This window comes from Mustela erminea, chromosome 5 (assembly GCF_009829155.1).
Source record: "Mustela erminea isolate mMusErm1 chromosome 5, mMusErm1.Pri, whole genome shotgun sequence".
Taxonomy (NCBI): domain Eukaryota; kingdom Metazoa; phylum Chordata; class Mammalia; order Carnivora; family Mustelidae; genus Mustela; species Mustela erminea.
The window spans coordinates 41,092,964-41,153,911 of record NC_045618.1 but is presented as its reverse complement, the minus strand read 5'-3'; the positions used below and the strand labels follow the sequence as shown (position 1 = coordinate 41,153,911).

General features: G+C 41.5%; 1 pseudogene; it reads left to right on the top strand.

Annotated features, from left to right (window-relative positions):
- Positions 1 to 11,903: 11,903 nt before the first annotated feature.
- LOC116590647 lies at positions 11,904 to 13,137 on the top strand (annotated as a pseudogene).
- Positions 13,138 to 60,948: the final 47,811 nt, after the last annotated feature.

Below are 60,948 nucleotides of genomic sequence, written 5' to 3'. Positions count from 1 at the left end.
AACTCTGTGGGGTAGGGGTGCCTGGGTGGCTCAGTTACACATCTAACTCTTGATTTCAGCTCAGACTGTGATCTCAGGATTGTGAGATGGAGCCCCACTTTGGGCTCAGTGGGGAGTCTGCTTCTTTATCTCTCTCTCTCCCCCTTGCCCCTCCCCTGTTCACTCTCTCTCTCAAAAATAAATAAATCTTTTTAAAAAAAGGAATCTTGGGGTAAAATTGGAATTGAAGTCATTAAAATAAACTCATGGCTTCTAAAAAAATTATACACATATATAAAATATATAAAAATTATATATATAAAATTATACATAAAAATTATATATATACAAATTTTTTATAAGCCATGAGTTTACTTTAATGACTTCAATTATCATTCATATATATATATATGAATGATAAGGGGCACCTGGGTGGCTCAGTTAAGTGTCTGCTTTCAGCTCAGGTCATCATCCTGGGGTCCTGGGATTGAGCTCAACATCAGACTCCCTGCTCAGCAGGGAGTTTGCTTCTCTCTCTCCTGCCTCTCCTCCCCCTTTGTGCTTTCACTCCTTTCTCTCTTTCAAATAAATAAATAAAATCTTTTTTAAAGTAATATATATAAGTATTTATACATAAATTTTAGAAACCATAAATCAAACATTGTATATACACACACACATTTCCCCTAGTTCAATCCACAACAGAGTGTAGAAACAAACAAGAACTATGAGCACACCTAGTCCCTACATTTTGGCTTCTAAATATCATTCTTCCCTAAAAGGAATCAGGGCTCCTTGGAGAAACGGGTGATTCCAGGGATGGGTTAAGGAAGGTACAAGATGAGACTGAAGTATCTTGCTGTGCCAGGAATAAGAAAGTGTTCCAGAAAATGAGAGAAGAGTGTTAAAAGGACACAGGAGCCAGTTCGAAGGGACTGATTTGAAACAATGGAGTATTAAAATATATTAGAACAGTAATCGATTATAATAAATTGATTAAAATAGGAATTCATGGGTTCATATTGATAAATAGATATGATAGATTGATAGATGATGGAGAGATGGATGGATGGATAGATGGATGGATTGACAAGCAAATGAAAGCAGAGTGACCTTTCTTACAGTTGAATACTGATTGATAAATGCAAAGAGGGTGGTAGAGTTGGAAAATTATTGTTTTGCAACCACCACAGTAAAGATTGGTTCATGCAGGGATCATCAACAGATCTAAATACAGAGTGTAAAGTTTAAAAAACAAGATATCTGCATGGCCTTACAGTGCTCCCAGAGATTATTTATTAATAGCAATGGGTAAAATATTAACAATACAGGGGAGACACCAGACCAGAGTACACCTTGACTTGGTGATTAGTTATCATGAACAAGGGGCAGATACTGTGGGCCTTCAGATGCCACATTCTGAGGAGGACACACACCTTCTTTTATAACGTCCCAGCCAGACTTTAACCTAATGATGAGGAAACAACAGGCAACCCCAGATTGAGAAAACATTCTATAGAATAACAGCCTGTGTTCCTTAAAAATCTCTTCAAAGCTGGGGTGTCTGGCTGGCTCAGTCAGTAAAATATGTGACCTTTTGTTTGTTTCTTTTTCTAGTGTGGGACTCTTAATCACAGGGTCATGGGTTCAAGCCACAAATTGGGTGTGGAGCCCACTTTTAATTAGTTAATTAAAAATTTAAAAAATTAGGGGCACCTGGGTGGCTCAGTGGGTTAAGCCGCTGCCTTCGGCTCAGGTCATGATCTCAGGGTCCTGGGATCGAGTCCCTCATTGGGCTCTCTGCTCAGCAGGGAGGCTGCTTCCCTCTCTCTCTGCCTGCCTCTCCATTTACTTGTGATTTCTCTCTGTCAAATAAATACATAAAAAATCTTTAAAAAAATTTTGTTTTAATTAAAAATTAAAAATCTCTTCAAAGCCAAAGGCTAAACTAATGTTCCAGATTAAAGCAGGCTAAGGAGATTTGACAACTAAATGCAACAATGATCCCACACCAGGACAGGAAAGATACTAGGTAGAAAATATGCTAAAAATAAAAAATATGCTATAAAGAAACATTAAATAGCATATATAAAATGGGACAATTGATAAAATTAAAATATGGACTAGATGTTAGATACAAGTATAGTATCAAGGTAAAATTTCCTGAATTTGGTACAAAATAAACACTGAAGTCTTAAGGGATAGGGAGAAAGAGGTATGTCACCTGCTCTCAAACGATACAGAGAAAATATCTGTTTGTGTCCAATGGGGTGGGAAGAGGGAAGGAGAGAGACAAAATGATAAAGCAAAAGTTGCTAAATGTTAACATTTAGGGAATCTGAATGAAACATATATGGGATTTTTTGTACTAATTTCACAGGTTTTCTGTTAGTCCAAACGTACATTTTTGTTAAAAAATAAAAGCAGTCTGGGGCGCATGGGTGGCTCAGTGGGTTAAGCTTCTGCCTTCGGCTCAGGTCATGATCCCAGAGTCCTGGGATCAAGCCCCGCATCGGGCTCTCTGTTCAGCAGTGAGCCTGCTTCCTCCTCCTCTCTCTGCCTGCCTCTCTGCCTACTTGTGATCTCTATCAAATAAATAAATAAAATCTTAAAAAAATAAAAACAGTCCGAATGTATGTTTTGTCAGAAATAAAAAGGCTGTAAAAATCTATTAAGTAATGGCGTGCTAGATAGTGTGGTTGGTAAGTGTCCAACTCTTGGCTTCATCTCAAGTTGTGATCTCAGGGTCATGCGATCAAGTCCTGCATCAGACTCCACACTCAGTGCAGAATCTGCATAAGACTCTTTCACCCTCTCCCTTTGCCCTCCTCCCCCCAACACACTCTCTCTTTTTCAAATAAATAACATCTTTTTAAATAATCTAGAAAAGTATTATACAAAGTGGAGAGAGAAGCAGGAGGGAAGTGACACAGAGGATGCAGAGAGCCCGTCCACCTCTCCCATCCACCCTCCCACGCCCTCTCACTGAGGCACAGGGGGATATAGTGTCAGTAGTAGCCAGGAAATCAATGAAGCCACACCTTAGTGTGATTTGATGACACCACGGTGACATTAAATAGAAAGAGAAACCAAACTATGGAGTTTGAATGAACTACGCATGAATTTTTATAAAACCCTTCACTACTTGAACAAATACAATAGTCAGTCAGAGGGCTTCCTTTGCCTGGGCTTCAGAAACTCAGGGTTGTCCAACCTTGCTCTCCTAATACAAAGAACGTGACCCAGGTCAGTACACAGAGCTGAGGACTAGAACCAAAGATTTTAGAACAGGGATTTGCCATTTCTAGAATTTATGCCAAAGGCAATTTTGTAGCTAGAGCTGCACCACCAGGTCCTGGCCAGCCTCAGGCTAAGCTATAGAGCTTGGCTTCTAGGGATCAAGGGTCAGAGCCCCCAACTATTTGCCTCACTGCCTCAATTCTAGATTCTTCCATGGGTTTCACAAGTGCTCTCTCTCTCTCTCTCTCTCACTCTCCCTCCTCTTCCTCCCACTTCTGGGAATGGCAAAATTTCTCCCATGCTAATTTATCAACCCCATGTCTACGGCAGTTTAGGCAAGCAGAAAAAGTCCCTCCATGTGTTTCATGTTTTCCCTGCTCCCCGAGTTCCATAGTTCCATGGGACAAGCAACAACTCATAGGCTATGCCAAGGCCACCAAGGTGCAGAGTGTCTAAAGGCCACACTACCAATGGGCTGGGCGTCCCACTCAGAGCACTTTTTTTTTTTAAGATTTTATTTATTTATGAGACACAGAGAGAGAGATCACAAGCAGGCAGAGAGGCGGGCAGAGAGAGAGGGGGAAGCAGGCCTCCCAACGAGGAGAGAGCCCGATGCAGGGCTCGATCCCAGGACCCTGAGATCATGACCTGAGCTGAAGGCAGAGGCCCAACCCCCTGAGCCACCCAGGCGCCCCAGAGTACTTTTGGTTCCAGTTTTCAGTGGCTTCAACCTCTGTTCCTACTTTTTGTTTCCTTGGGGCAGTGTCGGGGCTCACATGTGCTTTTACCACATTCCCCATCGATACCCCTTTCCTCCCTTTGGCTCCCTGACACCTTCCTGGAACTTCTCACTTTCGTCCATCACTCCTCCATGAGTGTATTGTAGTTCTGCAATAGCAAAACACTGGAAATGACCTAAATATCTGCATTAAAGGAAGAGTTAATAAAGTAGCCTGCATCGTTACAAAATACTAAACAACACAAAATGATCACTGTGAGACTCATGGGGAAGTGGATATGAGAGTAATAAAAAATAAAGACTGATTACAGGTAGAAAAAAATACAGGTTACAAAACTGTTTGCTCACTATAATTATGAGATTGTAAGTTGTATGCATTTGCGTAAAGCCTGAAAAGAACCTGAAAAGCAGAGACTCATTTTCTTTTGTTATTTTTAAATATTTACTTGGTGCTCGCCATGTGCCAAGCTCTGTTCTAAGGGCTTTAGAAACATAGCTGACTAGTTACTAAAAGGTTGTTAGCATTTTCCCTGTTTTCTGGATGAGGACAGAGAGGCTGAGGGTTATACAGCTAATTAGTGCTAGAATCAGGACATGACCCCATGCATATGGGACGCCACCATAAAACTTTTGCAAAGTGAAAGAAACCACCAATAAAAAGAAAAGACAACTACTGAATGGGACAAGATATTTGCAAATGACATATCTGATAAGGGGCTAATATCCAAAATGTGTATTTTTTGAAAACTTACACAGCTGAACACACACACACACACACACAGAAACTCCCTCAAAATAATCTGATTGGGGTTCCTGGGTGGCTCAGCCAGTTAAGCGTTCAACTCTTGATTTCTGCTCAGGTCACGATCTCGGGGCCGTGAGATCAAGCCCCACTTCAGTTTCATGCTTACTTAGCACAGACTCTCCTAAGGATTCTCTCTCTCTCTGTCCCTCCCCCCTCCACATTCATGCAAGCCCACATACACTCTCAATAGATAGGTAGATAGATATATAAAATCTTTTTTTTTTTTTTAATTCTGACAATGGGCAGAGGACCTGAACACACTTTTTGCCAAAGAAGACCTACAGATGGTCAACGAATGCATGAAAAGAGGCTCCACATCACTCATTATCAGTCATTATCAAATCACTCATTATCAAATCAAAACTACAATGAGACATTACCTTATACTTGTCAGAATGATAAAATAAAAAAGAAATAACAAGTGTTAGCAAGAATGTGGAGAAAAGGGAACCCTTGTGTGTTATTGATGGGAATGTAAATTGGTGCAGCCACTCTGGAAGACAATGCAGAGGTTCCTCAAAAAATCAAAATAGCGGGGCGCCTGGGTGGCTCAGTGGGTTAAAGCCTCTGCCTTTGGCTCAGGTCATGATCCCAGGGTCCTGGGATCGAGCCCCGCATCGGGCTCTCTGCTTAGCAGGGAGCCTGCTTCCTCTTCCCTCTCTCTCTGCCTGCCTCTCTGCCTACTTGTGATCTCTGTCTGCAAATAAAATAAATAAAATCTTTAAAAAAAAATCAAAATAGAAATACCATATGATCCAATAATGCCATTACTGGGTATTTACCTGAAAACATTAATTTCAAAAGATATATACACCTCTATGTTAACTGCAGCATTATTTACAGTAGTCAAGATATGGATACCTAGGTATCCATCAATAGATGAAAGGATAAGGAAAACATGGCATATAGATATCATGGAATGTTATTTAGCCATAAAAAAAAAAGAGAGATCTTCCGTTTGTGACAAAACAGACAGACCTAGAGAGTATTATACTAAGTGAAGTAAGTCAGAGGAAGACAAATCCCATATGATTTCACTTACATGTAGAACCTAAAACAAAACAAAACAAAAAGCATAAATAGACCCACAAATACAGAGAACAAACTTACGACTGTCAGAAGGAAAGGAAAAGGGGGGTGCGGTGAGAAAAATGAGTGAAGAGGTGAGGGAGTTATAGGCTTCCAGTAATGGAATGAATAAGTCATGAGAATACAAGGTATATAGCACAAGGAATATAGTCAATGATATTATAATAGGGTTGTATGGTGACAGACTGTAGCTACATGGGTAGAGAACACGGCCTAATGTGTAGAGTTGTCAAATCACTATGTTGTACACCTGAATCTAATGTAACAGTGTATCAAGCTACTGGGGCATCTGGGTGGCTTAGTTGGTTAACCATTTCACTCTTGATCTCAGCTCAGGTCTTGATCTCAGGGTTGTGAGTTCAAGCTCTGGACTGGCCTCTACCCTGGGAGAGGAGTCTACTTAAATAAAAAAATTAAATTTAATTTAATAAATAAATAAATGTTTACAAAAAGAACCTAATGTTTGCTTACATTTTCTTAAGAATGTATGTGTAGATAAGATGATAAAATGTCTGGGAATACTTCAAATTAATAGGGAGTGGAGGCAGGGATAGAGCAGGACTGGCCAACAGATTGATAATTATTGGTGTATAATGGGTTCATGGAGATTAATTTTACTCTTCTACTTTTATATATAATCTTTGTATATTCAAAAGCCTTCATTATGAAGGCTTTTAAAAGTACATTTACTATGAAAAAAATATATTCAAGGTTACTGATGTAATACTAATATGATTACAAGCCTGAGGGACTACTTCTTGGCAATATTTAATCATATATGCCATAGAACATAATAATGAACAAATCTGATTTTTATGGTACTTGCTTTTTTTTTTTTTTTTAATATTTTTTATTTATATATTCGACAGAGAGAGATCACAGTAGATGGAGAGGCAGGCAGAGAGAGAGAGAGAGAGAGAGGGAAGCAGGCTCCCTGCTGAGCAGGGAGCCCGATGCGGGACTCGATCCCAGGACCCTGGGATCATGACCTGAGCCGAAGGCAGCAGCTTAACCCACTGAGCCACCCAGGCACCCGGTACTTGCTTTTTTAATCCCAAAGAGAAACTATTTCAAGTGGAATTTTAGTGATACAGGTTTGAACTATCAAACTATACATTTCAGGAGTTGAAAACAGTTCTCATAAATTTATAACAAGCATGGGTTAAAGATGTATTTTACATCACTAAGGGAATCAGCAGAATTTGGAAATACATAATCAATAGAAAAAAAAATACAGAAATAAACTGCCTGGCTTGTGTTTTATAAGTTAAATAAATTGTGAAGCTTTCAGCTTATCTTTTCTAATAGACTGGAATCATTTGCACCTCTTCAGAACAAAAGTCCACAAAGAAAATTCATTTTATGGAGCCTGGGCCCTAATCAATGGTAAATAAGGGGCTAAGGTCACATGTTTCTGACTCAGATGACTTAGCAGGTAGTAGGCAATGCTGTAAGTGTCTGATATGATATAAAAGGACATCCTGTTCTCTCGTTGCCTCATTTCTAGGTTGTGGATAGTTTTCCTTAATAGGATCTCACTTCCCAACAACCATAAGCATTACAGTTTGCTGTATTGAGTAGTCTCAACCATGCAGATTCTGCATGTTCCTTGACTTTGGGTTTGGTGAAATTGGCAAGGATTTTAAATGCATTATTTGTGTGATACCAGGGTGACTCTGTGAGTTAAGCCTCTGACTTCCGCTCAGGTCATGATCCTGGCATCAAACCCCAGGTCCGGCTCCAAGCTCAGCGTGAATTCTGCTTCAGATTCTCTCCTCCACCCCTCCCAATCATTCTCTCTCTCGCTCTCAAATAAATTTAAAAAAATAGGTTTTTTTTAAAGGAATAAAGAAAGCACTTCCATAACTGGTCTTAGAGGCCAAAACACAAACCACAAGCATTCCACCTGCAGTGTTCCCAGAATGCAGGTAAGCTAACATCTTCGGTCTGTTTTTTCATCTATGAAGTGGGGATAATTCCTACCTGACCTATCTCATACATTTGTTCTCCTGCTCATTTAAGTCAAAATACATGAAGCACTTTGAAGCAAGAAAGGCAGGTTACCATAAATTGGTGCCACCAATGTCATTACTCATTCTAGACTTGTGTTTATCCCCACAATAGATACAGGAACTAGGCTTTAGGGTTCATTTTTTTCTAGAGTTTTACCTGAGTTGGAATCAGAATTTGGTGAACGGATCTGTTTTGCACCCATGATGGTCATGTACAACCCACACTGCCTCAGTTTGCACCAATCAAGTTAAAAGTGAGAATTTTAGAAGTCTACCTCCAATCCTTACAAACGTTGTAGACCAGGACCACCATTCTCTGTCTGAATAGGAGCCTTCAGGGGACCCTTCCTGTCATCCCCAGGGTTTTGATTATTAGGGAAAGAACTCATCTCCTTGTTTGAGGCAGGGATGGCAAATACAAAAGCTGTTAAGTGAAAGCTAAAGCATCCTTCCAGGGACTGTCTCTGTCTGGAGCAAGAAGCATGGATGAGGCTAGCACAGACTCCAGAGAGATAGGGAGATGGGTTCATAGAATCTGAAATCCGGATAGTCTCTGAAACACTTGCAGTGGAAAACCCAGTGAAAGACTTTATCTCCCCCCACATAGAGGGGAGAACTGTGTTTTCTGGGGGTAAAAATGGAAGGTGACCACTGCCAGCTGACAATTTTGGGGACCTCCAGACTACATGCTTCTTATCCAGCTCAGACATGCCCCTTTCAAGCTGCTGCCTGTATCCTCTCCTAAGATTTCTGGCCCTCATGCCCTTGATTTTCCTATCACATCTGTCCAACAAAACTAGGATCTCTAGAGTGGTGGCAAGTGAGTGAAAGTTTCAGATGACTCCTGCCCTGATATCCTGCCCTGATATCAATTTTCACGTTCATTTCTTTTTTTTTTTTTTTAAGATTTTATTTATTTATTTATTTTACAGAGAGAGAGATCACAAGTAGGTAGAGAGGCAGGCAGAGAGAGAGGGGGAAGCAGGATCCCTGCCAAGCAGAGAGACCGATGCAGGACTCGATCCCAGGACCCTGAGATCACGACCTGAGCCAAAGGTAGAGGCCTAACCCACTGAACCACCCAGGTGCCCAATGTTCATTTCTAAGATAAAAATTCTACCTAAACACTTGAAAGTAATGAAAAATATTACTGTGAAAGCAGATATTACAACTCACACCACAGCAATACAAAGGGTCAGGGACTACTATGAAAAATTACACACCAGCAAACAACAACCTGGAAGAAACGGATAAATGCCTAGGAACACACAACCTAGTAAGACTGAATCTTGAAGAAACAGAAAATCTGAACAGATCAATTATTAGTAAGGAGATTAAATCAGTAATCAAAAATTTTCTAGCAAAATTCAGGATCTGATGGTTTCAGTGGTGAATTCTACTAAAAATCAAAGAAGAATCAATAGCAATCCTCCTCAAATTCTTCCAAATTATTTTTCAAGGTCTCCTACCCTGATACTAAGACCAGACAAATTCACTACAAGAAAAGAAAAATTACAGGCTAATATTCCTGATGAACATAGATGCAAAAATCCTCAACAAAATATTAGCAAACCAAATTCAACAATACTACAGAAAGGTCATACACCATGATCAAGTGGGATTTATTCCACAGAGGCAAAGATAATTCAACATTCTCAACCATGTGATACATCATAAGAACAAAATAAAAGATAAAAATCATATGATCATCTCAGATGTAGAAAAAGTATCTGTCAAAATTCAACAGCCACTTCCAATAACAACTTCCAGCAAAGTGAGCACAGAAGAAACATACATCAACATAATAATAATCAAATATGACACATCCACAGCTAACATCATACTCAATGGTGAAGAGCTGAAAGCTTTTCTTCTAGAATGAGTAACAAGACTGGGATATCCACTCTCACCACTTTCATTCAATATAGTACTGGAAGCCCCATCCAGAGCAATTAGACAACAAAAAGAAACAAATATCATCCAAATTGAGAAAAAGGAATAAAACTATTTGCAGAGACATAAAACTACATATACAGAAAGCCCTAAAGACTCCACCAAAAACCTGTTCAAATTAACAAATTCAATAAAGGTTCAGGATACTTTAAGAAGACAATCCCAACCCTCCTACACTGTTGGTGGGAATGCAAGCTGGTACAACCACTCTAGAAAACAGCATGGAGGTTCCTCAAAAAGTTGAAAATAGAGCTACCTTACAACCCAGCAATCCCACTACTGGTTATCTACCCTAATCATACAAACGTAGTGATCTGAAGGGGCACTTGCACCCGAATGTTTATAGCAGCAAAGTCCACAATAGGCAAACTATAGAAAGAACCTAGATGTCCATCAACAGATGAATGGATAAAGAAGATGTGGTGTACACACACACACACACACACACACACACACACAGGAACACTATGCAGACATCAAAAGAAATGAAATCTTGCCATTTGCAGTGATGTGGATGGAACTAGAGGGTATTACACTTAGCAAAATAAGTCAATCAGAGAAAGACAACTATCATATGATCTCCCTGATATGAGGAAATGGAGATGCAACACGTGGGGTTTGAGGGGTAGGAAAATAATAAATGGAACAAGATGGGATTGGGAGGGAGACGAACCATAAGAGACTCTTCATGTCACAAAACAAACTGGGGGGGGTAGGGGGTAGGGAGAGGGTGGTGGGGTTATGGAAGTTGGGGAGGGTATGTGCTATGGTGAGTTCTGTGAAGTGTGTAAACCTGGCGATTCACAGACCTGTACCCCTGGGGCTAATAATACATTATATGTTTATAAAAAAATTAAAAATGATTTTTTTAAAGACAACCCCATTTATACCTGCATACAAAAGAATAAAATACCTAGGAAAATTTACCCAGGATGTGTAAGACCTATACACTGAAAAATATTAAAACATTGATGAAAAAATTGAGGAAGGCACAAGTAAGTAGAAAGATATTCCATGCTCAAGGACTGGGAAAATTAGAATTGTCCAAATTACCCAAGCAATCACAGATTTAAGCTATTCCATATCAAAATTCTAATGGCATCTTTCACAGGAATTCTAAAGTTTATGTAGAACCACAGATGATATCCCACATAACCCAAGAAATTTGGGGGGAAAAGAACAGTTAGAGTCATCATGAGCCCTGATTTCTAACTATATTATAAAACTACAGTAAGTAAAACAGTATGGTGTTGGCATAAAAAACAGGCACATAGATCACAATGGAACAGAATTCCATTCAGAACCCCAAAATAAACCCATATATAGAGAGTCAATTAATCTATGACAAGGAGCCAACAATATAGTATATGAAAAGGATGGTCTCTTCAACAAGTTGATGTTGCTAAAACTGGACAGTCACATGCAAAATAATGAACCTGGAACACTACTTTATACCTTACAAAAATTAACTCAAAATGGACTAAAGACCTGAATGTAAAACCTGAGACCATAAAACTCCTGGAGGAAAACATAGCCAGTAAGCTCCTTGCCATAAGTCTTTGCAACGAATTTTTTGAACTTGACACCAAAAGCAAAAATAACAAAAGCAAAAGCACCTAAGTGGGACTACATCAAAATAAAAATCTTCTGCACAGCAAAGGAAACCCCTAGCTGAATGAAAAGGCAACATACTGAATGGAAGGAAATGTTTTCAAATTAACTATCTGAGATATACAGCCCCTAATAAGGGGTTAAGATCCAAAACATATTAAGAATTCCTACACAGCTCAGGGGGCCTGAGTAGCTCAGGCAGTTAAGCATCTGCTTTTGGCTGAGGTCATGATCCTGGGGTCCTGGGATTGAGCCTCAAGTTAGTCTCCCTGCTCAGTGGGGACCCTGTCTCTCCCTCTCTCCCTAACCCCCAACTCCTGTGATCTGTCTGTCAAATAAATAAATAAAAACTACTTTTTTTAAAGGAATTCATACAACTAAGTGGCAAGGAACAATCTGATTTAAAATGGGCAGAAAGGCTCTCTGCTCTTCCCTGTTCGACAGACAGCCACATCTTCAGGTGCAGTGCCAACCGCGTGCCCAAGACACGATGGTGAAGGTCAGAGTGAACAGATTTGGCCGTATTGGGTGCTGGTCACCAGGGCTGCTTTTAACTCTGGTAAAGTGGATACTGTCGCCATCAATGACCCTTTCATTGATCGCAACTACATGGTCTACATGTTCCTGTATGATTCTACCCATGCACGGTAAATTCCACGGCACAGTCAAGGCTGAGAACGGGAAGCTTGTCATCAATGGGAAGTCCATCTCCATCTTTCAGGAGCGAGATCCAGCCAACATCAAATGGGGCGATGCTGGTGCTGAGTATGTTGTAGAGTCCACTGGGGTCTTCAACACCATGGAGAAGGCTGGGGCTCACTTGAAGGGCGGGGCCAAGAGGGTCATCATCTCCGCTCCTTCTGCTGATGCCCCCATGTTCATGATGGGTGTGAATCATGAGAAATATGACAACCCCCTCAAGACTGTCAGCAATGCCTCCTGTACCACCAACCGCTTGGCTCCTCTGGCCAAGATCATCCATGACAACTTTGGCATTGTGGAGGGACTCATGACCACCGTCCATGCCATCACTGCCACCTAGAAGACTGTGGACAGCCCCTCTGGGAAGCTGTGGCGTGACGGATGAAGGGCTGCCCAGAACATCATCCCTGCTTCCACTGGTGCGGCCAAGGCTGTAGGCTGTAGGCAAGGTCATCCCTACCCCTCTGGGAAGCTCACTGGCATGGCCTTCCATGTCCCCACCCCCAACATGTCTGTCATGGATCTGACCTGCCACCTGGAGAAAGCTGCCAAATATGATGACATCAAGAAGGTAGTGAAGCAGGCATCAGAGGGCCCCCTTAAGGGCATCCTGGGGTACACTGAGAACCAGGTTGTCTCCTGCGACTTCAACAGTGACACCCACTCCTCTACCTTCGATGCTGGAGCTGGCATTGCTCTCAATGACCACTTTGTCAAGCTCATTTCCTGCTATGACCATGAATTTGGCTACAGCAACCGGGTGGTGGACCTTATGGTCCACATGGCCTCCAAGGAATAAGAGCCTCCTGAACCACAAGCCCCAGCCAGAGTAAGAGGAAGAAAGAGGCCCTCAGCTGCTGGGGAATCCCTGCCCCAGCTTATCCCCCAAAACACTGAGAATCTCCCAACCTCCACTATTTCCATCCCAGACCCCCTGAAGAAGGGGAGGGGCTTGGGGAGCCCTACCTTGTCACGTACCATCAATAAAGTATACTGTACCCAGCCAAAAATATAAATAAATAAATAAATAAATAAATAATAAAATAAAATGGGCAGAAAATCCAAGTAAATTTTTTTTTCCCAAAAAGACATACAGGTGACCAAAAAGTACATGAAAAGATGCTTGACATCACTCATCATCGGGGAAATTAATCTCAAAACCACAATGAGATTTCACCTCACACCTGTCAGAATAAATAAAATCAAAAAGATAAGAAATAAGTATTGACAAGGATGGGGAGAAAAGGGAAAGCTTGTGTACTGTTGGTGGGAATAGAACTTGGTTCTACCACTGTGGAAAACAGTATGGAGATTCCTCCAAAATTAAAAATTATAACCACTGTATGATCCAGGAATTTCACTTCTGGGTATTTCCAAAGAAAACAAAAACAGCAATTCAGAAGGGTTTATGCATATCTATGTTCACTGCTAACAATAGCCCACATGTGGAAACAACTTAAGAGTCCATCAATGGATGAATGTATAAAGTGTGAGCTATATATATATACACATAATGGAATACTATTCAGCCTTAAAGGATAATAGGGGCGTCTGAGTGGCTCAGATGGTTAGGCGTCTGCCTTCGGTGCAGGTCATGGTCTCAGGTCCTGGGATTGAGCCCCGCATCAGGCTCTCTGCTCAGCAGGGAGTCTGCTTCCCCCCCCCTCTGCCTGCCTCTCTGCCTACTTGTGATCTCTCTCTCTGTGTCAAATAAATAAATAAAATCTTAAAGGATAATAGAATCTCACTATTTGTGACAACATAAATTGACCTTAAATGCATTATGCTAAGTGAAAGGAGTCAGATAAAGATAAATACTATAATGTCTCTGTAACATGTGAAATCAAAACCAAATTCATAGATACAGAGAATAGATTGGTGGTTGCCAGAGGCAAGGAGTGGGGGGTGGGCAAAATGGGTAAAGGTGGTCAGCATGTACAAACATCCAGTTCTAAAATAAATCCTGGGATTTAATGTACAGCATGGGGACAACAGTTAATAATACTGTCTTGTATTCTTCTTTTTTTTTTAAGATTTTATTTATTTGACAGACAGAGATCACAAGCAGAGAGGCAGGAAGAGAGAGAGGGGGAAGCAGGCTCCCTGCTGAGCAGAGAGCCTGATACAGGGCTTGATCCCAGGACTCTGAGATCATGACCTGAGCCAAAGGCAGAGGCTTAACCCACTGAGCCACCCAGGTGCCCTGTCTTGTATTCTTGAAAGTTGCTAAGAGAGTCTTAAAAGTTATCAATCACAAGAAAAAAATTTTGTAACTGCGTGGTGATTGATGTCAATTAGACTTATTGCAGTGATAATTTTTCAACGTTATATATACTAAATCAATGTTGTATATATGCAACTAATTAATGTTATCTCAATTTTTTTAAAGATTTTATTTATTTATTTGAAAGATAGAGATCACAAGTAGGCAGAGAAGCAGGCAGAGGGAGAGGAGGAAGCAGGCTCCCTGCTGAGCAGAGAGCCCGATGCGGGGCTCCATGCGGGGCTCGATCCCAGGACCCTGGGATCACGACCCGAGCCGAAGGCAGAGGCTTTAACCCACTGAGCCACCCAGGCGCCCCATGTTATCTCAATTTTTAGAAGATTTCTGTGTGTTGCCAGATCTTGTAGGAATGTCTATAAATATTCAGCTCAATAGTGCAAAATTAAGAAGGTGTACCTATAGCTGACCTAAGTTTGGAGGGAGGAAAATATTAAAACTGCTTGCCCTCCCTCTTCTTCCTCTTCAAAAAAAGCATATCCAGAAATATTAATAACCAAATAGTTGTTTCCTGATAAATCAAGTATGTTATAGCCAAACTTTGAAAGTTAAAATTTAATACACTATATGAAAAGATAATAAAAATAGACACTATTCTGCAAAGCAATTTTTACCTAATTAAGCTGATTTTTTAAAAAACTTAAAGGTTTATTTATTTTAGAGAAAGAACGTGTACATGAATGGGAGAGGAAGGAGGAGAGAGAATGTCAAGCAAACTCTGTGCTGGGCTTGGAACCCCGTACAGGGCTTGATATCATGACCCTGAGATCACGATCTAGCTGAAACCAAGAGTTGGATGCTTAACTAACTGCACCACCCAGGAGCCCCCTAATTAAGCCATGTCACTGAGGATGTGCATGGCAGTGAGGTGGACAGACAGCAAGGCTAGGCCCTTGTTTTAGTTTCCTTTCCTACCTAGAAAACATCTGAGACCTGCTTGCAGGTGTTAGTCCAAACTTCAGTAGGTGCTGGTCAATCCCTGGGAGAAACAGGCCAGGAGACATAATTGTCCACTCAGTTTCTGCACCAACAGTCTCAAGGCCTGGTCCTGTTTTCTGCAATGATGATGACAGAAGTGCCCAGGCTGACCTGAGAGGGCTGCCTTCAGGAACCAGCAAGGACATATCTTTGCCCTCCCTGGTGTCTAAGCCAAGGATGGAGCACAGATCCAGCCATGTGAATGTGGGGTACCCAGGGAGTGGCAAGGGCACCATTATAGCTCTTGGACTTGATATGCACATCTGTCTACCCTAACTTACTTTCCTCCCTCTGTCTGGCCTCCATCAACTGCCCTAATGCACACAAACTCCAACTTAAGGGATGGGAAAGGGAATCTACTTCAGGTGACCACATCTGCTCCTATACTTGGAAGAACTGGAAGAGGACAGCTTTGAGACCAAGCTGAGTTTGAGCTCAAGCAAGTGACAGAAGAAAGAAACATCCCCAGGCTGTCTGAGCTCCAGCTCTAGACTTGACCACCAAGGAGCTACTGTATGAACTTTGGGCAACAGCATGAGACCAAGAAATGTGCTTAGCTGCTGTGTGTCTGTTTGGGAGGGAACCCCAAACAGCCTCCCATACATAAAAAAGAGAGGGTCTTCAAGGACTGTCCAGTTAATTACAAAGAAATTTCAGTGAGAGGTTCTATAAGAAAAGAACAGAAAAAAATATTTTTAAATTAAATTACTTAAAATATTATATTAAATTAATTAAAATAATTAATTAAAAATTCCTTCTAACAGAAGAAAGAAAGAACAGAAAGGTTAAAATCTCCCCTAAAATAACTCTCCAGGTCATACCTGTTCTATTCTCACCCTTTCGATTACAACATGTGTGGGATGGGAAGAAAGCCTTCCCCTCAGACAAGGAGCCTTTGTTCCCTACACAAGCTTTATAGGCACGCTGACTTTTGCTTGGAAGAATGGGGAGGTCTGGCAAGGCTTCTCATGGAGAAAAGATTGAAGTCGAGACCTGAAGCACTGATTAGATGAAGGAAGAAACAGAGTTTTCTAGATAGAGGAACAGAACATAAAAAGCTTTGAAGGTGGCTCAGTGGGTTAAGCATCTGCCTTCGGCTCAGGTCATGATCCCAGGGTCCTGGGATCGAGCCCCACATCTGGCTCCTTGCTCAGCAGGGAGCCTGCCTCTCTCTCTCCTGCTCTGCCTGTTTGTGCTCTCGTGTTCTATCTCTCTGACAAATAAATAAATAAATAAAAATTTAAAAAAAAAAAAAAAAAAGCCCTGAAGGTAAGAAGAAAGAGGGGAGATTTCAGCAGGGCGCATTCCAGGAGGCTGCAGTTCTCAAGTTGGAACAACAGCAACAAAGGAGCCTGAAAAGGCGGCTAGTTTGTGAAAACCCTTCCTAAGCCAAGACAAGGAATTCAAACATTTCTTCCTGCTGCTGAGGGCAGTTATGAGCAGAGCGAGGCAATATAAGCTTCAGAACTTCCTGCCTTTGGGCTGGGTGGGGTATGGATGGAAGTAAGACTTTTAGAAGCAGGTGGAGTCAGGTTAGGAGTATGTTAGAGTAACTCACAGTGCAATAAAACCACCTGGAGAGCTACACTACCAGCACTAGCCTAACAGCTGGCCGTGGTTCCAAACACATCATACTGACCATTTACCCCATACAGGCAACAGGGCAGGCTGCCCCCAAATGTGGCACTTTGTCATGCTGATTTTCAATAAAAGTTACTTAAGAAACAGCCGGTGCCAAAAGAACACACTGACCCTTTTTACCTTTGTCTCCAGAAAGCAGGAAACAAATCTCCCACGTGGAAGGTAACCTCCTTGTACCAGAAGATTAAGCAGAAACTCTTATTACCAGGGACAGAGAATTCCGAGCCAAGAAGGCTGTATGAACAAACCTTGTTACTTTTTACTGATGACTACCCCAGCCCGAATTCCTCACTGACTGAAGCTCACGATCATAAGTGTTCTTTATCCTGTCAATTCCTCCAAAATTTATTGATTTTTTTTTTTTTTTTGGTCCAAAAGTATACAAACTGCTTGTCTTGGTCATTTCTTTGGGTCTCACTTGCATTATTAGGCCTTCATGAATATGTAATAAGACTTTATGTGTGTGTTTGTGGGGCGCCTGCGTGGCTCAGTTGGGTAAGTGTCTGCCTTCAGCTCAGGTCATGATTTCAGGGTCCCAGGACCCTCCCTCAGGAGGGAGTCTTTTTCTCCCTCCCTCTCGATTCCCTGCTGCTCATTCTCTCTCTCTCAAATAAATAAATAAAATCTTCTTAAAAAAAAAAAGTTGTTGGTTTTCTTATCCTGTTAATCTTTCTTGTGTCCATTTAATTCTTAGACTACCTGGAAGTATCTTGAAGGAGAGAAGAAAAGTTTTCCTCCCCAACAGCTGGCACAGTCAGCAGGATAAACTTCCACTGCATATTTGCTCTGAACATTCTGCAGCTTTGAGATCTTAGGAATCTGACATATAGCAGGTAGAGTTAAGATTTCCTACCACACCTGTCTCCTCGTATCTCTGTCTATGGAGTCCAATGGAGCAAAAACGGTGAGAAGCTTTTTCTGTTTAGATTAGCAGGGGGAGGGGTGCCTGGGTGGCTCAGTGGGTTAAGACTCTGCCTTTGGCTCAGGTCATCATCTCGGGGTCCTGGGATCGAGCCCCACATTGGGCTTTCTGCTCACTAGGGAGCCTGCTTCCCTTCCTCTCTCTCTCCCTGCCTCTCTGCCTACTTGTGATCTCTGTCAAATAAATAAATCTTTAAAATTAAAAAAAAAAGATTAGCAGGGGGAAATATTGTGGAAATAATCCCTCGGGCTTAGTGACTCTTGGTAAATTTGGTAGAACACTCTTGATTTTATTGATTTATTTCCTCCAAGAGATCGTCTTTGTCTTTTGTTCGTTTGTCATACAAAGGAATTAACACAGAGCAGAACACAGGCATAGGCCCTATGAGGTTGTTGTTGGAGCCAGCTCACAGACTGAAGAGTTAATTTTTCTTATCAGACTGGCTTTCCTTTTAGACAAACTTTGCCATGGATCTCCTGTGAAACAATCAAATAAGGTTTTTTTCTTTGGTCTTGTTCTAAGTCCTTAGAGTTTGGTTTCATGACCAGTCAGAATATTTCTCTGGTCTCTGCTGCCCAGAGGGTATACTTACCAGAGTGCACCTCGATGGCTAATTAAATAGACTAGGCCGCTACATGCAGTTACAAGCAGCACTCACTTTGTTCAGCTATGCCAGCTCTCAGGGGAGTCTGTCCCTGGAAGTCTCAGCCCAAGAGGGACCTTTGTGGTCTCAGCCCTCATTACCTGTTGGTGATGAAAAAAAATCCCATTCCAGAAGTACCTGCCCAGTGTTCTAGATCGTTATTGGTATGGATGACTACAGGCATCTCACATTTGTGGATAACAGAGACACTGTATGTACCACATTATTCTTCCGGCCTGTGCAATAAAGGTCTTCGCTTTTGTAGGCTATTTTGGGAAGTGAATTCTGGGTCACAGAGGCTGCCTCATTTATGCCCTCTCCAGAGAAGTCTCCTGCTTTCATGGTCTAAGCCTGGAAAGTCATCTTCAGGTCCTTCCACAAAAAAGGCTTACTGGCTTAAGTCACTATTTTTTAAAAATATTATCTATCTATTTATTTGAGAGAGTGAGTGAGAGACCACAAGCAAGAGGAGGGGCAGAGAGGGAGAAGCAGGCTTTCCACTGAGCCGAGAGCCCAACATGGGGCTCGATCCCAGGACACTAGCTCATGACCTGAGCTGAAGGAAGTCACTTAACCCACTGAGCCACCCAGGCAACCCTGGTTTCAGTCACTATTAAAATTAGTAAGCTCGTACTCCTCAATAGCCAGATCTGTGGCAAATCTAAGGTTGAATTGTGTATTCGGGGGGCGGGGGGGAGGATTTTGTTAAAATGCCTTATACAGACTTTACAACGGCATAAATCTTTTTATTCCCACCTTAGGAAGCACGTTTAGTTAAAAAGGTAGATCAGTCCCTTGATATTCAAGGTATAATCTAGTTCTTTGGGAGAAAATTAAAAATAATGGTTTTCATTTTACAAATCTCTGCAAAACCAGAAATGCAACTCCACAAGTCAAAGCACACCTATCTTTACCAATCCCCAAATCTTGCCTATTCTTCTCAAGATGTTGTAGATACTATAAAAGATCAGGATATTGAAACAAAAGTGTTTGAACTTATGAAAAAAATTCTAATAACAATTACCCCAAAACTCTTAGGGAAAAACTTACATTCTTTCTCTGTCCCTTACAGTTCTGAATCTTACATCTTTGAAATGCAAACACAGCCCACAATTGCCTGAGACTGAAGGAAAAATGGAAGGGGAAGCTTTTAAAAGTAGAAAATACTCAAAGTGCTCTTGTACCCATACACTAGCACCTCTGCTAATAGGCCCCCCAAAAAATCCACCTTACAAAAACTTGGGGGCACCCGACTTAGTTGGTAGAGCATGCAATTCTTGATCTCAGGATTCTGAGTTAAAATGTTCTACACTGAGTCTAGAATTTAATTCAAAATAATACTACTAACAATAAAATTAAAAATAAATGTTAATTTTTGTTATTTTTATTAATATACTTATTTTATAATATTTATATATTTACATATCTTATATTTCTATTTATAGAATATATCTCATATTTTAAAAAATATTTATTTTATAAATAAATATAAATATACTTATTTATTTTATTTATTATTATTATTTTTTTAATTTATCTGCACTCAGGGCAGAGTCTGCTTAAAATTCTCACTGCCTCTCCCTCTACCCCACCCCACTACCATGCACTCCCTTTCTAAAATAATAAATTGGGAAGGAAGGAAGGAGGGGGGGAGGGAAGAAACAAATTCAAACTTTAGGGAGAAGGAAACAAAAATTGGGCCAAGAGTGTGGGGGAGCTGGGGGTGGCAGGAGAGGAGGTAATTGGGAATCAGGCCTATAATGCCTTCTCCACAAATAGAAGATCTTTGTTTCCAGTTGTCTGTATGGTATGTGTGTATGTTGTGTGTGTGTGTGGGTGGGTGTGTATAGATATATATATTAAATGTGAGATACCTTTCTACCTCTGGATGGTATTGCTCACATGTGTAAAAGAACTCTATTTAGTTGGTTTGAGGGCAAGTACTTGTAAAGAATGTGCATTTTAAAACTTTTAAGACAGGGGCGCCTGGGTGGCTCAGTCGTTAAGTGTCTGCCTTCGGCTCAGGTCATGATTCCAGGGTCCTGGGATCAAGCCCTGCATTGGGTTCCCTGCTCATCGGGAGGCCTGCTTCTCCTTCTGCCTGCTGCTCCCCCTACTTGTGTGTGTGCTCTCTCTCTTTCTCACTATCAAACAAATAAATAAAATATTAAAAAAAAAAAACTTTTAAGACAGAAATTAGCCCAAATGTATTTCAGGTTCATGTGATCCCGGAAAATGTTTGGTATTAAAGCTAATTTAAAATACACATGTCTTTAAAGTCATTAGTGTTAAAATTAAAACTTTTATTCTGCCTGAGTTTCCTTAAATCCAAGTTGATGTTATCTCTATTACAAAATGTTAAACAACAACAACAACAACAACCTACCCTCCACACACACACCCCTTTGGAGAATGAATGACTTTGAGGTCTCGTGAAGTTTTATGGGTAATCTAAGCATAATTGTTAAGAAAAAGTAAATTGTATAGATGTAAGTAAGAGAGGGGTTTGTAGATAAACTTTTAATTTTCCCAAAGCTTTTTGGCAACCTAAAATTTTTAAGTTTTAGGAAGTTAGGTTAAATGAAAAGTTAAATTCATTGAATAGCTAGATAATCACAAAATAAGGTAAAATACTAAGTATTAATTACTAAACATAAGTTATTTACTTTTGGTTTCCTTATTACAGAAAAACCAAACATAAATTGGGATCTGTTAGTAAACATTATCTGTGCTTTACTGAAAGATTGTACTACAAAGAGGCATGCATTTCTAGAAACTTTGAAATATATCCATAAATTTACCAGTCTCAAGAATGCGGGTGGGGGGCACCTGGGTGGCTCAGTGGGTTAAAGCCTCTGCCTTCAGCTCAGGTCAGGATACCAGGGTCCTGAGATTGAGCCCCACATAGGGCTCTCTGCTCAAAGGGAGCCTGCTTCCCCCCCCTTTCTCTTCTCTTCCTGCCTCTCAGCCTACTTGTGATCTTTGTCAAATAAATAAAATCTTAAAAAAAAAAAAATTCTGGTGGAACAAACAGTTCATAATGGCTACTTTTGGTTATCACTAAAAATTAAAGTTTCTAAAGGCTAAAAATTCCAATTTAATATACATGTGGTTAAACCTACGTGAAATAAGCGAAACTTCTACATATGCAAAAAAAAAAAAAAAAGGAAAGAAAGAAAAGATAGAACATTTATTTTCAGTAAAAGGAAGTATGAGGAGGGGCGCCTGGGTGGCTCAGTGGGTTAAGCTGCTGCCTTCGGCTCAGGTCATGATCTCAGGGTCCTGGGTTCGAGTCCCGCGTCGGGCTCTCTGCTCAGCAGGGAGCCTGCTTCCTCCTCTCTCTCTCTGCCTGCCTCTCTGCCTACTTGTAATCTCTCTCTGTCAAATAAATAAATAAAATCTTTAAAAAAAAAAAAAAAAGGAAGTATGAGGAATAAAAATACACTTTTGTTGGGGGGTGGGGGGGAGTACTTTTTTCCTGAAGCAAGGCTGATTACTTAAAGAGGGAAAACACAGGGCAAAATCTGAATGCAAAAAGAGCAGTTGTTGGTTTATGAACAAAGAATCGAGAAAAGAAATTTTATGTGTGATCAAGCCAAGTAAGATTCAATAAATTTATTATAAGGGTTTTTTAAATAAACTTTTTTCATAACTGTGCTCCAGGTAGCCTAAAGGTTACATATCTCACTGGCCTGTGTCCTCTAGTTTATAGCTTGACTAATTATAATTTCTTTGGGATTTAAACAGAACAGGGACCCTGGGGAAGTAAGGAACTAGATGTTCCTAGAAGATCGAGCTTCACCATGCCTGAGACTAGCCTTCCCGATGCCAGCAAGTCCGCTTGAGACCTTACTGAGACTGCTTCCCCTGCTCGTGACCTTTACCACTTCCCTGTGCTCCCCCTTAACAACTCTCTGCTTAGTCCAGGATCAGGGAGATGGTCTTTGAACATTACTCCACCGTATTCCCAGCTTGTGGCTTCCTGAATAAAGCAACCTTTCTTTCAAATCCAACACTTGTCTCTCAAGTTCTGACCTAGAAGTTCATTTCCCTTCATCTTTATATTAAAAAGACAAACTTTTTTTTTTAAGATAAAAATTAAAAAGACAAACTTTTTAAGACTACTGGTCTATCTTGATAAAAGATTGTAGAAGAGGTTTTTTTACCCTTTTAAAATTTTCTGCCTAGAAAGCAAGGATGTTATGGTTCCTGGAATATTTCAAAGGATATTTTCTTATCGTAAAAGAAAGATGTTAAGCCAATTAGACTTGTGAGGTATGTTAAATTACATGGGAAGTATTGCCAAGTAAATGATGCTAAACCTTCTTAGATTGTATTTGGGATGATAGGTTATTAATATAAGTATTCTGTGAATTGTATAAAACTCCTAAAAATCTGATATATTTTGGTATGTTATCTTGAAGTGCTATGGGTCATAGAAAATGAGCAAATTTCCTTGTCAGCTGCATTATAAAGAATTCTCATCAGATCTTTGACCATGGCCATTTTTAAGTCTTTTGTCATTTACACTCCTTGTCGTACTCAGATGCTTTTGCAAATGTACTTCATCTTCAGAGAGATTCATGGAAAGGACTCTTTACAAATATAGGTTTCTGACTACCTTAAGACTATAACAATTAACATTGATAAAAAGTTTCCAGAACTGGGCGGCTGCGTGGCTCAGTGGCTTAAGCCTCTGCCTTTGGCTCAGGTCATCATCTCAGGGTCCTGGGATTGAGTCCCACAGCCAGCTCTCTGCCCAGCAGGGAGCCTACTTCTATCTCTCTCTCTCTCTCTCTCGGCCTACCTCTCTGCCTACTTGTGATGTCTCTCTGTCAAATAAATAAATAAAATCTTTAAAAAAAAAAGTTTCCAGAACTAATTGAAAAACCGTTTCAAGCAGAACAAGAATTAATAACATGGGACTGAATAAACTGGGGAGTATAATTATCACTTTTAGGACTTTTTTTTCCTTTGAAATGTTGATTTCTCTTTAAAGATTTTACTTATTTGAGAGAGACAGAGAGCACAAGTTGGGGAGAGGGGAGAGAGAAAAGCAGGCTCCCTGCTGAGCAGGGAGACCCATGTGGTAGATCTCATGACCCTGGGATCACGACCTGAGCTAAAGGCAGAGGCTTTAACCCACTGAGCCACCCAGGTGCTCCGTGAACTGTTTGTCTTAAGCTAAGACTTAGAGCAATGTGATAAATTATACCTTTGTAAGCAAACTTGAAACATTTAATCATTTTTTCCCTACCTGATCCCTCCAAAACTTGGGAACTCTCAATGAGTATTCTTATATTTTCACAGGAATACATTTACTTGCCTACACTCAATAAGAATCTGTTTTTCTTATAAGAGGACACGGTTGGAAACACTGGTTCTATCATCCAGTCAAGGCTTTGACTGGAATGTCATATTTGAGAATGTACCTAGACTCCTGTATGACCAGGCAGCATTAAGAAACAGGTTGACTTTATAAATCCAATAAGTCACCTAGGAAACCCAGCCAGATGCCTTGCTTACAGACTTCCTAGCAGCCTTACTGGGTGAGTAAAGAATGTCACTTCCTGGAAGTGCAGGAACATTGGGGGATTTTGAGAAAAGAGGAATTAACCCAAATCTGTAGATAATGCAGACAAAGTCTGATGACAAGTACTTGGCTTCGATTTTTAGCCTTGTGGAGCTATTACAATTTCAATCTGGAAGTTCCTTATGAAAAGTTCTAGCAAAGTAGATTTAAAAGAGTCTATATAATCAATCAATATTCTTATGGTATTTATGTAAATAATCAGGCCAAACTTAATGAAATTGGTCTTAATTTGGCTCCCTTTGGAGGAAATGCAAGTGATTTTAGAGAAAGTATGTTTGCAACAGAGCTTTGTGGATATTAGATTCTAGTTCTGACTCACTGAGGATTTGTTGTCTGCCTATAAACTGGACTGGATATTGAATTCTTCTGGTTGCCTCAAATAGTTGGCTATGGCTTTACAAACTAACATTTCCAATTTTCTCCCATCCTTTTGATTTGGAATCATGGAGAACTAGGCTGCCCTCTTCCTGAAGCCCTAGAAACTGAATATGAATGACTTCATATACACTTAAGAGAAATCACCACAACATATAGGCAATCTTCATGCCCACTGCTCTGTGGGCTACATTCACAGAGATCACCAGAGACATTTAAACTACAAACCAGGAACATCAGACTGCCAATGCCTGCGCTCACTCTATCTGAAGATGCCTTCACCATGACATCTAGAAGTCTCTATTGCCTGCCCTCAGAACTCAAGAGACTGGTTTATAATTTGCTCCAATCATTAGCCATTGCTTTTCTTTTGTTTCCATAGAAATGCCTCTTAATACCTGAATATTAAGCAGGTCAGCTAACTTTGAACATACCTGCACCACCACCTCCTAAAAGGAGTTTGATTGAACTGACATATTGTCATGACTAAGACTGGTTCAGCAAGACAAAATAATTTACCAGCTCCACTTATAAAGTGTAAAACTTCCAGGGAAGTTTCAGAGGAGGGGCCAAGGGCAGCTGCTCCAAAATGTGGCTTTTGCATATCATTTTAAGTAAATGTTACTTAAGAAACCAATCAAAAAGAGCATGCTGACCTCCACCCCATTTTGTTCTAAAAGCAAAATTAAATCTCCCTTGTGAAAGGTGCCTCTTTTGTACCAGGAGATAAAGAGAGATCTTTATCACCAGGAGTAGGAAATTTAGAGCCAAGAAGCTTAAACAATCTTGCTACATTTTACTAATTTACTAACCCAGCCCAAATTCTGCTTTGAATTCCTTACTAACTAAAGCTTAAGAGTTCCTTACTAACTAAAGCTCACTAAATATAAATGTTCTTTATCCTGTCAGTGCCTCAGAGATTGCCTCTTTGTCTAAAAAGTATAAAAATTGCTTGCCTTGGTCATTATTGGGCCTCTGTGGGCATGTAATTAAACTTTTCTTTTCTCTTATTAGTCTGTCTTATATCAATTTAATTCTTGGGCCACCAAGAAGAACCTTGATGGATAGGGGAAACTATTTCCTCTCCAACACCCAGAGCAAGTGCCCAAGCAAGGCATTATTACTATTTTTGTTTAATTTTAAGGCAGAGGGAAGCTGAACAATTTGCCCAGAGCTGTATAGCTGTGACAACAGAGCCAGGTTTCATCCATTTTCTCTCCACCGTTCACATTTCCTCTCCTAAAGGTGGTGGGAAATGGACAAGAGATTCTAGAGATACTTAAGAGGCAGAATTGATGACAGGACCTTGTCATCAATGGGTATGAGAAAGGCAAGAGTCAAAGATTACTCCCACATTTCTAGCTGGGGTTACTGGATGAATGGCAATGCCTTTCACTGAGACAAGTTGCATAGAAGATAGTCAATTTCTGTAGGAGAGATGGTGAGCACAGTTTTAGACACACTGAGTCTGAGATGACTATGGAAAATCCAAGTGGAGATGTTCAGTAAGTGGTTGAACATATAGTTTGGGAGTCCAGGAGACAGACCTGGAAAGGAATTCTAGAAACAAGAGTCACTGGGTAAGAATACTCAGGGAGAGTACAAGTGAGAGGAAATAGCGTTAGACAGAACCTTGAGGAACTAACTTGAAGAAGGGCCGGGAAAAATAACACTAAGGAGATCTTTGAAAGAAACATATGAGAAAATAAATCAAGAGATGGTGGGAATGCAAGCTAGTGCAGCTACTCTTGAAAACAGGATGGAGGTTCCTCAAAAAGTTGAAAATAGAGCTACCTTATGACCCAGAAATCACACTACTGGGTATCTACCCTAAAGATACAAGTGTAGTGATCCAAAGGGGCACATACACCTGAATGTTTATAGCAGCAATGTCCACAATAGCCAAACTATGGAATGAGCCCAGATGTCCATCAACAGATGAATGGATAAAGAAGATATGGTGTATATACACAATGAAATATTATGCAGTCATCAAAATATCCAAAATCTTGCCATTTGCAATGACATGGATGGAACTAGACGGTATTATGCTAAGTGAAATAAGTCAATCAGAAAAAGACAATTATAAAATGATCTCACTGATATGAGGAATTTGAGAAACAAGAGGCAGGCTCATAGGGGAAGGGAGGGAAAAATGAAACAAGATGAAACCAGAAAGGGAAACAAACCATAAGACTCTTTTTTTTTTTATTTTATATATTTATTTATTTGACAGATAGAGATCACAAGTAGGCAGAGAGGCAGGCAGAGAGAGAGAGAGAGAGAGAGAGAGAGAGAGGAAGCAGGCTCCCTGCTGAGCAGAGAGCCCAATATGGGGCTCGATCCCAGGACCCTGGGATCATGATCTGAGCCAAAGAAAGAGGCTTTAACCCACTGAGCCACCCAGACACCCCAAACCGTAAGAGACTCTTAATGTCAGGAAACAGAGGGTTGCTGGGGGGGAGGGAGGCGGAAAGGATGGAGTGGCTGGGTGATGGACACTGGGGAGGGTATATGCTATGGTGAGCGCTGTGAATTGTGTAAGACTGACGAATCACAGACTTGTACCCCTCAAACAAATAATACATTATATAATAAAATAATAATAATAATCAGTCAACAGAACGTGATGTAATGGAAACCCAGAGAAGCCATTTCGAGGAGTACGGGATGGTCAACAGTGGCAAATGCTGCTGGAAAGTCACAGAAGAAAAAGCCTGAAAGGTTTACAGGTGACCTTAAGAAGCGCAGATGCGGTGGATTAGTTGAGAGTAGGTTAAGGGGTCAAAGCAGGTAGAGAAGTAGAGGATGTGTGCAGGCAACTCCGAAGACAGTTGGACTGTGAAGTGGAGGAAGGGGAGAAACTTCCTATCAGGAAGTGCTTTGGTTTTGCTTTTATATTAATATGGCAGAGACCTGAGCAGCTCCTATGTCATCCAGGAAGGAATACGTAGGGTGAAGACCTATGAGTAACTCAGGCGGAGTCAGTAGAGAGTTCAGGCATTTGCCATCTGGTGGTTCCATAAAGTTGGGGGCAGGGCGTGGGGGACACAGATTTGTTAGGTGGCCCCGCCAAGCTTACACAAGCTTTCACTGGCTGAGTTAGGACTAGCATCCAGATCGCTCAACTGCTTCTCCTGTATTCTTTCTGTTGCACAACTTCTTAAAAAGTTTCTTTTGCTTTTTCTCAAGCAAATGGTTCTGGAATGTTACTTTTCTTAGAAGTGGAATTATATTTAGCATTTAAGTAATTTTATTTAACAACTTGCTTTCTCTTTCAAAAGAGAACTTCCCTTGATCTGGGTTTGTGGAGAAAGGAAGATGGACTACACAGTATTTGAAATTAATTTCATATTCTTGGGGACTGTAAGCTCATCTATTGAGAGGGAAAAGAAATCACTTGTGAATTTCAAAGTGCAATGCAGCCTTTAGAAATTCACTTATAAGCTGTATGCCGCAAAAAGCCAGAAAAATGGTGGTTTTCTCCATTCTGGTTTGTAATAAAAAGAGAAAAAACTCTAAAGGGTCAAATTTAACATTATGCATGCTGAATTGGTATGGATGCTGTTTTTAATCTTTTATGGTAGGGCTGGGTGGGAACTCAATGTCCAAGAACTATAGTCTGGGTGGCAATATATCTAAATATGGATAGGTAAGAGGGAGAGGGAGGAAAGGAGAGGCTTGTAAAAACTTAAAGAAAGGACAATTAATCTTCTCATAAAGCAAAATCTCAGTCGATTTCCAGTCCCCCCACCTTTTTAAAAAAATGAATAAAAAGTCACAGTATGCATACAGTTATAGAGTCTGCTCTTTTCACTTTGTAAACATTATTTGGATGGCAGCATGAGATCCCACCCTAAAGATGTCTTGTAGCCCAACTTCCTCATTCATAGACTTGCTCTTGGGTGGCAAGAGGACTTCTTTCTCACCTGCTTGTTCACATAGTCCGGTGAAGCTGAGGGGCTTGGAGATAACAGGAATGGAGGCCTTGTCCTCTGGGTAACATACTTTCTTTGACTGGTTGGTCTTGAATTTTACTGTGTTAGAGCAGTAAAAAATCTACCAGTGGGAAAATGTTAAGTTTGATCACTCAGGGATTATAATTTCTCCATTTTTTTTTTTAAGATTTTTTATTTATTTATTTGACAGACAGAAATCACAAGTAGGCAGAGAGGCAGGCAGAGAGAGAGGGGGAAGCAGGCTCCCCGCTGAGCAGAGAGCCCGATGTGGGGCTCGATCCCAGGACCCTGAGATCATGACCTGAGCCGAAGGCAGAGGCCTAAACCACTGAGCCACCCAGGCACTCTATAATTTCTCCATTTATTCCATTTGGACAATAAGAGATGTTGCACTTCATAGCCTTGCACAAATGAGTTAATATGTTTAACATGTTTTTGTTGTCTAAGAGCAAAGAGTTAGATGGACAGATTACCTCCAGGTCAATAACAAATCATAACATCTACTCATTGCTAGTTATCCTACAATGCTTCAGGAATTCTTCCCCATCCGTACCCCCAAGGAATAAACTATGCCATCCTAAATTATTCCAGCTAATGATCCCGGCACTGGCCCTTGAGCATAGTGGACTTCCTCTCCACAGCATAGCCTTCCTGTAAGTCCAGTCCAAGCCCCGCCAGCACAATTTCTCCAGGCCAAAATGTCATCTAATTTAACCAATTGCTGGGGAATAACTTGTCCAAACTCCAGCTTCTTAATCTATAAAATGGGGAAAATATTACTTATATGGTTATAGGAACTTCTGAAATGATCTTGTTTCTGCCATAGGAGAAGTAAAGGTCATGAGAAAGAAGTAAATGTTCCAACACAGAAGTGACCTTGATAGTCTCAGGTGAAGAAGTGGGTATTACCCTCTTACATTAGTTTCAGTAAATTCTGTCTCACAAAGCCATTCCACGTTATCTAAAGGGCTACCCTTCTACTATATTTCTGGTGTAAAGACAGTTTGTACATTTGGGGTTTCTCTTTTTTTTTTTTTTTTTTTTGAGTGAGGATTGGATAGCTATGCATTTGCCCCCTTAGGACTAATTTTGCCATATCCGATAGGTTTGGGATCAATGTGTCTTTGTACTCATTGGTTTCCATGAATTGTTTTAGTTCTTTGATTTCCTGGTTGACCCAAACACTCTTGAGCAGGATGGTTTTTAGCTTCCAAGCCTGGTGGTGGGTATTAAGGAGGACACGGATTGCATGAAGCACTGGGTATCATATGCAAACAGTGAACACTGCATTGAAAACTAACAATGGACTGTGTGGTGACTAACATAATAAAATAAATAAATAAATAAATAAAATGAAGGGCTGGCCTTAGGTGTGGCTAAAGTTAGAGAGGAAGAAGCCACCCCTTCTGATGGGGCAACTGCAGGATTTCAGAGCCTCAGCCTCAAAGGGGCCACTGCAGGGCATGTCCTGCTTGCTTAGCACAATGCCGTGCCACAGGCACCAGTGAATGAGCAGGACACCCATGTTTGAATCCCAACTTTGCTATATAGGTACCTGTGAAGGAGAAGGACACCTGGGTTTAAATCCCAATGTTGCAACTTCTTAGCAGTAGGACTTCATGGCATGAGCAAATTAACCTCTCTATGCCTTACTCTCTCATCAAGAATGAGCTCATGCTTCATAGAGTTGAGATAAAAGATATATGTGAAGCCCTTAGTACAGTACAAGTACCTGGACAAAAGTAAGTGCAGGATACAAAATTAATACACAGAAATCGGTTGCATTTCTATATACACCTAACAAAGTAGCAGAAAGAGAAATCAAGAAAACAATTCCATTTACAATTGTACCATAAAGAATAAAATACCTAGGGATAAACATAAAGAAGGAGGTGAAAGACCTGTACTCTGAAACCTGTAAGACACTGATGAAAAAAAAAAAATTAAGAGGACACAAATAGAAAGATATCCCATGTTCATGGATTGGAAGAATTAATATGGTTAAAACATCTATCCTACCCAAATCAATCAACAGATTCAATGCAATCTTTGTCAATAAACTGATAGCATTTTCCACAAAACTAGAACAAATAATCCTAAAATCTGTATGGAATCCTAAAGACCCCAAATAGCCAAGGGAATCTTGCAGAGAACAACAGAGCTTGAGGTATCACAATACTAGATTTCAAGCTATGCTTTGAAGCTATAATCAAAACATGGTCCTGGCATGAAAATACACACATAGATCAAAAGAACATATAGAGACCCTACAAATAAACTAATATTTATGATAATATGGTCAATTGATCTATGACAAAGGAGGCAAGAATATACAAGAGGGAAAAGACAACCTCTTCAATGTATGGTTCTGGGAAAACTAGACCAGTACATGCCAAAAAATGAAACTACACCATTATCTTATTCCATACACAAAAATAAACTCAAAATGATTAAACACCTAAATGTGAGATATAAAACCATAAAACTCCAAGAGGAAAACATAGGCAGTAAGTTCTTTGACACAGGTCTTGGCAATGACTTTTTTTTTTTTTAATTTGACACCAAAAGTAAAAGCAACAAAAGAAAAAATAAAGAAGTGGGACTACATCAAACTAAAAAGCTTCTGCACAGCAAAGGAAACCATCAACAAAATAAAACGGCAATCTACTGAATGGGACAAAATATTTACAAGTCATGTATCTGATAAGAGGTTAATATCCAAAATACATAAAGTATTCATGCAATATCAAAAACAACCAAGCAACCCAACTAAAAAAATAGAAGACCCAAACAGACATTTCTCCAAATGAGGCATATAGAGGGCCAATAGACACATGAAAAGATGTTCAGCATCACTCATCATCAGAGAAATGTCAATCAAAACCACAATGAGATATGAACGCCACACCTGTCAGAATAGCTAAAATCCAAAAATAAGAAATAACAAGTGTGGGCAAGGATGTGGAGAAAAAGGAACTCTGATGCACTGTTGGTGGGAATGTAAATTGGTGCAGACGCCATGGAAAACACTGTGGAGTTTCCACAAAAAAACCTAAAAATGGAAGCACCGTAGGATCCAGTAATTTCACTTGTGAGTACTTACAAAGAAAATAAAACCACTAATTCGAGAAGATATATGCACCCTTATGTTTATTGCAGTATTATTTAAAGTAGCCAAGATATGCAAGCAACTTCAGTGTCCATCAACAGATGAATACAGAAATTGTGATATATGCAATGCAATAGTACTCAGCCATAGAAAAGAACGAAATCCTGCAATTTATAACACAGATGGACCTAGAGGGGAGTAAGCTAAGTGAAATAAGTCAGAGAAAGACAAATGCCACGTGACTTCACTTGTATGTGGAATGTAAAAATAAGAAACAAAACAAACGAACAAGGCAGAACCAACGAAGCAGACACATAAATACAGAGAACTTGTGGTTGCCAAAGGGGAGGGTATGGGCAAGGGGGGACACAATGAGTGAAGGGAAGCTGCAGGCACAGGCTTCTGATTATGGAATGAGTAAGTCACAGGGATGAAAGGTACAACACAGGAAATATAGTCAGTGGTATTGTAATTGCATTGTATGGTGACAGATGGTAGCTACACTTGGGGTAAGCACAGTATAATGTATACAGAGTTGTGAAATCACTATAAAATACATACATATATGGGGGGGGTGCCTGGGTAGTTCAGTTGGTTAAGTGTCTGCCATTGGGTCATGATCCCAGGGGTCCTGGGATCAAGCCCCAAGTTGGGCTCTCTGCTCACTGGGATGCCTGCTTCTTCCTCTGCCTGCCGCTCTATTTGTGCTTGCTCTCTGTCAAAGAAATTTTTAAAATCTCACAAATATATATAGAAACATTTTGTAAAGTTCTTAGAACAGCACAGCCAGTACCTATCCTAAATTAAATGTTCTATAGATGTTAATTATTATAAATTATAATTATTAGGGGCACCTGAGTGGCTCAGTGGGTTAAAGCCTCTGCCTTTGGCTTAGGTCATAATCTCAGGGTCCTGGGATCAAGCGCCACATCAGACTCTCTGCTCAGTGGGGAGCCTGCTTCCCCCTCTCTCTGCCTGCCTCTCTGCCTACTTGTGATCTCTGTCTGTCAAATAAATAAATAAAATCTTTTTAAAAAATTAATTATAATGATTATAAATGAGATCTGTTTTTTGAGCTCTAAGTCTACTCTTTCCCTTTCAAGAAACTTCTGATGCTGGAGAAGCAGTAGATAAACCATGGTCCCAGAGATAAACACCACCCTTTGGTCATTCAGCAGATCTCTACTGAGTGCTTAAGTGCTCTCAGAATTTGAGAATATGGAGGGAACTCATAAAATCTGCTCTAAGTGTTAACTAGCTAATAGTTGCTTTTTATGGAGTGGACATTGCTAAGTGTCTTACTCCTTTAGTTCCTCAGCAATCCTATGAAGTTATTATTCCCATTTTTCAGATGAGAGAGGCTTAGAGTTAAGTGACCAGTCCTACAATGAAACAATGAAGGTGAGGAAGAGGGCCAAATGCATGCATACACCCCATCTTCAGCAAAGGGAAGCACATCTTATCCCCACTGACACCATTTACAATGCCTTGCATCTAGTAAGGTCTCAAAAGTATTTTTGAGATTTTTTCTAGTGTACAGCTACCTTGGCCTTTAAGAAAACTTGAACTTCATTATTTTTCATTTTTGAATAGTACATGTCAATATATCCAGGAGGAGACTTATTTAATATCTGACATAACTGGCTATCCATGTGGAAGATGTAAGTTATAATCCATACCTCACACCTTATATAAAATAAATTCAAACTGATTAAAACTTACTCTTGGTATAAAAATATTTTTTAAAGGTTTTATTTATTTATTTGACAGAGAGAGAGATCACAAGTAGGCAGAGAGGCAGGCAGAGAGAGAGTGGGAAGTAGGCTCCCCGCTGAGCAGAAAGCCTGATGTGGGGCTCAATCCCAGGACCCTGAGATCATGACCTGAGCTGAAGACAGAGGCTTTAACCCACTGAGCGACCCAGGCACTCCAGTATAAAAATATTTTTAATATATTTGCATAAGAATCGCTGCATGTTAGATGAAGGTAATGCTAAAATTAAATACTGTGATGTATATATATTAGAAAAATGGAGGAAAAGTGGTCTTTCAAAGATAGGTAGCACAGATGCTATAAATAAAACAAAACCCCCCTGAGATTTAACAGTATAAAAATAAAATATTTCAAGGGCTCCTGGGTGGCTCAGTCAGTTAAGTGTCTGACTTGGGCTTGGACTGTGATCTCCAGGTCCTGGGATTGAGCCCCGCGTGGGGTTTCCTGCTCAACAATAAGTCTGCTTCTCCTTCTCTCTCTGTCCCTCCCCCTGCTCATGTTTGTGTGCAAGCTCTTTCAAATAAGTAAATAAAATCGTTAAAAAAAAAAAAAAGGGGGGCGCCTGGGTGGCTCAGTGGGTTAAATCCTCTGCCTTCGGCTCGGGTCGTGATCCCAGGGTCCTGGGATCGAGCCCCGCATCAGGTTCTCTGCTCAGCAGGGAGCCTGCTTCCTCCTCTCTCTCTGCCTGCCTCTCTGCCTACTTGTGATCTCTGTCTGTCAAATAAATAAATAAAATCTTTAAAAAAAAATAAAATAAACATTTCAGTATGGCAAAAGATACCACAAACAAGATCAAAGGACAAATAATAACAAGAATATGTTCACTTAACATCCATAATAAACAGAGGATACCTTTTATGGGACAATCAGAGATTGTCATGTCCTCTGAAATTTGTAGGGATAGGTCTTGTGACCTGCCCATGGTGCCCTATCAGGGGAGTAATAGAGGTTATGGGACAACGTCCTCTCACTTTAGTATATATAAGATAAACAGAATAAAACAATTCTATTTTATCGAAATATCAAATTATTTAATAAGTTAATTCTATTTAAATCCTTTCAGCAGCACCTAAGATTTTCAAAGTGCTTTCACACACCATGCCCCTAGCAGGGCCAAGAGACCCAACTGACCCATCTGTGGCTACATCTTCAACATCCTTCCACTTTCTCATTCTGTTCCTTGCTCATTTGCCTCCTTGCTACTCCTCGCACATTCTAGCATCTCTTGCCTCAGGACCTTTGCACATACAGATTTCCTTCCTTTGGACACTCCTGCTCCATATACCCTCGTGCTTGATCCCTCATTTCATTTGGGTCTCTCCTCAAATGTCCCTTCCTCAGCCAGGCTTTCCCTGAACATAAGGGCAGGGACTTTGTTTTATTTCCTTAGTGCCTGGAGCAGTGCCCTACCCATAAGAGGAACTCAAACAAAAATCTATTGAATCATAGAATTACTTAAGTTGATTTTCATTAAAAAAAAAAAAAAAGATCTGTTTATCCAGGATATTTACACTTCCTGATCTGAACACAATGCATGCCTGTTGTATTTTTTTTTTTAAACATTCCTCCAGCTAGGAAGACACAAAGAAATGTAAAAATGTTCCATGCTCATGGATTGGAAGAATAAGTACTGTGAAAATGTCTATGCTACCTAGAGCAATCCACACACTTAATGCAATCTGTATCAAAATACCATCAACTTTTTTCAAAGAAATGGAAAAATAATCCTAAAATTTATATGGAGCCAGAGAAGACCCCCCAAAAAACCAGAGGAATGTTGAAAAAGAAAACCAAAGTTGGTGGCATCACAATTCCAGACTTCAAGCTCTATTACAAAGCTGTCATCATCAAGACAGTATGGTACTGGCACAAAAACAGATACATACATCAATGGAACAGAAATGGAGCCCAAAAATGGACCCTCAACTCTATGGTCAGCTAATCTTCAACAAAGCAGGAAAGAATGTCCAATGGAAAAAAAAGATAGTCTCTTCAACAAATGGTGTTGGGAAAATTGGACACCCACATGCAGAAGAATAAAACTGGACCGTTTTCTTTTTTATTTTTTTTAAAGATTTTATTTTTATTTATTTGACAGACAGAGATCACAAGTAGGCAGAGAGGCAGGCAGAGAGAGAGGAGGAAGCAGGCTCCCTGCTGAGCTGAGAGCCCGATGCAGGGCTTGATCCCAGGACCCTGGGATCATGACCTGAGCTGAAGGCAGAGGCTTTAACCCACTGAGCCACCCAGGTGCCCTAAAACTGGACCATTTTCTTGCACCACACACAAAAACAGACCCCAAATGGATGAAAGACCTCAGTGTGAGAAAGAAATCCATCAAAATCCTTGAGAACACAGGAAGCAACCTCTCTGACCTCAGCCGCAGCAACTTCTTCCTAGAAACATTGCCAAAGGCAAGGGAAACAAGGGCAAAAATGAACTATTGGATTTCATCAAGATAAAAAGCTTTTACACAGCAAAGGCAACAGTCAACAAAACCAAAGACAACCAGCAGAATGGGAGAAGATATTTGCAAATGACATATCAGATAAAGGGCTAGTATCCAAAATCTATAAAGAATTATCAAACTCAACACCCAAAGAACAAATAATCCAATCAAAAAATGGACAGAGAAACAGACATTACTGCAAAAAAGACATCCAAATGGCCAAGAGACACATGAAAAAGTGCTCAACTCGGCATCAGGGAAATACAAATCAAAACCACAGTGAGATACCACTTCATACCAGTCAGAATGGCTAAAATTAATCAGGAAACAGATGTGGGCATGGATGCATAGAAAGGGGACCCCATTCTACACTATTGATGAGAATGCAAGCTGTACAGCCACTCTGGAAAACAGTATGGAGTTGAAAATAGAGCTACCCTACAGCCTAGCAATCACACTACTGGGTATCTACCCCAAAGATACAAATGTCGTGATCCAAAGGGGCACTGCACCCCAATGTTTATAGCAGCAAAGTCCACAATAACCAAGCTATGAAAAGAACCTAGATGTCCATCAACAGATGAATGGATAAAGAAAATGAGGTATATATACACAATGAAATATTACATAGCCATCAAAAAGTGAAATTTTGCTAGTTGTATTGATGTGGAAGGAACTAGAGGGTATCATGCTAAGAGAAATAAGCCAATCAGAGAAAGACAATTACCATAGGATCTCACTGATATGAGGAATCTGAGAAACAAGGCAGGGGATCACAGGAGTAGGGAGGGAAAATGAAACAAAAAACCAGAGAGGGAGACAAACCATAAGAGACTCTCAATCTCAGGAAACAAACTGAGGGTTGCTGGAGGGGAGGGAGGAGGGAGGGATAGGGTGTCTGGGTGATGGGACACTGGGGAGGGTGTGTGCTATGGGGAGTGCTGTGAATTGCGTAAGACTGATGAATCACAGACCTGTACCCCTGAAACAAATAATACATTATATGTTAACAACAATTTAAAAAAAAATTCCTCCAGCTCACATTGGCCTCCCTGATCCATTTAAAAGTTCTTTCCAAACATGCTGTGAATTCCTCCCACTGGGGAGAGTCCTCTGTGAAAGCAACTACTACTGCAGCGGGACTCCTTCTTCTTTCTTTGAACTGATGAGGAAAGCAGTCAGCACAGAAACCTGAGCAATCTGACAACCGTTAATAGTCGCCCCCACGCTGTGAGCAGTCCTGCCTGTGAGCATCCCAGGTTAGAGCGGCCCTGGGTTCCCCAGACCTGCGGTACTTGGCCCCGAGATGGGACGCCGCGATCCCTGTGCGCACGCGTGGTCTCAGCACCGACCTCCGCCGGCTCCAGTCGGGGGCGGGGGATTCCAAACGCTTCCCTCCTCCCGACGGGGGCGCGGGGTAAAGAGAACATACAAACTGGTCAAAAATCCTGGTAACTCGAGAAGTTAAAATCAGAGATTGAAGCCACAAAACCAGAGGAGGGTGAAAGAGCATAAGAAGCGCTTCGCGGAAGGGCCAGCCGTGCTCAGGCAGGGGGCAAGGAGAGAACGAGAGGCTCGATTTGCGCTCAGGGAGGAGGCTGCCGGGGCTCGGGGTTCGACGGCGGCAGACTGAGGGGGGAGAATTTACGAGCCCAAGAGAAGGAGGGCCTCTTGGTGAAGAGGAGGGCAGCCAGGCCTCGGCGGGGCGGTTCACGCCACAGTCTTCTCGAGAGGACGGCGAGAGGGAGGGAGGGCACAGGGAGGGTGAGGTGGCAAGGGCGGGGGAGACCAGGGGCGAGAACGAGGGGTAAATAAAAGCCGCCGCAAGCACACAGGGTCCCGCCCAAGCTTGGTCGTGTAACTTCGCGATGACGTGGAGCAATCTAGGCTGTGTTTGGCCAGCACTGTGGAAGCAGCTCGCGTGCACACTCCCGGGACGTTTCCGGCCGCGCGACCTGTGCCGGGATACCCGCGGGGCACCCCGATCAGGAAATCAAGCGGGAGATGAGAAGTGGGTGAGCAAGAGGGCAGAGAAACGGCCGAAATGCAACATCCACACAGGGCTGGTCGGCAAGGAACTTCTGTGTTCATTTCGTGTTCTGCAAGGGGACCTGCCCAGGACGTTGCAAATAAGGTGGAGAAGAGGAAGACACAGGGAGGCCAGATACCCGATGAATCACTCCCCGGAAACCTGGGGAGGCCCTGGAGGACGATCAGGAACTAAACACGGGGCGAACCTGATCCCCAAGGGCCAGGATGATTAAGGGGCCTTGAGGAGAAGGGCAGGTACCAGCACAAGCAATATGGCTGGCTGGTAGTGGCTTCACAGGCTGTGAGCCAATCACTATCTGAAAGCAGAAATGGAGTGCACAGGTGATACCCTCCTTCTGGTCCAGCATTTGAGGAGGGGAGGGCTGTGGAAAAGTTTAAAAAAAGCTGAACCCACAGGGAAGAATGACAGTAATGACAGTAGCCAGGCTTCCCAGGGCAAGGCTGGACGAGGGAGCAGGACGTTCCCTGTAGGCCCTTGCCTTGAACTCTGAGCTTCCAGCTCCTTCCTCTCTCCTGCCAGCATCCCCCTTAGTCAGCTCCCTCTAACTTCTTTTGCATCATGGGACTTCTGTAAGCTTTCCTCAAGTTAGGGAGTTAGCATGCTCCCTGCCCAAAGAACCCCCAGCACTCACTTTCTAGGTCAAAGTAACCGATTTGAAAGAACTCTCAAATTAAAGCTGTACCCTGGGTTGGACAAGAATTCTTCAGTTAACCAGGAGCAAGGAACTGTTGGTGAGGAAAAAGCCTAGTCTGGAAGGAATCTAAGGTCTAGCTGTTCTCAAATAACCTCAGTCCTCCTCTCTCCCTCCCACTGCTGCTCTGTGTGCCCATAAGCAAGGACTGGAGTCTATCCCAGATACCCTGCTAGCAGGTGGGAAGGAGGCCTGAGTAGCTGAGTAGCATCGATAAGCACCACTCTGGGTCTCAGATGCAGTTGGGGTCCACTCCAGTCTCTGCCTCTCCCCACTCTTCAGCAAATGATATCATTTCTATCAGCTTCAGTGCCTGCACCTCTGAGATGCTATTCACTTCATATGGGATTTTGTGACTAAGAAGTACAGTTCCAGAATCTGGCATACGGTATATGTCAGACATTATTCCTGATACTAATCACATTAATATCAACATTGTTAAAGTAATATATTATCATCTATACATCTACAGGTATCACACAGATGCTCGGAGAATGTCCGTTGAACAAATGAATGCTTATTCACTTCTCCAGGGTTGTGTGAAGCTATTCGTGGCATACAGAATAGATATAGATACAGAGAAATTTTTCCTATGTAAGAAACAGAACCAGAAATAGTTTCTCTATAGATACATTTCTCCACTGGATGGAAGAGCCATAAAGGTCACCCCTATTTGTCCTTACAACTAAGATCTCTAAGGTCTACCACAGTTGCTGCTGGATTTTCATTTTCTTTGGATCCGCCACCATTTAGGGTTTAGTTCACGGTCCATGCTGCTCAGACACCAGGGAGTCTTTCTGAAGGGGACTTGCCCCAGTGCCACTCTAGTATGACATTGGGTAGAATCAATAAGAGCACATACCCTTGACTTGTTCCTAATCTTGGAAGGAAAGCATTCAATCTTCCACCATGACTGGGATATTAGAGGTGGGGTTTTTTTTTTTTTTCAGTCATTTGTTAGGGGTGCCTCGATGACTCCGTTGGTTGAGTATCTGCCTTCAGCTCAGGTCATGATCCCAGGGTCCTGGGATAGCCCCGCATCAAGCTCCTGGCTCACTGGGGAGCCTGCTTCGCCCTCTTCCTCTGCCCCCTCCCCTGCTTTTGTGTGTGTGTGTGTGTGTGTGTGTGTGTGTGTGTGTGTGTGTACGTGTGCGCATGCATGCACTAATAATCTTAAAAAAAAAAAAAAAAAGATGTCATTTGTCAAGGTGGGGGGACCAGGGTGGCTCCATCAGTTAAGTGTCCAACTCTTGATCTCAGGTCAGATCACGATCTCAGGTCAAGGGATCAAGCCCTGTGTCAGGCTCTGGGCTGGGCATGGAGCCTGCTTCAGATTCTTTCTCTCCCTTTCCCACTGCCCCTCCCCGCCTCCCAGTCCCTCACCCCTCTCACCCCTGCTGTTCGTGCTCGAGCACGCTCTATCACTATTAAAAAAATACTTTGTCAGATTGAGGATTCCTTGTATGTGGACTGTTGTTTAAAGGTTTCTCTATTTAAGAGAGAGAGAAAGAGAGAGCGCACATGAGAAGGAGGGGCAAAGGGAGAGGGAGAGAGAACCCCAAGCTGACTCCACTCTGAGCACAGTCCTGAGCTCATCTTGGGACTCTGAGATCAGGACCTAAGCAGAAACCAAGAGTCAGACACTTTACCGACTGTGCCACCCAGGCACTCTGGAGAGTTTTGTTTGTTTGTTGTTGTTTTTTAAAAAACAGGAATGGACCTTGGATCTTTCTGCATCTATTGAGATAATCAAGCTTTTTCCTTAGTCTGTTAATATGATGAAACATGTTGATATCCGTAATGTTAAACATTATAGTCCTAGATAAATCTCACATGGTCTCAATATAGTATCTTTGTTATATACTCTTGATTTGTTTTGCTAACCTTTTACAAATTGTTGCCTCTATATTCATGTGAGTTATTCATGGTGTAGGGTTTTGGTTTCCGTTTTTTTTTTTTTTAAGAATTTTTATTAACTGGACAGAGAGAAAGCAGAAGCAGGCAGAGTAGCAGGTAGAGGGAAAGGGAGAAGCAGTCTCTTGCTGAGCAAGGAGCCAGACGTGGGGCTCGATCCCAGGACTCTGGAAACATGACCTGAGCTGAAGGCAGTCACTTAACCAACTGAGCCACCCAGGTGCCCCATGGTGTAGCTTTCTTGTACAGTCTTTCCCTTACTTTGGCACCACAGAAACGCTAGACTTATAGAAGTGACAAGTGTTGCCTCCTCTTCAATTTCTGAAAGTTCATATAGGGATGTTATTTCTTAAATATCTGGTAGAGGGGTGCCTGGGTGGTTCTGTGAGTGCAGTGACTGCCTTTGGCTCGGGTCATGATCCCAGGGTCCCGGGATTGAGGACGCGCACACACACACACACACACACACACACACACACACACACCTTTTGGCTCCCACCTTTTGGCTCCCTGTTCAGCGGGGAGCCTGCTTCTCCCTCTCACTCTCCCTCTGTGCTCTTCCTCCCCCCCCCCACCAAAATAAATTCTTGGAAAAAAAATTTTTTTTAACTGTCGGGTAGAATTCACCAATGAAATCATCTGGGCTTCAGGATTGCTTTTATGTGTGGTTTTTTATTGTTGTTTTGTTTTGAAGACCATTTGACAGAGAGAACAAGCACAAACAGGGGAAGTAGCAGAGAGAGGGAGAAGGCTCCTGCCTTAACAGGGAGCCCAATGTGGGGCTTGATCCCAGGACTCTGGGATTATCACCTGAGCCAAAGGCAGATGCTTAACAGCCTGAGCCACCAAGGCGCCCCAAGCTCTTGAAACTTTTTACAACTTTTTACAACTTTTTGTCTGCAAGTGAATAAAAAGTCAGTTCTTTCAGTTTCAGTTCTTATTTATTCATTTCTAGTAATAAGATATTTATTTCAGGTAAAGTAAAAATAAAAAAAAAAAGTTTAGTAGGTTGGGTTCTTTTTGTGTATGCATGCTTTGTAGCCCCCTCGGTCCCTGGGAATTAGAGGGATTATCAAAGAGATGGATTTGGAGTCCATTGGAAGCAGCAAAAATAAGGCAAGAGCAAAGGTCATTGTCATTTCTTTCACTTCTAGAACGAACAGAAATTGTTACATAGAGACCTTTAGAATCCCTTCTGGTGAGTCATTCAACATCTGCACAGGTGTAGAATGGGACAGTACTCGGTGACCTGGTGACTAATATGGACCGAACTCCGGCCCTCCAGCACAAGGTCTGCATTCAGACTCCAGGCCTGTGGTAACCGCCAGAAGCCTGTTGAGGAGCCTGACTCCTGGGACCCTCTCCCTTCAGGCCTTCCGAAGAGCGTCCTAGTATAGTGCAGAGCCGAGGGCGCAGGGAAGGATTAGGTCACCCACTGAACCTCAGCCCTAGTACTGAACCCGTGAAAACTCACCTTTTGTGGAAAAAGGGACCTCCCCTGGCGTTTCCCACTCTTTGTTGCCCACCTCACAGCTATACCTCTCCCAAGTGCTCTGGAACTGTGCGGGGGGCACGTTTCTCCAAGTCCAGCCCCTCTCGTCTAGAATTTAGATCTGTACACTCCTTGCTCTTCAGAAATCTCCTGCTCTAGGGCTTAAAATGTCTCAAGCTAGGTAGGCTCTCACTACCCCCTCCACTAACGAGCATCTCCTCCCCCAACCAAATCCGCTTCTCTTCCAGGTGTCTCTTCAGTCAATGGCACTGATGGCTTTTACGAGAAACCTGGGAGTTCTTTTTTTTTTTTTTTTTTTTAAAGATTTTATTTATTTATTTGACAGGGAGAGATCACAAGTAGGCAGAGAGGCAGGCAGAGAGAGAGGAAGGGAAGCAGACTCCCTGCTGAGCAGAGAGCCCGATGTGGGGCTCGATCCCAGGACCCTGAGATCATGACCTGAGCCAAAGGCAGTGGCCCAACCCACTGAGCCACCCAGGCGCCCAAGAAACCTGGGAGTTCTTTTTGACACAAACTTTTTCTTCCTGCCTTTGTATCATCGGGGTCTATCAGTATCAATGCCCTATTTCCTTAATTCTAACAACACTTAGATAAGTGTTGTTAGAAGCAGAACTAGGTTTTTTTAAAGCAGAGATATTTTGAATGGAGAAATGCTTGGCATAAAGTAGGTGCTCAACATTTAGGATTATCTTTTTACCACCTCCATCAGGTGGCCATTAGGCAAAGAGGGGGGCTGCGGCAGGGATGGCGGTCACGGTTCTGTGTGGGGTACACTCGGCTGGACAGCACAGGTGTTCCTACACCTGTCACCCATCTGTGGGACTCCTCACAGTGGTATTTTTATTTAATTAAGATTCTTCATTCTTTCCTACATATTAATATCTTCAAAGAGATTGCATCCTCATGCAGTTTTCCTTTTAACCTTGGCCTAATTCAACTTATAGAAAAGGTGAAAAAAAAAAAAAAAAAGGTGGCATAAATTTCCCTTACACCCTTCAGAGAGCCCCCAAATATGGTTCACTTTCTGAACCATTAAGAGGTCAGCTACAGACACGGTGCCTTTTGTACCTAAAACCTTTGCTTTCCAATTTCTCAAAGTAAGACCATCCTCTTAAGTTACCATAGTGTGACTGCTAAAATGTGAAGACTAACACGGAAGGATGCTAACTTTTGAGCACAGAACTCCCCCCACCCTCACTCCACCTCCACCCTGGGGGAAGAGAGGCAGAAGTTTGAGGCCAGCCTCCCATGCTGTAGGCCCTCATCTTGTTCTGACAGCAGTTGCAATGCCGTCAGTTTGAGGCTAAGCAGAATGTTCTGCACAGTGGCTGTCAGTGGTATAGGAAGCTACTGTGTCACTGGCATGAGGACACAAGGCTCAGGATCAGACAGATTTTCACTCACAGAAACCCCCCGCCCCGCGGTGTCCTGGTCCAGCCCCTCTCAGCACAGGGTCTAAAGTGGCTGAGGTGGACCTGGAGACCAGCTCAGCAGGGAGGGAGGGGTTGTGTCTGACTGCACAGGTAAAAAACCTTTCCCACCCCTCCCAGCCAATCTGAAAATAGCACTGGCCATTCTCAGCTGACAACAGAATAGGGCAATGCTCAGATTTTTTTTTTTTTAATCATCTACAGACCTTATTCACATTTTGCTAATTGCATTAAGTCATCAGCAAGAGAAAATTCTGGATCATGCATTGCATTTCGTTGTCACGGCTCTAGTCTTTCATCTTAAATGCAAAGACTGGGGAAAGGCTTAATGACGTATGTGGGAAGAGGGCAGGCCAGTTATTTTGTAGAAGGTCCCTCACCAGTGAGTTTGTCAGAGGGTTCCCCTTGATCGCACTCACATTAGGCACTTGTGTTCTTCTCGGTAATAACTTTAAAACAGAAGTTTATTGGATACACAGATCACCTAGCAATGCAAATAGAAGTTACCTGTTCTTTTCAGACTGGAGGGGTTAGAAAGATCTTGAAGGACTGTCACTCGGGGCTGAACGTCTATTTGAAGGACCCGGGTATTTTTCAAGAGAAGCCATTTAGGGATGCCTGGGTGGCTCAGTTGGTTAAGTGGCTGCCTTCAGCTCAGGTCATGATCCCAGCATCCTGGGATCGAGTCCCACATCGGGCTCCTTGCTCGGCAGGGAGCCTGCTTCTCTCTCTGTCTCTGCCTGCCACTCTGTCTACCTGTGCTCACTCACTCTCCCTCTGACAAATAAATTTAAAAAATAAAATCTTAAAAAAAAAAAAAAAGAAGAAGCCATTTAATTTGTAACCCAGAAGTTCGATTAAGGATAAAAACCAAATCTATGAGTTATATCAAATAGAAAATGCAAATATACTTTCTCCCTCTTAAAATTACGCTTTCGGTTCCTAAAAGTGGTCAAGAGATCAAGACTGCAAGCACAGGTATTTGGAGGGTAGGAGAGTTGGAGGAAGGGACACCTTGAACTGTTAACATCTGGAAGTGATTCAGAAGTAGCTTTAGGTTCAGTGTTCCAAAACCTTCAACTCAGACTTTGTGATACTTAAGAAAATGGTTAGAATTAGATGAATAGCTGTATGCTGCCAGTTAATTTAGGATTGGTACATTTACAAAAATTGGCACATTTAATGTGCAAGTCCTTCTGCTGATGGAAGTATCTGTATTCCTATACACAAAAAGAAAACATTACTGTAGAATGGCAGGCAATAAGAGTACTCTTTATCCTTTAGCAAATAGTAGTATTAGATAAGGTTGGCACTTTTTGCCAATTAAATGTCATACAAGTAAAAAAAGAAAAAAAGTAAAAAAAAGAAAAAAGTGGCAGAAAAAATGCCATGTCTGTCTTCACTGAAGGCCAGGAAGGTTAACTCCCTAAGGTACTCATTTAAAATGTTTCCAACATAGCAAAAAAAAAAGTGGAGGGGGGAGCGGGAAGGAGGTGCCTGGGTGGCTCAGTTGGTTAAGCGTCTGCCTTTGGCTCAGGTCATGATCCTGGAGTTCCGGGATGGAGCCCCGCATCGGGCTCCCTGCTCAGCAGGGAGTCTGCTTCTCCCTCTGCCCTTCACCCCTGCTCATGTGCCCGCTCACTCTCTCACTCTCACTCGCTCTCAAATAAATTAAAAAAAAAAAAAAAAGAAGTGGCTTTTTTTTCAACTTTCAGGCAATTGTAAAACTTAAGCTCGTTTGGCATCACTGAGATCAGTAACACGATAATATTTGGATTTTTATTACCATGAAATTCCTTATCAGCTCAGAATATTGATTAAGCTGGCACATTCCCATTTATCTACAACAAAGAGTAACATTTCTCTCCTCCTTCCTCCTACCACTGCTGCCTCTGCCAAACCGTGTTCTCTGTCTTTTTAAGACACATATGAGAAGGTGAAATAGTAACACTTCTAAGAATTAAAAAAAAAAAAAAAAAAGTTAGGGCTGTCATTAGATCAGAACTTATTCAATCCAATCTCCTACACCATTTTTAGCTATCACTTTGTACAATTGTAGTTGGTATTAGTCATCAAGATTGTGAAGCATAATCAAGCTTAAATAAAGGTAGAGAAGTTATGTGCTATGTAATTTTAGTCAAATGCCATTCTGCCATCATGGGCTATTCTTTAAAAGTAAATTGTCTATATGTAGTAAACATAGAATATCTCCATTGAATAGAATTTTCAATAAACCAGGTCATATCTGGTTTCCTAGCCTTTTTGGATATACAGGTCAATGTACTAAGAGTGCTATCTAGTAAGTAGAAATTAATAGGGGAATCCCTACTTTATAGTGTTTGCCAGTTTCTATGGTATAAAAACTTGAAATGAAGCATGGTAAGTGTCACCAATGGTTTATCAACCACCTAACAAAATTTCCTAAATACGAAATTTAGAAATTTTGGAATTTTGGAAAGCTGATTACAAGCAGACTCCAGACCACCACCAGTCTGAAAAAAATCTTCGAATAGTAGCACAAAGTCAAAAGATAAAAAATACAGACAAGAGTTCAGAGAAAGGATACTGTGTAAAGGTCTTGTGTTTAGTTGTAGCCCCAGAAGAAAAGGAAAGAAAATGGTGTAGAAGTGACCGTTGACAAGATATTACTTGAGAATTCCCAGAAGTAGTAAGAGACATCTATGCATATTGGAAGCCTTACAAACCCCAAGCAAAATTAAACACAACCCTTCTCTAAACACAGGATAGGAAAAGAGAAGATCCTAAAAAATGCTTACTGCTTCCAAACAATTAAACTAAGAACTAACATTTGAATCCAAATTATAGAAACCAGAAGAGAATACAAAGTTACCAAAGTTCAAACAGAAAATAACTGCCAAACTATAATTCTGTAACTAGCGAAAGTTATCCTTCAAGAATAAAAGTAAAGGGGGGAGGAACTAAGATGGTGGAGCAGGGGTGTGGCTAGGCTTCTCCTGGACCCTCAAACACTGCTCTATTAAGGGCAGATCACTTGAAACACCCAGGAGATTGACCTGACGACTGGGAGAAGGATCTTCATAGTTGGAGAGATACAGGAGCAGGTGAAGAGAATTGGGGGAGAGAAAAACTGGTGCTGTGGAGGAGAGCGGGAGATGGGTTGAGAACATGCAGGCTCGGGTTCAAATAGAAAGAAAAACCATTCCAGTCTACGACTGAGGAGTGAGGAGTACAAAGAGTCCGGTTTTTTTTAAAACAGCAGAAGGAGCTCAAACTCTGAGGTTTTGGAAGTGTGCCATTTTTGCCAAAGAAGAGCTCGGTGTGTGTGCTCCTGGGAGAAGGAGGGCACTGGCCCGGGAGTGCACAACTGGTGTAGGGATTTCCTGGGTCAAGCTGGGGGAGAACGTTCCCCCTCCTAGAGTGCATTTGGAAGAGTGTACATTGCTCCTCCAAGGACAAAAGACCTGCAGGCACCAGTAAACAACCTTTCATCACCAGGGGACCAAGGCACATGCAGAGGTGGATAACCTGGTCACTGCTTTTCACTGGGCCACACCATAGATTCTGTGCCCTGTGCAGATGTGGGTCTGTTTTCTGGGACAAAGGACACCAGACACAGTGTGGAGAGGCTCTATTCTGGAGGAGAAGAGTGAGTCCAAGCAGTGGTGGGTCCCTTAAGAATTGGAGTTTTGGGGTGTCTGGGTGGCTCAGTGGGTTGAGCCGCTGCCTTCGGCTCAGGTCATGATCTCAGGGTCGTGGGATCGAGTTCCGCATCAGGCTCTCTGCTCAGCAGGGAGCCTGCTTCCTCCTCTCTCTCTCTGCCTGCCTCTCTGCCTACTTGTGATCTCTCTCTGTCAAATAAATAAATAAAATCTTAAAAAAAAAAAAAAAAAAGAATTGGAGTTTTGAATCCCAACTGTGCACAAGGATAAAATATAGGAGAGCTGTGGCACCGAGTCTGCTGATGGCCCTCGCTGTTCTGTGATGGGTGTGAGATTCCCCTGTTCAGGGACAAGAAAGTGGGGTGGCACCATTTTCCCCCTTGCCACCAACACGGTTGGACTTCAGAAAGCAACACTGTGGTCCCCAGTGGAGGCAGAGCTGCTTACACTGACCCCCCGCACCCCTGGGCCTGGCAAGTGGTATTTATTGGGGCAGGTCAGACTCTGAGTCAGAACAAACAGGCCTCTCCCCCAGAAGACCAGCACAGGCAGCGCCCTACATGCACCAAGTCTACTGATCAGAGTGCTTCAGATAATCACCTGCAGTTCTGGTGCAAATAGGACCAGGCTTTACTTCTGCACCCCCACTCCTTGGAATCAGTCTTATAGTTGGTTGGTTGGTTGGTTTTTTCATTTCCTTTTCTTTTTTTGGATCAGGTTTCTTTTTTGTTTTGTTTTGTTTTTCTTGTTTCTCTCTCCCACCCCCACTCTTTCGTTTTCTTTGGAATCAGGCTTATAGTTTTTTGATTTGCTGGTTTCATTCCTTCTCTTTTTGGATCAGGCTTCTTTCTTTCTTTTCCAGGCTTATTATAAAAAACAAAGCAAAACACACTTAAAGATCCAAACTCTCCCCGCTGCAACAAAGGGAGAACTCTGCAGAGGACTGACCAGTGGGAAAGAGTAGCCAAAACCAAGTAGACACAGCATACACCAGAAACACTTCCTGAAGTGCCAGGCCCTGGACAGTAACTGATCCCTTTTTAATGTAACTCTTAGCAGCAGGAAACATAACAAGCTTTCAAAACACACTAAAGACAGAAACCTAGCCAAAATGACAAGACCATGAAATTCTCCCCGGAAGAAAGGTCAAAAAGAAATCACAGTGAGGGACTAGCTCAAAACAGATTTAAGCAATAGATCTGAGTAAGAATTTAGAACAACAATCCAAAAACTACTAGCTGGACTTGAGAATTATATAGAGAAACACTCGCTATAGAAATAAAGACTGAAAATTAGGCTGAAATAAAAACTATAACTGAGACATAAAACTAACTAGATATAATCACAAGGAAGATTGAAGAAGCAAAGGGAGAATAGGTGATATAGAAAATTATGGAAAATAATGAAGCCAAAAGAAGAGAGAAAGGAAACTATCACAAAGGGACTCTTAGGGATCTCAGCGATTCCACCAAGTGAAATACTATATCATAGGAGTCCCAAAAGAAGAGCAACAGGGGAAAAGTGCAGAAGGTTTATTTGAACAAATTACAGCTGAGAACTTCCCTGATCTGGGGAAGGAAACAGGCTAAGAAGCACAGATAACTCTCCTCAAAAATCAACAGAAATAGGGCAACATCATGACATATCATAGTGAAACTTGCAAAATACAAAGATGAAGAGAGAATTCTGAAAGCAGCTGGGGAAAAAAGGCCCTGCAACCCCAACAGGAGATGCATAAGTTTAGCAACAGACCTGTCCACTGAAACTTAGTAGGCCAGAAGAAAGTGGCAGGAAATATTCAAAAGCCTAAATGGGAAAAAAATAAGCAGCCAAATATGCAGCAAAGCTTTCACACAGAATAGGAGAGAAAAAGAGTTTCCAATATTAAAAAAAAAAAAAAAAACTAAAGGAGTTTATGAACACTAAACCAGCTCTGCAAGAATAACAGTAAAAATTATTTTTAGAAAAATAGTAAAAATGTTACCGGCCAGCTACATTAAAGGAGACATTAAAAAATGATTTCAGGGGGCACCTGGGTGGCTCAGTGGGTTAAAGCCTCTGCCTTCGGCTCAGGTCATGACCCAGGGTTCTGGGATCGAGCCCCGCATCGGGCTCTCTGCTCAGCGGGGAGCCTGCTTCCTCTTCCCTCTCTCTCTGCCTGCCTCTCTGCCTACTTGTGATCTCTATCTGTCAAATAAAATAAATAAAATCTTTAAAAAAAAATGATTTCAGGCTAGAGAATTTGATCCCAGGTAGAAACACAGACATGAAAGAAGGAATAAGAAAGAATAAATGAAATGATCCCATGAATAAATGATCCTATGAACAAATGAAAGAACAAAAACAAATGAAATGAATCTAACTATAAAAGCAAAGGCGTGTGGGGTTTAAAATGCATCTGTAACAAAAATATAAATCTCATCTGACATAAATCAGATGAGATGTAAATGGGCTCAAAGTATGTTAAGGTCCTAAGAAGTATGTTAAGGTCTTAAGATTGCCAGCTAAAAGGTAAAAGTACCAGTTAACATTAGCCTTCCAAATCATAGGATTCAATGCAGCCCCTCTCAATCTAAGTCTCAGCTGCCTTTTTTTGTAGAAATCAAATCAAGCTGATTTTGAAATTCATGCAGAGATACTCAGATTAGCCAGAGCAACTAGGAAGAAGAACAAAGTTGGAAGGCTAACCTGTCTGATTTTGAGACTTTATCATGAAGTGACAGTGATCAAAACAAGACAATGGAATGAAGACAGACAAGCTCAATGGAACAGAATAGAGTCCAGAAAAGCTCACATACATATGAACTGAGTTTTTAAAACACAATGTGCCAAACTAATGCCTTGGAGAAAGGATGGTCTTTTCAATGATCCTGAAACAACTGGATATCCATTCGAGCAAAATTCTTGCATACATACCTCAAACTCAAAAATCAATCATAGAACCAAACACTCAATCTAGAGGAAATCCTAAAAGAATATGTGACATTGGGTTAAGCAAAAATGTCTTAAATAGGACATCAAAAGAATATAGAAGAAACAAAAATTGGTAAATCAGACTTCAAAATGAAATACTCCTGTTCTTTGTTTAAAGAATGAAAAGACAACCCACAGGATGGAGGAAGAGCTTTACAAAGACTATTCGAAAAGAATTTGTAGTCAGAAAACATGAAGAACACTCAGAACAAAGAAATAAGAAAATCTAATTTTTAAGATCAGCTAAAGATTCAGATAGACACTTCAGCAATGAAGATCTACAAGTAGCAAAAAAGCATATGAAAAGATGGTCAACATGATTAGTCATTAGAGAAATGTAAAAACCACAGGACACTACTGGGGACCCCTGTGTTGCTCTCTGTGGAGAAACTGGAACTCTCATACTCTACTGGCAGGAATGAAAAGTAGTAGGACTGCTTTGGAGAATAATTGGTCATCTTCTTAAAAAGTTACACACCAGGGCAACTGGGTGGCTCAGTGGGTTAAAGCCTCTGCCTTCGGCTCAGGTCCTGACTGAGCCCCACATCAGGCTCTCTACTCAGCAGGGAGCCTGCCTCCCTCTCTCTCTGTCTCTGCCTGCCTCTCTGCCTATTTGAGACCTCTGTCTGTCAAATAAAATAAATCAATCTTAAAAAAAAAAAAAAAGTTACACACCTATAATATAATCTAGCCATTCATTCTTATCTCTCCAAGAGAAAGGGAAATATTGGTCTATATAAGAATATGTACATGAACACTTTAGAATAGGTTTTTGGAAATAGATAAAAATTGGTGGGGTGTTCAGTCTGTTATGTGTCTGCCTTCAGCTTGGATCATGATCCGGGGTGTTCTGGGATCAAGTCCCGCTCTGGGCTCCCTGCTCAGCTGGGAATATGCTAATCCCTCTCACTCTGCTGTATTCTCTTACTCATCCCTCTCTCACACTCATGTCTCCCTCTCAGTCGTCTCTCAGATAAATAAAATCTCTATTAAAAATTTTAAAAGGAAATAGCTAAAAACTGGAAACCACCCGAGTGTCCATCTCCGGGTAAATGGACAAGTAAGAAATGCCATCTATAGTGACAGAAAACAAATCATTGGTTGCTTGGGGTTGGGGAGTGGTGGAGGAAGTACAAAGGGACAGGAGGACACTTTCAGGGATGGAGATGTTAACTTGACTGTGGTCATGGTTTCACAAGTATATTCACAGGGCAATATTTATTAGGTTCTAAAACTAAATATGTGCATTATTTAGGTCGATCATACCTCAAAGTTTTGAGGTTTTGGAGGGTTGCTTTGTTGTTTGGGGGGGGGTTGTCTTGTTTGCTTTTAACTGCATGGAGCCACCATTATTGACTATTAAATGGGAGATAATTGAAATCTGACAGAACCCCAGAGACGAGACTGCAGAAATAGGAACTCAGGTAAAGAGCAGCCTCTACAAAGAAAGATTTGACGCTAATGATCAAAACTGACACTAATGATCAAAATTACAGATGCACCTACAGATGCACTCAGACGTGCAATGTTACTTCTAGGAACTCATCCTGTAAAAGAACTTAAATACACGTGAAAATATATTATTTATTGAAGCATTGTCTCTATTAGCAAATAGAAATAACTTCAATGTCAATGGGGTCTAATTAAAATTAAATGAACTAGAGTAAAATCCTACAACACAATGTACCTTTAATAAGGGAAGAGACTTTATGTACTGGTAATGGGAAGAGCTCCAGGATAATTCTTTCAAAGAAAGGTATTAAAGACTACTTAAATTGCTAGAAGTGATACATAAATTCAGCAAATCGCAGGATATAAAAATCAATGCACAGAAATCAGTTGCATTTCTATACACAAACAATGAGGCAGAAGAAAGAAATCAAGCAATTAATCCTTTCTGCAACTACACCAAAAACCATAAAATACCTAGGAATAAACCTAACCAAAGAGGTAAAGTATCTGTACTCTGTAAACTGCAGAACACTTACAAGAGAAATTGAGGAAGACACAAAGATATGGAAAAACATTCCATGCTCATGGATTGGAAGAACAAATGTTGTTAAAATGTCTATGCTACCCAAAGCAATCAGCATTTTTCATAAAGCTAGAATAAACAATCCCAAATTTGTATGGAATCAATAAGACCCCACGAATAATGTTAAAAAGAAAACCAAAGCTGGATGCATCACCCATCCAGACTTCAAGCTCTATTACAAAGCTGAAATCATCAAGACGGTATGGTACTGGCACAAAAAAAGACACATAGATCAATGGAACAGACTAGAGAACCCAGAAATGGGCCCTCAAATCTAAGGTCAACTAATCTTTGACAAAGCAGGAAAGGATACCTAATGGGAAAAAAAGACGTTTTCTTCAACAAATGGTGTGGGGAAAATTGGACAGCAACATGAAGAACAAAACTAGAGCACTTTTTTACATCATACACAAAAATAAACTCAATATGGATGAAAGACCTAAATGTGAGACAGGAATCCATCAAAATCCTACAGAAAAACACAGCAACTTCTCTCTAGACATGTCTCCAAAGACAAGGGAGACAAAAGCAAAAATGAACTATTGGGATTTTATCAAGATAAAAAGTTTTTCAAAAATATGTATTTTAGTAATGACTATTGCTTCATTGCTTTTATTAATTTATTTATTTATTTGACAGAGATATAGAGAGAGCACAAATAGGTAGAGCAGCAGGCAGAGGGAATGGGAGAAGCAGGCTCTCCAGAGCAGGGAGCCCAATGCGGTTCTCAGTCCCAGGACCCTGGGATCATGACCTTGTGCCACAAAGGCAGCCACTCAACCAACTGAGCCACCCAGATGCCCTAAGATAAAAAGCTTTTGCACAGTAAAGGAAACAGTCAACAAAAATAAAAGGCAACCTATGGAATGGGAGAAGATATTTGCAAATAACATATCAGATAAAGGGCTGGTATCCAAAATCTATAAAGAACTTATCAAACTCAACACCCAAAGGACAAGTAATCCAATCAAGAAATGAGTAGAAGACATAAACAGACATTTCTCCAAAGACATACAAATGGCCAACAGACCCATGAAAAAAATGCTCTACATCAGCCAGCATCAGGGGAATACAAATCAAAACCACAATGAGATACCACATCACACCTGTCAGAATGGCTAAAATTAACCTCTCAGGAAATGACAGATGTTGGTGAGGACTCGGAGAAAGGGGAACCCTCTTGCACCACTGATGGGAGTGCAAACTGGTGCAACCACTCTGGAAAACGATATGAAGATACTTCAAAATGTTAAAAATAGAGCTGTGACCCAGCAATTGCACTCCTAGGTATTTATATGAAGGTACTTCAAAATGTTAAAAATAGAGCTGTGATCCAGCAATTGCACTCCTAGGTATTTATCCAGCAATTGCACTCCTAGGTGATTTGAAGAGGCACATGCACCCCAATGTTCATAGCAGCAATGTCCACAATAGCTCAACTATGAAAAGAGCCTAGATGTTCATCAACAAATGAATCGATAAAGATATGAAATATACACACATACAGTGGAATATGACTCAGCCATCAAAAAAATGAAATCTTGCCATTTGCTATGATGTGGATGGAATGAGAGGTATTATGCTAAGCAAAATAAGTCAAAGAAAGACATACCATATGATTTCACTGATACATGGAATTTAAGAAAACAGATGAACATAGGGGAAGGGAAGGAAAATAAGAAAAACAGAGGGAGACAAACCAATAGAGACTCTTAATCACAGGAAACAAACTGAGGGTTGCTGGAGGGGAGGTGGGTGAGGGTATGGGGTAATTGGGTGATGGACATTAAGGAGGGCACTTGAGCAGCGCCTGGGTTACTCAGTTGATAGTGTCTGACTTAGGTTCAGGTCATGGTCTCAGGGTCCTGGAGTTGAGCCCCACACTGGGTTCCATGCTCAACAAGAGTCTGCTTCTCCCACTCTCCCATTCTCTGCTTGTGCTCTTCCTCTCAGATAAAATCTTTTAAAAAAGGGGTCACTTGAAGTAATGAACACTGGATATTGTATGCAAGTAATGAATCACTAAGATCTACTTCTGAAACTAATACAGTATATGTAAAATTGAATTTAAATTCTAAAAATAAATAAAATAAAAGACAGGTGTAAGGGTGCATGGGTGGCTCAGTCAATTAAGCATCTGACTCCTGGTTTGAGCTCAGGTCACGATCAAGGTCATGGGATCCAGCCTCTGCATTGAGCTCCATGCTCAGTGAAGAATCTGTTTGGGATCTTTCCCCACTTCTCATCTCCCTCTGCTCCTCTCTCTCTCCCTGCTCGCACTCTCAAAAATAAATGAAATCTTAAAAAAAAAAAAAAAAGACCAATGTAGAACAGGACACATAATATACTACGAGGTAAAGCGAGCAATAGTGAGAAAGAATGAGAAGGAAGACTAGTCACAGAGGAGAAGATGGTATTTGTAAATAACAAAACATTCCTTTCTGTGAAGAGACAAAAGCTAAAAGGGAAAAGTGGTAAAAGACATTTTTATAAGCAAGGATATCCAAATGGCCAATAAAGATGAAAATGGATTCATCCTTATTAGTAATCAGGGAAGTGCAACTTAAGGTCAGCATGAGATGCCATGACAGAGCTGCTGAATGGCTAAATTTGAAAGACTGGTAATACCAAGTGTTTCTGCAATGCGAAGTTAACAAGTCACCTGCTGGTTGGACTATACACCGGTATGGCCCCCAGTAGTCTGGCAGCATCTACTGAAACTCAAGACAGTCATGCTCTGACTCAGCAGTTCCACTGCCAGGCATATAAGCAACAGAAATGTGTATATGTGTTTACCAAGACACATGTACAAAAATATTTCTAGGAACCTTGTCTTCACTATCCCTGTAAGTTTTACACACCCATTCACCATGTGTATGGAAGGAGCATCCCACCCCAGCAAACAATTCTCCAGCACGAGCTGGGTATCCTACAATTCAACTCCTTCTGATGTCAGGGAGCCCTCTTGCTCAACTATAGATCTCAATAGCTAAAACCAAAAATAGATAAGACTGTTAAACTCATGCTGTAACTAAAACCCATTGTGCTTATTTCTTATCACACTTTGAGGTACTGAAGAAGGCATTTTGCAAGGACTGGAATATTCCAACCGCCAGATCAGAAAAGCCCTGATGGCAACAGAATGCCTAGAAGGTCACACCCCAATGAAACCCCTTCCCTGCCCAAGGATCATGGGCTGAACATACCCTGACCCCTCCCCGTGATCACTGCTCCCTGCCTGCTCTCTTGCAGGTACCCCCCAGCCTCTTTACAAAACTCTAGGTGTCTATCCTATGGGCAGAGAGGTTGGTGTTAAGACTTGAAGTCTGCCGCCTCCTCTGGTGGCTGGCACCCAAAATTTCTCCCTTTCACTTTTCCAGGCCCTTGTCTCTTGAGTTATTGGCTTCTCTTGTGAGTTTACCTGAGCTTGTTGGGACAACATTGTTGGCAAACCCAGCCAGGAGCCGTGCCCTCAATTTGTCCAGTCCTCCATGGGAGCGTTTGGCCTTGGCAGTGCACCAGAACTCCCCTGTTCATTTTTGGAGTTAGTGGATCATTCGGTAACACTGACACTATCTTCCCAGGGTTAGATTACAGAGGTTAAGTGCCCAGTCCCACAAGATTAGATGGGAGGTTCCCACTACCTTATCTTTGGGTTTAATTTTTTTTTTTTTAAGTTTCTTTTTTGGGTGGGGAGGGGGTTGATTAATTTGCGGAATGGGCTTACGTAAATCAGGAAACTCATTTACTCACTAGATTACTGGTTCGCTACAAAGGATATTAGAAGGGTACAAATCAATGGTCATGTCAACAGACACATAGGGTGGGTCCCAAACAGAAGAGTTTCTGTCCTTACGGAGTTTGGGGCTCAACACAGTGGCATATGAAGGGTTGTGTTTCCCCAACCCAGAAGTTTGCTGCACCCAGTTTGTTTTTGTTTGTTTTTTTTAATGGAGGCTTCATTACATAAGCATGATTGGTCAAGTCATTGGCCACTGAGGATTAATTCAACTTCTACTCCCCTACTTGGCAATCAAGGGAGTGGGGCTGAAAGTTCCAACCCTCTATTCATGATTGGTTCTCCTGTCACCCAGCTCCCATCTTTCAGTGCTTTGCAAATACCACCTCATTAATAAACCCCACTGTGGTAGAAAGGGGCTTATAATGAACAATAAGACACTTATTTCACCTTTATAGATCTGAAGTGACTTCAAGAACTAAGGACAGGGGTGCCTGGGTGGCTCAGTGGGTTAAAGCCTCTGCCTTTGGCTCAGGTCATGATCCCAGGGTCCTGGGATTGAGCCCCACATCAGGCTCTCTGCTCAGCAGGGAGCCTGCTTTCCCCCCCTCTCTCTCTGCCTGCCTCTCTGCCTGCTTGTCATCTCTATCAAATAAATAAATAAAATCTTAAAAAAAAAAAAACTAAGGACAAAACAACAACAACAACAAATATAACAAAGGATGTGCCTATCACTTAGGAAGTTCCAAGTGTTTTAGGAGCTTTGTGCCAGAACCTGAGACGAAGACCAAATATTTAGGAGAAATACTTTTTTTGTCATCCGAACAACCAAATACTAGTTATAAATCCTATTATCACAGCCCCAAACTGGAAACCACCCAAATATTCACCAACAGTAGAATGGATATGTAAATTGTAGCATCTTTACAAAATCCCCTACCTGGCAATGGAAATGAATCAAAGCTATGCATATGTATGAGTCTAAGCAAAGAAATGCATTACAAGAAGTCTGTAGACCACCAATCCAAGAACGTGACAACCACCAACATTTACAGATGCGTATCTAGGTGGTCAAACTATACAGCAAGGCAGTGATCATTCTAATAATCGGGATAGTGGTCATCTTTCCAGGAGAAGTAGTGATGAACACAGGGCAGTGTTCTAGGTCTTGACCTGGAGGATGGGGTCAGTGTTCACTTTAGGATTTATTTAAGCAAAGCATTAGGTGGTCTGTTCTTTTCTACATGTGCCATGTTTGAGTGTAGAAATATTTAGGGTGTACAGTGAGAAATCCTACTGCAACCCACCCTTTTCCTGTGCTACCCACTTCCCATACCCTCAGATGGGAAACTACTTTTATTAGTTTCCTATACATCCTTCCTTAAATTTTTAAATGCATATAAAAGAACACAGTATACATCCTTCTTATCTCCCTTTTACACAAGGTAAAAATCTATTGCTGTTCTCCACCTGGATATTTGTCGAATTTTGTCTTTTAGTTCTAAGTTCGTCTTTCCATAAAAATCTACAACTGCATAGTTTTCCACTGTATCTATGCACCATGGCTAATCCTCTACTGAGGGACATCAGGTTGTTTCTAATCTTTCACTATTAAAAAAATGCTACAGTGAATAACTTTGCAAGTACATAATCTCCTACAAGCACACAGACGCGGTAGGATGAAGCCCCAGAATTGAACAGCTGTAACAAAGTATGTGCATTTGTAACCTTGGGATCCTCAATACGGAACCAATTCGCACTTCCACCAGCCATGTACAGAAATGCCTATTTCCAGACAGCCTTGCCAACAGGTGTTCAACCTGGCATTTTGGGCCAATCGGTCATCTCCCCATAGTGTTATGTGTAAAGTTGAGCCCCAACTTCCCCTATGGTTAAGGGCCATTTTTGTTTCCTTTCTGTGAACTCTTGGTTCACCCATCTTTTGAGTTTGTTTTCCTTTTAGTTTCAAGTTCTCTCCATATTGGGACATTAGCCCTTTATACTTACTCAGTGCTAGGTACTGTGGCTCTTTCCCTTGGGTTGCCCCCCTTCCTTTTTTTAAATTTGAGAGAGAGAGAGAGGCAGAGACCCAGAGAGGCAGAGACAAAGTTGACAGGACAGTGAGGCTAGAGTCTCACGGTCGCATGGCCCAGGCTTGTGTCCAGAGCAGTGAGTGTCATCAACTGATGCCTTGGATCAAGGTCCTTCTTTCCTGCAGATTAGTTTATCAAACCAAAGGTGTTGGCCGAACTGGGTCAACATGCCTTTCTGGTAATTGTATTCCAGCATTTCCTGTCAATGCAAATATCCTCCTTCTGGGCCTCCTCCTGCCCTCCCCACCCCTTTTACTTACTGCACAAACCACAGGTCACAGAATGGGCACACTGGTTACAGGAATTCCCAACCCCACCCTCTTCTTCCAGGGCTTCTTATTGGCTTTGGATCAAGTCCACATTCCTTTTCTTGACACATTCAAGATCCTACCAAACTGCCTTTCTGATTTCATCACTAACTCACCTGAACTTCTTAGCCCATTGTGCTCCTCACCACCCCAAATACTCTTGCCATTTTCCCACCTCCATGCATTAATGCCATTCCTGAATTGCCATCCTTTCCCATTAAGACCTGGTCTTTGGCGGCTCCTGGGTGGCTCAGTCAGTTAAGTGTCTGCCTTCGGCTCAAGTCATGATCTCAGGATCCTGGGATCGAGCCCCCACATTGGGCTCCCTGATCAGCAGGAAACCTCCTTCTCCCTCTCCCTCTTGTGTGCGCTCTAACATTCTCTCTCAGTCAATAAATATATTTTTTTCAATAAATAAATATTAAAAAAAAAATACCTGGTCTTTGAGGTGGGAAGATGGTGGGGAAGACCCCACTTGCATGGGCCAAGTCTCCAGGATTAGAATGGAGGGGTGGGAGTCAAGATGGCAGAGAAGTAGTAGACTGGTAGCAGATCAGCTAGCATCATCAGGTAGCAGATCAGCTAGATAGTTTATCAAACCATTCTGAACACCTACAAATCCAATAGGAGATCAAAGAGAAGAAGAGCGGCAATTCTAGAAACAGAAAATTGACCACTTTCTGAAAGGTAGGATCCACAGAGAAGTGACTCCAATGCTACAGGAAGATAGACAATGGAGGGAGGGGCCGGTTCCAAGCAAGTGGCGGAGGAATGGAGCACAAAATCAGGACTTTTAAAAGTCTGCTCCACTGAAGGACATCGCTCCAGAGGCTAAACTGGGGTAAAGCCCACGTGGGGAAAATGTGGCCTCAGGTCCCACAGGGCCACAGAAGGATCAGGTATTAGAGTAGGGAAGCCGGCTACAGAGACAAAGCCGAGGAGTGAGCTCTCAACTCGGGGTTGAACCGTAACCCATGACACAAACCACTGCTCTGTGAGTGGAGTCCCCACAAGATCTGGGGAGAACCCCCCCGGAAGAGCTCAAGGATTTGCAGGGTTTGGAGACTCCAGGCGGAGCTGTGTGCCAGAGACAGAGATGTTTAGTCACAGGCTGGGTGAGCTCAGAGCGCAGCCAGAGGCCAGGGAGATGGGTGTGATTGAGCGCTTTTTCTCTGAGGGCACACTGAGGAGTGGTGTCCCGAGCTCTTGGCTCTTCCGGGTCAGAGATTGGGAGGCTGCCATTTTCATTCCCGTCCTCCGGAACTCTATGGAAAGCATTCAAGGAACAAAAGTTCCCAAAAGCGAACCGAACCCAAGTGGATTATTTAGCCTTGCCCCTGGTAAAGGCAGTACAAGTCCACCTGGGGCAAAGACACTTGAGAATCACTACAACAGGCCCCTCCCCCAGAAGATCAACAAGAAATCCAGCCAAGACCAAGTTCACGTATAAGAAGAACAGTGGAATTCCAGAGAAGGAGAAAGCAAAGCATGGAATTCATGGCTTTCTGCCCATGAATCTTTAGTCTTGCAAAGTTAATTTTTTTTATTTTTTCTCTTCTGCTAAATTTTTTTAACTATTATCCTTTCCTCTTTTAACATTTTTTAACTAGTTTATCTTAACAATACCTTTCATAAAGCAAAAAAACTTTTTTGAACCTTCATTATTATAGTCATATTTTATCCTTCATTGTATCTAACTTTATTTTCTGTATACACATAGGGCTTTTTCTTCTAAAAAATTTGGGGTACAACTTCTTCTAATAGATCAAAATACACCCTAAATCTAGCACCAGGCTTGTTCTGGCCTCCAGCCCAAGCTAATTCTCTCCACTTTCTTTTTCTTTATTCTCCCAACGAACTTACCTTATCAACTCCTTTTTTAGAAATTTAGAAATTACAACTCCTTTTTTAGAAATAAATTCTTTTTCATTTTTATACTCCTATTCCATTCCCTCATTGTGTTTACCCTTATATATGTTTTTCATTCTTTAAAATTTTGGGAGGTAGTTTCGTCTAAGAGACCAAAATACTCCCAAAATTAAGTGGGTGACCCTGTTCTAGTCACCAGTCTAATATTTATATATATAATTTTTTCTTTTTTGTATTTATTTGTTTTCTTTTTTTAATTTTTCTTTCTTTTTTTTTCTTTTATTTTCTTTTTTCTTTTTTTCTTTTTTTTTATTTTATTTGTTTTCTTTTTTTAATTTTTTTTTCGGAACTTCTTTTTACCCACTTTCTCCCCCTCTCCCATGATGGGGTGGGTCTCTTCTGATTTGGTTAAAGCACACTTTACTGGGGTCTTTGCCACCCTTTTAGTATTTTATTTGCTCCTTCATATATTCTTTTTTTTTTTAAGATTTTGTTTATTTATTTATTTGACAGACAGAGATCACAAGTAGGCAGAGAGGCAGGCAGAGAGAGAGGAGGAAGCAGGCTCTCTGCTGAGCAGAGAGCCCGATGTGGGGCTCGATCCCAGGACTCTGGGATCATGACCTGAGCCGAAGGCAGAGGCTTTAACCCACTGAGCCACCCAGGCGCCCCTCCTTCATATATTCTTATCTGGACAAAATGACAAGACTGAAAAACTCACCACAAAAAAAAAAAAACCACGAAAAACAAAAACAAAAACAAACAAACAACAACAAAAAAAAACCAAAAAACAAGAGGCTGTACCAAAGGCTAGGGACGGAATCAATATGGACATT